Source organism: Sparus aurata, chromosome 8 (genome assembly GCF_900880675.1).
Source record: "Sparus aurata chromosome 8, fSpaAur1.1, whole genome shotgun sequence".
In the NCBI taxonomy this organism is placed as follows: Eukaryota; Metazoa; Chordata; class Actinopteri; order Spariformes; family Sparidae; genus Sparus; species Sparus aurata.
In genome coordinates, this window is record NC_044194.1 from 34,137,098 (window position 1) to 34,209,186 (window position 72,089).

The window sequence follows — 72,089 nt, forward strand, 5'->3', positions numbered from 1 at the left end:
AAAAACAGAGGTATAATGATGAGGTGATCTACACTCAGATCATTTCTAAAATCATTTCATGTTAATGCTTTTATCAGGAACTGCAGAAAGTAGTACAAACAGTATGAAAATGTACACCATCATCTGCTTTCTGGTTGTGAACACACAGGTATCTAGTAGTTAGACATTTGTCTGTGTGTGATGTGGTTGATGAGCATCAGGTATGCTTACCAGCATCATGCCAGCAACGAGGCAGGTTCAGACATGTAGCAAAGGACCCAAGTGTACAGACACTCCTCACTCTGAAGACAAACCTCACACATACACTCTCAAGGGAATAGAATATTACCCTCTACTGATTCGGCATCACCTTAACTCAGACCCATCCCCATAATGGTATCACTGGTACTCCTGTAAACCTCTGTCCACAGCAAAGCAGCGGCTGTATTATCACACACACAATCATATGGGGTACTGTATAGTAAGTGTGATTGCAATTGGCAGAAGATTCTATTTAGGTAATGTAACAGACAGAGAGCAGAAGTGACAATTTTGTTTGCAATGCCATTATGTTTTTTTAATACATATTTTTAACTTTGACAAGTATAAGAGAACAGTTTGTCCATTGGACAGAAACAGAACTCAAAAAGACAGCATCTGATTCATTAACATCAGATTTTGGCATGAACAACAATAACAACAACAATAATAATAATATGTATTATTAATATTATTATTACTATTATTATTAATTAATTAATTAATTAATTAATTAATTATTTTTTTTGGGGGGGGGGCAGTCTGGTAGTGCATGTTAGTGCATGTGAGCCCTTTCCCTTCAAAGCCATTGGACCACCCCGTTTGTTGACACAGCAAGCAGGGTTGTGTGTGTTCTGATTTATGCCATTATTAGGGCCAAACACCAGAGTCAGGACTGCATATGCATGAAAATAGGTCTACCTTACCATCAACACCTCAAAAGTAGTCCATGTGGACAAACCACAAACCACAGACTACCAGGTATTTTCATGCAAATGCAGTCTTCACTCTGTTGTTTGGCCCCAAAAGTGGCATAAGTCAGATCACAAATGCACTACCCTTACCCTCCGTGTGGGGTTCACATCCATCAGAACAGGCTGTCTATGTATGAGGCAGTTTGGGTGTGAAGGTGAATGTTACTTTGCCACCCTCCCTTAGTGAAAAGTCTGAGATGAGAAGGGAACTCTTCTAAGGACCTGAGTCTTGACCAGCATGTTGGCTGGTTTGGTTTGCTCCCTTGGTTTTCTACCAGCTGTGGAACACTATACCCAGCTTTTACTTTACATGTTTATAGCTTGTTGTTATAAATGTATTATGGTCTGGTACAGTATTTCCTCTTTCGTCCTCTATCGTGAAGCAATTTGTGATGTCTACTCCTGAAAGGTGCTTTACTATAAAAATATATTTTGTTAGTCTCACACCATCTACCTCCACCGACCAACAATTTACTTTGATTTGATGCACTCCGAGAAGGGTAATGTCATTGTTTAGTCGTCAGGCTCAGCAGTGTAACAGGTGAAAAGTTTCCAAACAAGTTTATTATTGACATTTCAACATTTGAGTCTTTGTATGTAATGACCATGTAACGTACACACTGAGGGAACAGGTATCACAGCAGACAATCATTCCTATGTGCTCTTCTTCCTCTATATCATCCTGCTGTCTTCTTTTTGTTTCCTCCTCCACTTCTGCCCCTGAGACGATGTAGCCTCCTCCACAGCGACAACTATATGAGTGCACACCCTCATCTGAAACGACACACAGTTACATTTAATAAGGACAACTAAGGATGTACCTGCCTTAATCAAACAGTGAACATGAATATGTAGATATTATGACCTAGATATTTAAAAGTGACTGAAAAATAAAATACATTAATTCAAGAGATGTAATAACTGGACCGTTTTGCCATTTATACCGATAGAAAAAGAATCTGAATATAAATCTGTAAACAATATTGCAACAGGATCACACCAACAATGATGGCCATATTGATACCCATCAATACTCACTAATGACTTTTATATTATTGCAGGAGATGACACCCATCTTTGAACTCAGCAGGCACATGCACACATAAGGCCCAAGAGGTGCTTGAGCCCCTGCCCCTTTTATGTCAAAAAAAGGCGGTATAAAAACGCCACTCTTATCTACTGTATGCATTTCGTTCATAATATGGTGTTGTGAGTGTGTGTGTGAGTGTGCTGAGCCTAGAGCCACTTCTCTGTCCGCTGCGGCTCTGCTCTGTCTCTCTCTACTAACGGTCGCTACTTTCAAATTAAAAGCCCCCCTCTAAGAACCCAGTTCTAAACACCAATGGGGTGCAATGTAAAGCTCTTATTTTGGAGACAAAGAGAGAGAGAGAGAGAGAGAGAGAGAGAGAGAGAGAGAGAGAGAGAGAGAGAGAGAGAGAGAGAGAGAGAGAGAGCTGCCTCATCAGAACTCCACCACACACATAGATGAGACGTGACAGTGGAGCAACTTGAACCTTTGTGAGTTATAAATCCATTAACATAACTTCCTTGTGGGGGCTAACAAGTCACTTTCCACTTATTCAACGTGCTTAAATATGAGTCATATTACAGAAGAGTGTCCATTTGTGCTTGTTAAACTAACTGTTGGTCAATGAGAGTTTAAGAATAATCTGACAGCTGTCTGTGTCGGCTTGTTTATCTGCCACAAATCTTAAACTTCTTCCAGATATTGGGCTCTATCTTGCACTAAGCGCAATTGACTTTGTACACTGGCGGTTGTATAAATCCTATTTTGCATTCGACGCACATTGGAATTTTCCCTCCACAGACGCACGTCCTTAAATTAGGGAATTCATTTGCACTCCCAGGGGCGGTTCAGCAAAAAGAGGAGGCGTGTTCCGGCGCAAACCTTCATTGGTGCTATTTGGCTGTTTCAGAAAACAATTCCGCAACAGACCAGGAAAAACCTAGTCTAAAGTCAGTGGCGCTTATTCAGATGCTATTTTAAGGGCGCATGATTGGCCATAATGTAGAGTGTGCACAATGTGCATACACTTTGCTTCTCTCATCTACAAGAAGCAGTTCCCCTTTTTGCAAACCATACAAAAAAAAGTTGAAAAAATTAAACAGAAGAACTAATTCTTTTTCACTCTGATAGGCATGCGACGCGCCCGCCATAGCCGTGAGGGTCCGGGAGTGGCAATGCGCGATGTGCTCCTAGTGGAGCGGGTGGACAGAGATGGAGTTGGGGGAGGAGGAGGAAGGGGGACAACAGGAGCAGGTGGTGCGTTTGGAGACTTGAGGCGATGCGCCTGAGAGGCCGCAGCAACATCGCCACCTGGTCAAGACGGACATTAACCCCTTGCCACATCCCGGACAGCGCGGTTTTGTCTGACAATGCTGCCATGGCGTGTAGTGGGTCTGGATCCTCTGCACCTTGGTGTTTACACTGCTCCCTTCTCAGTTGCTGATCTGAAACGATTACTCGAGTAACTCGAACAATTCAATTACAAAAAATGCTCGAAGCAAAATCTCTGCCTCGATGCTTCGTTTAATTCCTTTCACCTGCGTTATGTGGCCTTGCTTAGCTCAGGGACCATTTTTCAACACAGACAATTCTTGCAGACACACACCACTATGTTCAGAATTGAGTGGGTGCGATGGCGGGGAGCCAAGAAACCATCCGTAAAAGACAGAGAATGTCCAAAGTCTGGGATAATTTCACACTTAAGTAAGAAGATAACAAAGTGCAATGTGTCTACTGCAAAGCAGAACTGGCATAACACAGCAGCACGTCAACAATGATTCAACATCTGAACCAAAGCATCCCGCCGTTAACACCAGCTCACCAAGCATCGCCGACACAGGCTAACGTAATCATTGATGTTAGCTAATTTAACGTAGCCTTCCATCGCTTCGAACGTTTGGTATTTGTAGAGGCTGTAGCCTGATGTCGGTACGACTAGATATGTTAAGATGTGGAAACTAATTTATGTTAAATTGCAAGAGAGTAATAGCCAGTGGGTGATTTATTCATTTTTAACAAGGGGGATGGCCCAACGCGAGCATCACCCTGCCCTGACACACCTATATACACACTCTTAACCATAACTATGACATTTCTAATTCTACAATTCCATTTTATCCAGTTATTTTCCTTCTCTACCTACTACAATTGTCTTTTTACAACTGAATTAAAGTATTGAGTAAGTACACCTTTAAATTGTATGCAGTGGACTGAGTTTATTCAGGCAGCGTTTTCTCATGTTTCTCACACTTGGAATTTTTTACCATCTAAATTTCTTGAAGGACACTCAATGAACATTGTGCAAAATAGTAGAGCCTGACCGACTTATTTGTTGGCTGATTTTATCTATTTATTATATCTATTTATCCAATATTATCACAGACATATCGGTATCAGCGAATATATTGTCCGATATGAAGACCTTATATTTAAAAACTACAAATACAGAATGGAGAAAGTCACTTCTGCAGGGTGCGTTTCGACGGGGGGGGGGGGGGGACAGTTCGGAAATGTAACAGCTACCTCAATAATGGTTAAGTCAAGCCGGGCACGGCTGCTTTGCAATCCGGCTGCCCGGTTTATTTTTGACGAAAGCCGCAACAAGCTGCACAGAGCAGATCGTGCCAACAGGAAGTCAGAGACAAGGAAACGGCATAGAGTATCCAGCCAGTTTTCAAATAGTTTTAAATAGTATAGGCTACAAACAGTAAGCAACATCTAAAATTACTCTCACTTATAGCAAATGAGCAATTATAATGTAACCTAATAAAGCTTAACAGTTCGATCACCAGAGCTGCCAGCTACTGTCCAACCCAGCATACACACACTGGTCTCTCTGAGAGCTCGTCCGTCATCTCCAGGTAGAACAATTATTGTGAAACACTTACAGTATGGCTATTTTGATTTCAAGGCTCAGAATCAATGCGCAAAATTTAAAAATATAGGCCTAAACATTGTAAATTGGCACAGGACATCGGCCCTATTATCATTATACATTATGTTTATTTTCCATGTTGTCCAGTAACTTTATCAAATGAATGTAATGTTTACATCTTTATATGTGCTTCTGAACACAAACGATAAAATTACATGCATTGGCAGATGTTGCAGTGGGCACTGGTGCTGAATGCTGGTGGTCCTAGATTTTGGGATTGATGGTAGGGCAGGTGTGACATTAATTATTATTGATAGTAATGATTAAAACTAAATTCAACTATAAACTAGCACAAAAATGACAATTGCCAACATAACATAAGCCACCATGTTCTTAACAGACACAATAAAAACACTCACAAAAAGTAACATTTAGTTTTAGAACATAAATAACAAACTTACTATTAATATTAAACTGTCGGAAAAAACTCATCTTTGAAAAAAATTAAACATTACTGAAAATTAACATGTTCGTCTGCTACAGGTTTTATTCCGACCTCCGCACGGCATCATAACGGGAACGTTTCAGAAGCAGAGTCTTTTGCCTGCCAGACTTTGTTGATCTGGTAATTTTTTATTTTTATACAGTCGGGAGTCTGCACAGAGTGTTTTATTTTGAAAACTGGCTGGATACTCTATGCCGTTTCCTTGTCTCTGACTTCCTGTTGGCGCAATCTGGTCTGTGCAGCTTGTTGCAGCTTTCGTCAAAAATAAACCGGGCAGCCAGATCGCAAAGCAGCCGTGCCCGGCTTGACTCCACTGTGCGTTGGAGCTGATCGCAGCCACTTGTGATTTTAGCACACTATCTGCTACTAGCGGATGGAGACTGATGCCACTGATTACAGGTTAGTAATAATCCATCTACATGCACATAACGATTTGTACAGTAACCAATGTAAGAAATTACTAAAGGGATATTCTGTTGTAAATATAATCATGACACCGAGTAAGACCCCCCCTGGGAGCTCAAGTTTGCAGCTTGCAAACTTGATCTCCCGAGGGGGGGGGGGGGGTCTTACTCGGTGTCACGGTGTGTTAGACCATGGATTAAATTTACACCAGAATATCCCTTTAAGTCAATATCCTGGCTTTTTCACCACTGACTAATAAAACACTTGGATACAATTTCACAATATCCAACCCAATATCAATATGAAGAAAAACAACAGGCAGAAATTGAAAGTTGAATGTTGAATCAGGCCAACACTTGCACTTTTTCAACACATGCAGTCTGATGCAGTTACTACAATCCATCACAGCTGGGCTGCCTTGTAATATTTTGAGGCGTTCAAGGGCACAAAAGCTCTCTCTCTCTCTCTCTCTGTCTCTCTCTCTCTCTCTCTCAGAATATTAATTAACATTAAGAAGACCACCTGCAAACAGTATATGGATACACTGGATATGAATCACATTATGTCACCTGCATCTCACCTAATGTAGGACATTAATAGTAACACATAACTGTCAAGGCCGTATTCTGGCTCTTTGACATTGAAAAAAAAGCGTAGGCATATACATAAAAAAGCAGCCCTATAACAACATGAACGAGAAAAAAACAAAACATTACTTAAACTTTGAATCGGAACAATACTTGAATTTCTTACAACACATGAATGCTTATTTACAATCCATCATAGCTGGGCCATTTAACGGTGCACACAGAAGTCCATCTTGACATTAACCCAAGACTTAGTCCAGTCTCTGTGTTTATGTCCTACTGGGTCTGAGCCACACTTTGGGTAACGTTACATTGTGTCGACTGCAACTCACCTAATGAGAGGGGTGATGCTGCTGCATAGCAGCTGTCAAAGTCTTGATGTCTGGCTGAATAGACGTCAGCTTTAGGCGGAGATCAGGTTCAACATCCAGTTTATTCCTGTACTTTGTCTTTAAAGCCACAAGTGCTGAAAATCCAGTTTCACACAGATAGGTGTTTGTAAAAGGCATCAGAAATAGCAATGCCTTGTTAGACAGATCAGTATATTCTGGGTACACATGCATCCAGAAATGTGCCAAGTGCTTCTGTGTGAAGATCAGTTTCAGGGCAGTATCACACGATAACTCTACAAGGCTGTCCTGCTCCCTGGAGCTGAGACCTGCGATGGCATCCTTATTTTGGGGGGCAAATGGATTCTGTATCCAGCTGTGTTGCTTGCTGAGCGCAGGGAAGTATTCCCGGAGCTGCATCTTCAGGGTTTTCAGGGGCTCTCTGATTGCACCTGCCACGGAGGCCGGGACCTGCCTCTTCTCTTTGGTGACAAAATCACACAGATTGTCAAAGGACTCGTAGTTGTTCCGACCCACTCTTCGGTCCCACAGCTCAAGCTTCCTTATGGTGGCTTCTATCTTACTGTCGACATGAAACATGGTCGCTGTTTTTCTTTGGAGAGATAGATTGAGTCCGTTTAAATAGCTGAAAATGTCGGACAAATACGCCAACTTGCACAGCCACTTGAAGTCACAGAATCGAGCTGATAGTTCAAACCGGGACTCCACGAAAAATGTCCTGACTTCGTCTCGCAGTTCGAAAAGTCGAGTGAGCACCTTGCCGCGTGAAAGCCACCGGACTTCAGTGTGCAGGAGAAGCTGCCGGTGGTTGCTCCCCATCTCCGCGCACAATATGGCAAACAGGCGTGATTCCAGTGGCCGACTTTTGATAAAGTTGACTGTTCTTACAGCTTCCTCCAAAACAGTCTTAAAATCCGCAGGCATCGTCTTTGTGGCCAGCGCCTCTCTGTGGATACTGCAGTGGACAGCTGTGACCAGTGGAGCCACGTCTTTGACCCTTTTAACAACTCCAGTCAGTCTCCCCACCGTGGCCCGAGCTCCATCAGTGCTTATTCCCACACACTTTGCCCACTCTATTTCACTTGAAACCATGAATTCATTCAGAGTGTCAAAAATGGTTTCCACGGTAGCTTGTGAAGGTAACGGTTTACAAAACAGAAAGTCCTTGTGTACTTCTCCATCATATTCATACCTGACATACGCCATTAAATTTGCCAAGCTTGCGATGTCCGTGGACTCATCAATCTGGAGAGCATAAAAAGGGCTTGCTTCTACTCTGGTCACTAGCTGCTAAAGCACATCTTCAGCCATATTGTCAATACGGCGCTTGACTGTGTTGTCAGACAAAGAAATTACGTCAAGTTGTTTAGCTGCTTTCTCTCCAACCATCACTCCAACCATCTCTTTGGCAGCAGGTAAAATCAACTCCTCCCCGATGGTGTGGCTCCCCGGTCTGGGCGATCAGCTTTGCCACTCGGTATGAAACCTCCACCGCCTTGGCGTTTTCACTCCCAGTGATATAGGTGGATTCAATTGCCTTTCCTACGGCTCTGATACTCTCTCAGCTTGTTTTCGAAAAAATCTCGAGGCTTTGAGGAATATTGTCCATGTTTTGCTTCTAGATGGCGACGGAGCTTGCTTGGTTTCAGCGCCTCGTTTGCCAGCACCTCCGAGCACAACACACAGACAGGCAGCGGGCTGTCTTCTGGTCCGACACTCGTATATCCAAGCGATAGGTACTCACTTGAATACTTTCGATGAGCCTTTCTTTTTGTTTTTTAATTTTGACCCTCTTCACTTGTCAAGATTGACTCATTAACAGCTTTTCTTTTGACTCCTGACAGCCACCGATCGATTGTTACTCTTTCCCGCCAGTGAAAATGATTAGAAAAAAGTGTAAATAAATAACAAAATTCAAACATTTGTAGGAACACAAGCCTTTGTCTCTGCATCTTAAAGTGGTCTCATTTGGGCCATGATTACCTTTAACCCAAATCGACTCCTTTTTCCAGCATATGGGACTGAAAGCCCCCCCATATCCTGGCCTGGCAAATCCTCTCCTCTCCACAAAGTGAGAGAATGTTGTTTATCTTGCTATAAACAGATCACCAGAGATCTTCTTCTAGTAATTTACAACGACTAAGCACATCTGGTCTGTTCCCCTTCCTCCAAAGAAGATGAACCCCTTTTCCTAAGGTCAAACAAGGTCAAGCCCGATAGATTTTTCTTTCTCCACATTAGGAGGAAGGAGAACTGGTTTCTAACATAGATGTTGTGATTTAAGGTGTCTCACTAATAGAATAGAATAGAATAGAATAGAATTACTTTAATGATCCCAGACTGGGAAATTATTTTGTTACAGCAGTAGTGGGTCCGCAAATAAAACATTTCATACATAACATAAATTGAATCCAATATATACATAGTGTATATATACAGTGCACAGTGTGCTATAAACAGTAAACAATAATAATATATACAACAAAACAAAATATGCAAAATATACTATAACAATAATAATATACACAACAAAACAGTAGAGAGACCAGAGTTCTCTGTCAGGCAGAGGTAAGAGAGTTGTTGTATAAAGTGATGGATTGTGGCAGGAAAGATTTCCTGTATCTATTGCTACGACAGCGAAGCTGAAGCAGTCTTCCGGAGGTGGTGCTCCGCTGTCTGACCAGTATGAGTTGGAGAGGATGGAGAGGATTATCCATGATGGATAACAGTTTTTTCAGTGTCCTCCTCTCCACCACAGCCTCCAGAGTGTCCTGTTTGCAGCCAATCACAGAGCCAGCCTTCCTGATCAGTTTGTTGATAATCTACGTCTCTCTCCCTCTGGAACATTCTCCAGTGAGGGAAGGCTTAATGGGAAACCTAATCTGTGTGTTCCTCTCCTCACATGTCCAACTGTTATTTACGACCGTTGTTGTTCCTGGGTCTGACATTCCAATTCCTGTCTTCTATTCTCACCCAAATTCAAATACATCCTAAATAACTAATAAACTACATCTCAATTTCTTAAATTTAGCAGATTCCGAAATAGCATAAAAAGGTCATATAATAGATCTTTCCCATGTTACTGTCAAGCCCAAAAGAAGTTTATTACTCAATAAGTTTGAGGTCAACAGAAACCACCCCTCCCCTTTGTCGATGGAGAAGAGACTTGGAGATCATCATTCCTTGTGTAATACTTGTGTTATTCGACAGTTAAATGTCTGATATGTTTTGTTAAAGATAGAACTACAAGGAATATGTATAAGTCCTTGGTTCTACTGTGTATTGTATACTTTATTGTTATATGTTGTATACTTTATGGCTCCATGTCTTAATCAGGTTATAATTCTTTTGAATGACAAATGATCATTATCATGTTGCATCTTTTCACGAAGGCAAAAATTCGACTTTTAAGATGGTGAAGTTTTGGGAAGGTTAACACATCTCAAAACATTAAATCCAATAGTATAGTTAGATTAACTTTTTGGGAGCCTCAACTCAGATCACAGGAGGTGTGACACTGTCAGCCAGCCCCCCTGCTGCAGGTCATAAAACAGACACTCTCCCCTTCTCATGCTTCTCAGTCTTCTCTCCCTGTCTTCTTCTTCCCCTGCTTCTTCTCCTTCTTCTCTCTTCTCTTCTTTGTTTTTCATTTTCATTTTTATTTTTAAAGTAATCTTTACTTTTATTTTTGCAACAAGCTCTAAGACAAGCAAATTGAATCCCTACTTTAAGTATTTTACTTTTATTCAAGTTTTTAATAGAACAAATTCTTTTCTTTTTGATTTTATACTCTTAAAGTATCACCGCCTGATTCAGAAGAAGTTGAATTAGTTTCAGAATCAGAACTTGAGTACCACTATTTGAAACCACCAAGTAAGTCTTTTTCAAGACTGTGATCATCTGATGAAGAACGTTGCAAGCCTTGCGAGGAGTCTCCAACAAAAAGAGACTTTGTGTGCTCCCAGCCGATACCGACTTTGCTCCCAGCCGATACCGACTCTGCCCCCAGCGCTCCCAAGGCAGAAACCCCGCTGGGCCTTCGGACCAAGAGTTCCTCAACAGAGTACCGGCCTTCCCTCTGGCTACTGGACTGACGCGCCGTGCCGTAGTCCAACCCAGAACTCTCAAGAACACCAAACTTCAGTGCCTCCTGTCTCCCAGACAAAGCCGGCTGAACGTCTTCATGCAGCTGGATCCACACACGTGAGAATGAGTGGTGTCTAAGGTTCTGACTTCTGTCAAAGTTCTGACTTCTGTCTAAGTTCTAACTTCTATCTTATGAACTTAAGAGAATTACGATTAGGGTCTCATAGTATTAAAAATGACTCCCGTAATATTTAATATATAAATCCCGACCCTTTAACTTTACCATCTACCGACGGTCACATGACGTTATTACTTTTCTTATTACAGTCTTTACCCTCTCTGTTATCTGTTGTTCGTCTAAAATTGTCATGTCCTTTATTTTACCCCAAATTATTTAGTCAATAAACATATATAATTGTTTGTCTTTGTCTGGAACTTAATTTTAATATGGAGAACCGATGGATACGTGCAAAGAAGTCACTACTTCAGAATATTGAGACTGAATACATTGATTGTGAATGGACTCTAACAGTCCAAGCCAACTGGTACAGTTAGGTGTTTGGAATAATGTCCTCCAGATTATTCCAATAACTAAACAGGGAGGTGATGCCCCCTTTAACAAGTGTAATATTAATTGCCAGTGATTAATAATCATATATATATCAAAGTAGTGTGTGAGCAGTGTCTCCTACATTATATATTTATGGTGCTGCCCATGTCAGGCCCACATACTTTCCTACACATTAAAGACTGCTTTTAACCCTTTTTCTAAAAGTGTCTGTATTTTATTTTAGTTTTCATATAAATTACACAAAAGAAAAAGAAAATATGATGTGGTTTTACCTATTTCGGCCATAAGCGGTCATAATGACTGCACATCATTTCGCGGGGTTTTATTGTTGCATTTTTCGCGTGGTTTGCTACTTTCATTGTCTCTCTTGTCTCTAACTGGAGTCCCCCCTCCGTGAAACAGCAAGCGGAGCTGTCCAAGGTGCTTAAGTGCTGAAGTGATGCGACTCTGTGTACCAGGGAAAGCCGAGGAAGAATGTCTGCATCCTGAGCAGCGTGCACACAGCTGTGGGCACCTTTAGTGGGGCGAAGGCAACACCAGAGTCTGTGATGTACTACAACAACACCAAGTACGGCGTGGACGTCCCGGACCAGATGCAAGGGCGTACTCCGTCAGAGGCGGAGGAAGATGGCCAGTGGCAGTCTTCTATTACATCCTCGACCTGGCTGGGATCAATGTCCGCATCTTATTAAAGGAGCACCAGCAGCAGGAGAGCCCGGAGGAAAGTCCTGCAGCAGCTGGCAGAGGAGCTGAGGGCAGTATACATGGAGGAAAAAGAGGCCGCGGCAGTCGGCACAAGATGGGCAGCAGCGGAAGCAACCACCGGAGCAGCAGCAGCAGACACGGAAATGGAGGCAGTGCCGGTCTGAAAGAGCTGCAAACGGAACTAAACTTTGGACACTTGAAATGCCACAAGCCCGTGTGTGGTGACTGTGTGAGGAGAGCGGAGGTAATCTGCGGAGACTGTGACCAGTGATCACAACAGCTCTTTTTTTTGTTTTAGATCAACTCGTTTCCAGCTTTTTCGATTATTATTATTTGTTCATTATATATTAAGTGTTAAAATAAAATGTTTCATAATCAAATAAGTTACTTTAATTGTTAATATTCTTGTTCTGAGTTTTCTCTATTAAAATCGTTTGTGAATATGCAATAATTACGGTTTACCATGCGCGCTGATATTAATATTGATGAATGTATAATTAAGGTACATTTTGGTGTTATTTCGTTTTTTTTTTTTAATATAAGACACAATGAATGCATTCATCACGCAGTTGGGTATAGAGTACAGCTATAGTGATATAGTTTTTTACAACAAGTTAAGAAGGCCCTTATCTTGTTAAAAATGTTTTCCCTCATTAAAAATTCCAGAAACAAGAAATATGCAAACATTTGGCATCCCAAAAGCTTGAAACTCAACCATAAAGAGTAGGAACAATGTGAAAAACACGTTTTTGAGTGGAGGGGGGAAATCAATAGACTTGGTAGGTAGTGATGCGTCAGTGCTTCTTTGGTTCAGCACTGACAGCGGTGAGAAAGAGAGAGATGATCCTCCAAGAAGCGTTTCGCTTATGCAGAGAACTAAATCTGTTTAAACTAGATATTCATGTGCCACAAAACAAGTAAAAGAGGGAGAGAGGGAGAGAGAGAGAGAGAGAGAGAGAGAGAGAGAGAGAGAGAGAGAGAGCGGGCGGGCGATCCATTGTGTGATAGCGGAGCGGAGAGCTGGATTTTGCATCCACAGTCAGTATTAGTAGGTATTTCGGCAAACAAACAAACAACAACCACCACGACCATTATTCATTGTTTTATTACATTCGTGGGAAGTTATTGTTGGAAAGATTTTCACATCCCCACAAACAAAATAGTTATTACATTTGTGGGAAACCGAGTGTTATAATTTCTAAAATATTCAAATGATTTTATTATCATACTTCATTTTCAAAACCACATTCATTCCAATATTTTTTTTAAATTGGCTCTGGGGCACTTTGCCCATGCGGTAATCCGTCTATGGAGGTATCCCCCCAATTAAAATTCCCCCGTCAAGAATGAAATATAAGATAAGTTTAGGCTTACAAATAGGTCAGATAAATGAAGAATAACAGGTCATTTAAATCACATGGTTTTGTTTTATTAGTTGTGATTAATTTTTAAAATCAAAATATTTAACCAATAATATTTAATGGTAACTTAAAACGTAATTACAAAATAGAAAATGACCTCTCGCGGCCCACCTGCAGTACCTCCGCGGCCCCCTGCCCACACTTTGGGAATCACTGGCCTACACCAAATAACTCCTTTCCACACATAGACACTCATCTCGTCTCTCTCATTCTCTCTCACACATGCGTGCACACACAAACAAATATACACCCTTACTCCCAGTCTTAGGTTACCACCACACCACATAGGCCTACTCCAGACATTATTAATAGGTTATTTGGTAGTAATGGTTAATGCTGCATATGCACACATCTATATTAAGATGATTACTTTAAAGTGAGTATAGCGCTAGTTTTCATCATGACATTTGTTATGCATATTAATACATGTTTTTTTTTTCCACACATGACAGCTGCGAATTGGAATAAATGTATGTTTTTTTCAGGAATAACAACCAATTGCTTGGTTTATTTAACAGGCCTGTCATTTTTGTTATGCATCATTTGGTATTGTTTAATAATGCAGACATTTTTTTTATTAGATTACTCAATTAATCGATGGGATAAATCGGTAGAGTACTCAAGCTAAAAATATCCGATAGCTGCAGCCCTACTGACTTGTTAAAAAACGGACTGATCCATCATTGTGTCCAGCAGGGTCAAGATCTTATGAACTAGTGTGAATCAACTTAAGTTGCTCTGTAGTACTTACAGTGATGAGTTTAGTGAAAGACTAACTAGTGATAATGTAGCAAGTGCTAATTTTACACTCAGTGTGTAAGTGTTATTTATTATTACATGTGTTTTAATGTACATAGTGTTACCCTGGTCCCAGGTCATGTCCTCAAGATAGACTGTAGAATCCACTGGCAAGTCCTGTTTCAGTTCCTGTGCTGGAAGAAAAATACACAAGTATTACAGAAGTGGTAGAAGGAAGACTAGCAGCATTATGTAAAGGTATTGCGACTTCACATGTATCAGTCAGTATCCAGAGACTGGAGGAGGCAGGACTGGAGCAAAGACTTGCATTGTAGTTTGTTTTACTAAAACATAGAAAGTGAGTCAGCGCTGACTTCAAAAGGTTTCTCCCAAAAATTATTTTCTGATTTAAACTGTTTTTGGCCCTCTGCTGTTCTCTCTTTATATTTCATCTCTTGGCCAAATTATAAGCTGTCACAGAGTACATTTCCACTGCTACACTTATAATACTCAGCTGTGCGTGTCTGAAAAACAGTGTTTCTGTTGGTGCTGCTCCATTTCTCGGAAATTCTGGTCACGGCACTGGTTACAACAAAGCCCCTCCTTTCATGATTTTACCATAGTTATCTCTCTCTTAACAGTGCTGTGTCGGGGCTGGTTGCAAAAACTGGCTCACTACCCAGCCTAAGACCTAACTTTTCAGAGAATCATTATATAAATTATAAATAAACGTACTGAAGTCGACTACTTAAGCCGAGTACAGATTACTATGACTTTGGAGTTAGGCACTTAACATCAGCTTAATTAAAGTACTGTCCATTTGATCGGTGACGGGTGATCAGTATCAGCCAACACTTCTTCCAGCAACCAGTGATTGCTGATGCCCCCAAAATCCTGATTGGAGCACCCTTGTTTTTTTTTAGCATGACAACCATACAATTTAATCTATTTGGTGCCATAACATTTGAAAAGTGTAGAGAAGCCACATGATTAAATGATTTTATCCCCATCCAAGTTAGCAGGGGGCTTAACCAGAGTTGACCAGCCCAGCAAATAGATGTCTCCGATGTGCATGCTCATGTGCCACTGTGGCCCTTTAAAATCAATAACAAAACACACTAAACATGCAACATTGGAAGGTACTGCGACACTGCAGAAAAGGAGCGGGGACACGCTGTTTTGTTTCTTCAAGTTAAAATCAATGCGCTAAACTGACTCAGTACGTATCAAAGCGCGTGTTGAAAGCACATTAATTAGCGGATTACTATGTGTCAGAATTAAATTCCTGTTTAGATATTAGTTTGTTATTTAGGACTATCTAAAATTAGGGTAGTTTATTGCACATAATGTGTAATCATGCATTGGTTACATGCGAAACTGCCACCAGACAAACCTGTATTTTGTTAGTCTACTAACTAGATCTTGGGGTTTTAAATAGTATAGGCTATAAACAGTAAGCAACATCTAAAATTACTCTCACTTATAGCAAATGAGCAATTATAATGTCGCCTAATAAAGCTTAACAGTTCGACCACCAGAGCTGCCGGCTACTTTCCAACCCAGCATACACACACTGGTCTCTCTGAGAGCTCGTCCGTCATCTCCAGGTAGAACAATTATTGTGAAACACTTACAGTATGGCTATTTTGATCTCAAGGCTCAGAATCAATGTGCAAATTTTAAAAATATAGGCCTAAACATTGTAAATTGGCACAGGACATCGAAAAAACTGCAGTTCCTGCCCTATTATCATTATACATTATGTTTATTTTCCATGTTGTCCAGTAACTTTATCAAATGAATGTAATGTTTACATCTTTATATGTGCTTCTGAACACAAATGATAAAATTACATGCATTGGCAGACGTTGCAGTGGGCGCTGGTGCTGAATGCTGGTGGTCCTAGATTTTGGGATTGATGGTAGGGCAGGTGTGACATTAATTATTATTGATAGTAATGATTAAAACTAAATTCATTAAAAATGTATAAAAATGATGATCAAACCATTAAAACAGGGAACAAGTCAGAAATAAAGGACCAATATCCAGACCAATAACAGGATCAAAAAAGGAGTTCACTTTAAATATACATATTTGTAAAGTACTTAAAATTAAAGGAAGAGTGAAGGAATTATTCCGAACACTGACCATCACAACCATCAACAATTTTTGACTCAGGGCTGTCTAGGCTACAACGTGTAAAAAACATGTTTATATGACCCAAACACAGCCCAAACACTACTCAAATAAAGAACTAAACATCAAACATCAAAGTATTCAAATAAACCTTGTGGTTACAGAGATATACTCATTTTATTACGGATATGCAATTTTCGAGCAGAGGCCTAGAAAATTGGCTTGGGGCTTAAAGGGTTTTAAAGGATCTGCTGCTAACATCTTGGTGCCAGATACCGCAGCACACCTTCAGGGGTCTAGTGGAGTCCATGCCTCGACGGGTCAGTGCTGTTTTGGCAGCAAAAGGGGTACCAACAAAATATTGGGCAGGTGGTCATAATGTTATACCTGATCAGTGTATTTGGTGAGTTTCACTTTCTTTTTTTCCCCCAAATTTTTTTTGGGGAAAATAAAAAAGTAATAATTATAGATTACTGTACATAAATATTGCAATAAAGGGGGTTTAAGATGGCCTCACATGGGCATAATTGTTGGGACTGATGGTAGGGCATGTGTGGTCATTTTTTATCAATTTAATTTTAATAATTACCATCAATAATATTCATTTCTAATTACCAAACCTGCCCTACTATCAATCCCAACATAGCGTTAAGGAAATGTAGGTTAAGTCGGGTAAATAATGAATCAATGGCCAACACTGAATTTAACTTTCTGTTAACTTATTGACACTTTTCCCCGCTTTTCCTCAGGCACCTTTTTAAAGATAATTTACACAGTCCGCATATAGCCTACTATATGTGATGAGTGTATTGTTTTTACACACACACAAAAAAGAAAAAACACAGAGATGTTTTTTTTTATTTTCATTTTATACCAGATCAAGAAAAAGAGTCTTGCACATCGTGCACTTGCAATTAAGTTTTTTGACAACAATGTTTCAGTACTTAGACCTTCATCAGGTTAGGTACCGTATTTTCCGGACTATAAGTTGCTCTGGAGTATAAGTCGCATCAGTCAGAATTGCGTCATGAAGAGGAAAAAAACTAATATAAGCTGCAACCTGACTATAAGTCGCATTTATTTAGAAATTTATTTCACAAAATCCAAGACCAAGAACAGACATTTAATCTGGAAAGGCAAGTTATTCAACTACACAATAGCACACAGAACAACAGGCTGAATAGGTGTCTGGTATGTTAACGTAACACATTAACAGTTATTCAGCGACACAGTAACGTAAAGAACATACCTGGGAGGCTGATTAGGCTAAATTAACATAACAAGCCAGCAAGCAAGTTACCTGTAAGAAAGTTCACCAAGCTCTCGATCTCTTTCCACATCACTGAATCCACTTAATTCTTCATCCTCCGTGTCACTAATTTGATGTTTCAATTAATTTTTTCAGTGGTACAGGAGCAGCATATAGTTGTCACAAGCCTAGAGCGCCCACTCGCTGCTGTAGATGGTAATGTTTACTCCTTGGTTCATGTCAGTCAGTATAAATAAACAACATGATTAAAAACATGTAAAATTATATATATATTTTGATATATAAGTCACACCTGACTATAAGTTGCAGGACCAGCCAAACTATGAAAAAAAGTGCGACTTATAGTCTGGAAAATACAGCAGATAACCTGATAAATGTCTGTACTGTACTGAGAAGTACTAAGGTGTGCAAGGTGTGCAAAAGCTGCGCTCTGTATTTTATACCAAGAAATAAGAAGACTGACGAAGAAGAGCCGGGTAAAAAGTAAGAATTGGGCTGAGCCAGAGAGAAAACTCGGATAAATATTGGAGCATCATTTCAGAGGTGGAGGGAGCTGCAGGATCTGTAAGGACTCAAGAGTGACGCAGAGTTGGCCAATTTTCTGCTGGACAAGTAAGAACCCCTGCTTGATATATGTTTCATTCTATGTTTTAAACACAATTCAAAATGACAACAACAACATAAGCCCTCATTGTTCTATTTCTGATCAATACAGCTAAATTACATGCCGATCACTGAAGATATCCAAGTAACAAACAATATTCCTCACATCATGAGCTGATCATTGATCATTGCAGGACTAACAGATGATGGAATACATCGAACAGATGGATGTCAGACACTCTTTTTACAGTTCACTCTTGAGGAAACAGTCATTATCAAGTTGCACAGTTGACAGTGATAATGACATTGAACCATGAATAATTAGTGCTAAACTTTGCTTGTGTTTTAATTAGTGTTACACTGTGTGAGGAATAATCACTGCTAAACTAGTGATAATTTAAAATAGGATGAATGGTGAGGGCAAGGTTTTAGGCTTTTAGGAGGCATACACCCGAATACCAACAGAAAACAACTGCTATTTCTAATGTTTTGATGCATTTAAATAGTTTTTTTCCAAGTGACTCTGGGTAGCTAATGGAATCCACAGTGACTTGTGTGAATCATGCTGACTACAGCTGTTGAGAGTAAGATGCACACTTTTTACACTAAAATACTTAAAAGCAGGGTTGCATGAATAATAAGCTGCATTTTATTTGTATCAAAAGATTTTCTGTTTTTTTTTTTATTTACTCATAGGCTCAGGGAATACTCACTTCATGTCTTAGCTATGCATTTCAGATATAGTTTGTTTCACAGTAAGTTAGCCCACTGAAGACAGTATAATCTGTATATTACTTCTTTACTATTGTGGGTGCTTGCGATGGTCATCAAGGATTCAACAGCAAAATACGTTTTTAAAATACCTCAGTGTACAGCTAGAAGAAAAAATTCCCCTTGTCCTTGCAATAACATTTCTAACTCATTGCTGTCTGTCTCTCTGATCTGCACATTGTGTCTAATTCCACTAATGGGCCTTAATCTGTGTATAACATTATTATAAAAATCACCCATATCTCAGTGACAGAAATCCATCACTTTAACATTTCATGTCAGAAATGTTACCTATTTCAAACTGAAAAGGGCAATTGAAATGACATCAGCTGGCAGGTGAGTGGTATTATTACGCCAACTTTCCCTCCGGACTCACCATTGCTGCAACTTACCTCTGCTAGTTTGTGTGTGTGAGGCTGCTGTGTGCATGTGTGGATTGTGTGTAAACTGAACACTGCATCTGATTGGCTTACGAACTCTTACTCTACCTTAGCCAATCATCATCACTTATGCAGTTGTCTCGCCCCTCCCTCATCACCAAAGAAAAAAACAAACAGCTTTGTAGCTCTTGTGGCTGAGAGCCAAGTCGGATGACAACAGCTTCAATGAGTAGCTTCAGTTTATAACGCGCCACATTTAATTGTCCATAACGGTAACGGCGTTGTAGCGATGGAAATAGTAATAAGTTAGATTACCTTTTACTGAAAAAAATAACGGCGTTAGTAACGCCTTCCACACTTCCAGCATAAACAACCAACCCATTACAGTTCTTACACTTTACTTCATGCACTAACAACTTATTCAAATGACTCTAAGGTCCATGTATTGAGGTCAGTCAGGCCAAATGCAATAATACTGTAAAATATATATATATAAGGGCTGTCAAACGATTACTTTTTTTAGTTGCGATTAATCGCATTTTGTCTATAGTTAACTCGCAATTAATCGCAAATGAATGGAAATTTTTTTGACACATTTCTTTCTGTTCTAAATGTACCTTAATGTATTTTGTTCATGTTCTTGATATTTTTAACAACATGAGGAAGGGCAAATATGCTTGCTTTATGAAAATGTTTATTCAACACTTCAAATCATGCACTTCAAATAAATAAAAGGCTCAAAAAGTATCCCCTCACCCTAAATGGGATCAAAACATGGTGGATGTCTGCTTTTGACGAGGGGCTGGGCTCTCTGCATCTGCCATGTGTTTGGCTTGCAAATGATATTTGAGACTCGACGTACTCCAATGGTAACTCATTTCATGTCAACAGTAGGTGCAGATAACTTTTGTCCTATCGACCGAACCATCTGGCAGTGTTTTGAAAGTGAATTTGCCGTTCATAAGTCCTTTCTCCATTTACTTTCACTTTCGCTTTTCAGTCCACCATGTTTTTCCTGAATGCCAACCCTGCTTCTTCTTCTTCTGATTCCCTTTTTTATTCTTCTGCCACCCTCTGGATCAAGACTACAGGTGCCACTGACGGCCGTAAATCAAACAATTTGCATTTCTTTTTTTTTTTAATACCGAGCATTAATCGCGTGTTCAAAAAATTAACGGCGTTAAGAGGATGTTGCGTTAACGCACGATTAACGTGTTAACTTTGACAGCCCTAATATATATATATATACACATATATATATATATATATATATATATATATACACACATATATATATATATATATATATATATATATATATATATATATACACACACATATATATATTAATATATATTATATTAAATAATTTCCCAGTCTGGGATCATTAAAGTAATTCTATCTATCTATCTATCTATCTATCTATCTATCTATATATATATATATATACATACATTTCAAAACAAAATATAATTTTAATTCAAAACAACAAAAATACAAACTAAAATAAAATGTCATTTTCCATTTTGACAAATTAAAATTAAAAAAAGTCTCTAAGTGAGCACTCTATTGTTGTGTCATAGATGTGACAAGAATCCTGCTTGCAGCTTGATATGGCGATTTCAGTGCATTAATTTTTGTTGTTCTTACCTCTGAATTTTAAAAAAAATTTAAAGTTAAAAATTGTGCTCGCAGCAGTGACAGACCCAGTAACACGTTGTCTGTGTATCGTTGGCATGGAGTGCAGTCTACACGTGCTGACCCAACCAAAACACATGGTGTAGGAATAATAGTTCGGGGGCCACAAATAGGCGGCCGGCGGGCCAAAACAGCACTTTTGACGAATTGACCAAATTCCATATGCAGTAACAAAATAAAACCAAACCATCTTGGACCTTCTTTCCTAAAAGCAAATCTTGACTTTCGCAATAAAACAAAATGTGTCCCACCTCTGCGCTGCAGGTCATACTGTCTCCTGGTGTTCTGGTCTCTAAGGATCCTCCAGGCTGCATCCACCTCCAGAAACTTCTTCACACCAGACTCTACTTCCAAAGATCTCTCCCCTCTAAGACGGTCAGGGTGGTACTGTGCATGCACAAACACAAATACATATACACCTAGAATTTAACGCTACAAAGTCTACATTTTGAAAGACACCAACTTGATATGACAAACTTACCCCTTTATTCCACTGGGCACGTCCCTCTTACTTGGCACGTGCAACACTGTTTAGCAGTCCCTCAAAGTTTTGATGGCACCAATTGATGCAAATTCAACCAATCACCATAAACAGTTGTCACCGTTCACTGCCCAACTTCGAGTTTTGAGCTTGTCGACTAGAACTGGACTAAAACTATCACATATAGAACTGACTAAAATTTGACTAAAACTAAAAAGCATTTTAGTCCAAAAGACTAAAACTAAATCTAAAATGGCTGCTAAAAACAACACTGTTTGCAACCATGCAATTTTGTCCAATCACTGCAACTTTCCCACAAATCTGACTAAACACTGTAGCCCTACTCTTTTGACCATTCACAGTACTTCTCTTTGCTCAAATCATGCACTGACTTCAGCAAATGCACTTCAGGGTTTCCAGATTTGATGATACAGACATTTGCTCGGCAAATGACTCACATTTACCTACGAAACCTTACGAACATTTTATGTCTATACACAGGTTTCCTGTTCCCTCCAGAGAATTTATAGCTGTAACTTGTGCTACCCCAATAGAGTTAATTCAACTAAAAAGCCACTTGAGTTACAGTGAATATAAAAGAAGTCAACCTGTACTGATGCTGAGTGGAATTGAAATAACAGATACAAAGTGTAATAATAAACATATGCGCCAGTGTTTTCAAATAATGAATAGAGTTGTGTCTAGAAGCAAGTTTTACTGGAGGTCCCAAATAGAGGACATAAACTGGAGAAGAGCTTGGCTACTACCCAACAAATATTGCATATCTAACAAGTAGGGCTGAAACGATTCATCGAGTTACTCGATTAACTCGATTATAAAAATTCCTCGAGGCAAAAACTCTGCCTCGAAGCCTCGTTAAATTCCTATGACGCGCACTATACGCGCAGGGATCTGATTGTTCCACATGGACTGTTGTTCAGGAAGCACACCAGCGCGTCATACCTCTGTTTTTTTGAGAAATGCTTGATCATTTTACAGCCACATCATTTTCGTTATGCATTATTTGTTTTGGTTGTTTAAAAACGCGGTAAAATATTATCCGATTACTCGATTAATCGATCGATAAAGTGCTAGATTAATCAATTACAAAAAGAATCGATAGCTGCAGCCCTACTAACAAGGCTAAAGAAGTGCATTTTAAAATAATGCATGATATATACCCAGTTAGTAATATTATTGCTAAGTTTATAGATGTTGATGATTCCTACTTGATTCCTACTATGATTACTTTTTGTAATCACAATATAGAAACAATTTCACATTTGTTTTTTTATTGTGATATATATAAAAAGTTTTGGAGTGATGTTGAATCTCATTTTTTGATGCTGCTAACTCTGTCTACTCGCTTACCCTTAAGATGTTAATGTGTTAATTGCTACTGTGTTAACCCTGGAGATAATGGGCTTTATCTTAACGATCTGAAACGCAAGTATCAAACGCAAGTAGCTTTGTGGGCGGATCTCAGGCGCTGTTGCTATTATGCCAGCGGGATAAATGACTCTTGCGCCCGACGCAAATCTAATATAGGTTGGTCTGAAGTAGCGTGGTTTGGGCCTAACGTGCAATAAACCAATCAAAGCGTCATCTCACATTCCCTTTAAAAGCAGGCGCGCTTGTTCCATGGCGGATTGCTATTATAATGGCGAATTTGCCAGGCGCACGCCAGGAGCGGTTCACAGCCGAGGAGGCCGACGTTCTCGTCAGGGCCGTAAAGAATAGAATAGAATAGGATAGAATAGTCTTTATTGTCATTGTACAGGAGAGTACAATGAAATTGAGGGTGCTCTTACAGCAACAAATAAAAAAAAGCAACACATAGAACAAATAGTAATATAAATATAAATAAATTATATATATATAGCCCTTTAAGGTGCTTAAAGGGAGGTAGGAGTAGGTAGATTGGGTTTGTTCGGGCGGGGGGGGGGGGGGGGTTGTGAGTGTATCCGTTCGTATTTGTAGTTCGTATGACCCAGGGGAAGAAGCTGTCTGTCAGCCTGCTGGTGTGGGACTTTGTTGACCTGTAGCGTCTCCCAGAGGGCAACAGATCAAACAGGGGGTAGGCAGGGTGTGAGGGGTCTCCTGTGATAGCCTTGGTTCTCCTGAGACAGCAGGATGTGGCGATGTGTTCCAGGCTGGTCAGAGGGCAGCCGATGATCTTTTGGGCAGTGTTTATGACCCTCTGCACCGCCTTCCTGTCCTCGGCGGTTGAGCCTGCGTACCACACACCCAGACATCACATCAGTACGCTCTCCACAGAGGAGTGATAGAAGGCCAGCAGCAGCTTTGTGTCCAGTTTGTTTTTCCTGAGGATAAGCAGGAAGTGTAGTCGCTGCTGAGCCTTCTTAACCAGGGCCCTGATGATGTAAGTCCAGGAGTGGTCTGCGGAGATGTGGGTACCCAGAACCCTGAAGGTGGTGACAGTCTCCACCTGTTCTCCATTCATGAGGAGGGGGGTGTGGTCATGTCTGTTCTTCCTGAAGTCCATGATGAGTTCTTTTGTCTTTTGGATATTCAGGGTCAGGTTGTTGTCTGAGCACCATAGTGACAGTTCCTCCACCTCGGCCCTGTACACTGTCATGTCCTCGCCTCGGATGAGTCCAACCACTGTGGTGTCATCCGCATATTTAATAATGTGGTTGGTTGGATGAGTTGGAGAGCAGTCATAAGTGTACAGGGCGTACAGAAGAGGGCTCAGAACGCAGCCTTGAGGGGAACCAGTGCTGAGTATGAGTGCAGTGGAGTGGTGGGGGCCGAGTCTCACAGACTGTGGGCGACTTGACAGGAAGTTTCTAATCCAATTGCAGGTGGGGAGGGGGATCTGTAGTTCCAGCAGTTTGGTGATGAGAATGTGTGGAATTATGGTGTTAAATGCTGAGCTGTAGTCCACGAAGAGCATCCTCACATAGCTCTTCTTGTTCTCCAGGTGGCTCAGCGCTGTATGGCGTGTGAGGGCGATGGCGTCCTCTGTAGAACGGTTTGCTCTGTAGGCAAACTGGTGGGATCGAGGGAGGGAGGGAGACAGTCTCTGATGTGCTGGGAAACTGATCGCTCCAAGCACTTCATGATTACAGACGTCAGAGCGATAGGTCTGTAATCATTCAGGCTGTCTATGGCAGTTTTTTTGGGGATGGGGACGATGATAGAGGCCTTCAGACATGTGGGGACGGTGGCATGTGTCAGGGAGAGGTTGAAGATTTTGGTGAGGATCCCTGCCAGTAGGTCTGCACATGCTTTAATCACCGCCCCTGGGATACCGTCAGGACCAGCAGCTTTCCTGGGGTTCACTGCTCTTAAGTTTTTTCTCACCTCGTGCTCCTGGAGAGAGAGAGGTGGGGTGCTGGAACCAGGGGGAGGCAGTGACTGCAGGTGTGTGGTGGTGGTCTCAAACCGGGCAAAGAAGCTGTTTAGCTCCTCTGCCAGTGTGCTGCTGCTGTTGGAGGATGTGGGAGGGGGGTTGCCTTAGTAGTTGGTTAGGGCCTGGATGCCCCTCCACATCTGACGCGGGTTATTGTCCGTCAGGTATCCTTCTATGTTGTTCTTGTAGGAGACCTTGGCCTGTTTGATGCCCCTCCTCAGGTCAGCTCTGGCAGTGCTGTAGAGAGCTCTGTCTCCCGTCCTGAAGGCCGAGTTACAAGCTCTGATCAGGGTCTGGACTTCCTTTGTCATCCAGGGCTTTCTGTTCGGAAAGATCCGGATGCGTCTATCCTCGGTGACGTTATCTACACAGCACCTGATGAAGAAGAGGACAGACTCGGTGTGTGTGTCCAGGTCCTGATCTTCGAAAATGCTCCAGTCTGTGCAGGCAAAGCAGTCTTGCAGCTGGTTGAGAGCATTTTCAGGCCAGGCTTTGATGGTCTGGGTGGCTGGTTTTGTTTGCTTTCTGAGGGGGTAGTAGGCAGGGAAGAGGAGCAGAGAGAGGTGGTCTGATTGTCCGAGGTGGGGGAGGGGGGTCACTCTGTAGGCATGCTTGATGTTAGAATAAGCATGATCAAGTGTGTTTTCTCCCCTGGTTGCACACTTGATGTGCTGGTGAAATTTTGGGAGAACAGTCTTGAGGCATGCTTTGTTAAAGTCCCCAGCAAAGATGTGCACGCCATCCGAATGAGCCCTCTGTTGTTTACATACCATGAGCTCAAGCTGGCCGAGTGCTGTGCTAACGTTAGCATGGGGAGGGATGTAAACAACGGTTACTATGGCAACCGTTATCTCCCGTGGCAGGTAGAAGGGTCTGCACTGAACAGACATCTAAGTCCGGTGAGCAGTGGGTGTCTATCACTCTGCTGTCCAAGCAGCGGTGAAAGGTGCGTCCTGCAAGCTCCACGGTAGCATTGGGGATATGCGGGCGCAGCCAGGATACGCTAACAATCAAAAGACAACAGTCACGGATCTGGCGGTTGTAGGCGATCTGTGACTGCAGCTTATCTATCTTTTCGCAAGGGATCTTGCATTTGTGAGGAAGATAGATGGTAGCGGAGGTCTGTGTGGTTGGTTCCTAAGCTGATTTAGTAGTCCTGCCTGGCATCCTCGTTTCTGCCTCCTCTCCCTGCGCCGCCTCCAGTGCTTGCTGGACCCGATAACAATCCATGGGGTGCCCGGCGGTCTCGCTATCTCCGGTGGGATGCTGTGGGTCCATGCGAATGCACCTGTGATTTCTATTTTTGCCTGAAAGCCAATTCTTATCAGGTTTTGGCGACTGTAGATGGGCCGCTGTGGCATGTGTTTGCCAGAAGAACAAAAAAATGACATATAAAACACAAAAAAGATGCAAAATAACAGGGAGCTCTAAGCCGCTGCGTCTGGACGTGCCGCCGTTGTCATAATAAAAAGACCGAGAAGTGGCCTTGTATGGGGATGGGAGAAATCCATCCAAATTAGCTTTGGTTAAACGGGCGTGGGAGGAAATTGCCACAATTGTTTCTAAGGCTGCCATCCCCAGAACATCGCTCTGGGCCTCGGGAGCAGTACGCACGGGCCGAGCAGTGCGCAACGGCCAGCTGATGACGGAGCAGCGCAAACACCAAGGTGCAGAGGATCCAGACCCACTACACGCCGTGGCAGCATTGTCAGACCGGACCGCACTGTCCGGGATGCGGCAAGGTATTAATGCCCGTCTTGACCGGGTGGCGATGTTGCTGCGGCCTCTCAGACGCATCGCCTCAAGTCTCCAAACGCACCACCTGCTCCTGTTGGCCCCCTTCCTCCTCCTCCCCCAACTCCATCTCCGTCCACCCACTCCACTAGGAGCACATCGCGCAGTGCCACTCCCGGACCCTCACGGCTACGGTGGGCGCGTCGCATATCAGAGGGAAAAAGAATTAGTTATTCTGTTTAAATCTTTTCAACTTTTTTTTGTATGGTTTGCAAAAACGGGAACTGCTTCCTTGTAGATGAGAGAAGCAAAGTGTATGCAAGTTGAGCACACGCTAAAATAGCATCTGAATAAGCGCCACTGACTTTAGACTAGGTTTTTCCTGGTCTGTTGCGAAAGTGTTTTCTGAAACGGCAAAATAGCACCAGTGAACGTTTGCGCCGGAACATGCCTCCTCTTTTCGCTGAACCGCCCCAGGAGCGCAAAGTCATTCCCTTATTTAAGGACGTGCGTCTGTGGAGGGAAAATTCCAATGTGCGCCAAATACAAAATAGGAATTATACAAGCACCAGTGTACAAAGTCAATTGCGCTTAGTGCAAGATAGAGCCCAATGTTTTTGAATACCTGATGTACTTTGATATCCTTTGTGCAATTTTTTTTATTCACAAACAAAAATTCACAAAATCACTACCTAAATTTGCTCCTTTTTTCCTGGAACTGAGCTCTTTGCTTAAATCTCTGATTTTGTTCAATAACAAAAAAAGGAATACCTTACTGAGTCATTATGAGAAGTTTTCCCCTGAAGCCCCTGTTTTAACTATCTATTTATTATTTTTTCCTTTTCTTTGTATTATCATTATTATTATTATTATTTAATTTGTACTTTATCTTTGATTTATTTATTATTTATGTCACCAATGTGCTGATTATTATTGTATACCTTGTAGTTTTGCACATTTAAATTGTTCAATAAAATTGTTCAATAAAGAAACTTTTTCTACTGATCGGGTATCGTTTTTTATCACATCACAGCACAATTTGTAGCAGAAGGCAGACACGCACGTAATGTTACTCTGGCAAACTTGATAAAATGTCTGCAGTGTGGAAATCTCTCTATGAAAGCAAGGAATCTCTGTCTGTCTGTCTATGTGTGTGTGTGTGTGTGTGTACCTCAAATATCTCTGCAGATCAGGATCAGACTGACCTGAGATTTTCAACATGGCTGCTGCATGGTTTAAGGGTGTGCAACATTGCATTTGTTTGGACAACAATGATACCGTTAATAAATTATTTCATAAATGATTTACCAATTCCACTAGCACTGTCAATTGTAGCCACCACAGACACTAGCAAACCAGAGCCAATCACAGCAGAGCCCATCCCAAAGCCCCATATCCCCCCATATCACGTGACCAGTTTAAGGTGACGTAGCAGCAAGACGCAGCCTCCGTGAGTCTCGTAATACATAATATGATAATATCATGTTAATATTCCTACGCCTCTTAGATCACTCCTGTTCCTTACTCATGCATCGTTTGTTGCCATCCGCCATGAAAGGAAAAAGACAAGAAGAAGATGCAGTAACCTGCAAGCTACTACCACAGTGCATGGCTCCTGCAGAGAATGGTGTTAGTGGAGATGACAGATGAGAGCAAGACACTCTACCATCTGCAGTGTGTGTAGATATCACAATAATATTGTTACTGTGAATTATTTTGGCCATGATAATTGTTTAGCGAAAACCCAAAAAGTTTGGGTAGTCGGAGTAGTCAGATGGGCGAAGAGAATATCCACATGCTGTGTGTCATAATGGCACAGTGACACAAAGAGAAACAGAGGAGTATATTTACCTGTAAGGCCAGCTGCTGGTATCTGTGTTTGAGCTGATGGACTGAGTCTGAGGAGCTGGCTCCCAGGACAGCATACAGGTCCTTCTCTGCTGCTTCCGACATCCCTGCCACAGCAGAACACTGACATCAGACTAACGCCTTAATCACACAAACCTCTACTGTAGAAATAAAGCTCTTCCCACTGGCCGTTTAGTCATTCCATTCTAACTCACCTAGGGCCTCTTTTTTCAGAGAAGTGTGACATAGTGAAATAATATGCAGATTAAGATTGAATTTGTGTCCTGGCTGGCAGAACAGGATAAAATCATCCAGTATGCAACAAATCAAACTGTTAAAAGCTGTAACTTGTAGATGTCTTGAACCCAAAGAAAAACAGACTCAATAGGTATCACACATATAGAAAACCTTAAGTCAACAAAGTTCAAATATCTACACATGTCGTTTTGCCTTTAATAAATCCGCAGTCCAAGAGCGGACACTAAAACCGATGGGCGTTACTCTGTGCAGCAGCAGAGGTTCAGCACAACAGGTTACACATTTAACAACTTTTAGCATGTAGAGAGCAAACTAACAAGAAGTTGGCAGAGGATTTATTGTCTAAGAGAAACGTGCCTGTGGCCCAGGGGCTGGCAGTTAGAGACCCCTGATTTAAATGAAATTGTCCTTAGTGTCTCTTGGATGTTCAGGACAAATGTTCACTCAATCCAGTGATTGGTGAGGTTTACTATACATACAAACTCACTAAATGCTGAAATTAAGTAAAAAAAATTATGAACTTCTAAAGTATTTGGAGTACAGCTATAGGATTTATTAAAATGCCATTAATTTCTGATTTTGATTTTGGATGAGGAATGACACCTTTACATGGAAACATCAAGTTCATAGCTTACAATGTGTTTCTAAAATTCAGCACACCAGACAGATCAGATGCTGTTTTGTATTCAGCATTAGATTCAGCTGACAGGCTACTAAACGCGCTTTTATTTGGGTCACCGAATAAGTCCAGTACATCCTGAGGCGTCATAAGGAGAGTTTGTTGGTATATCAAGCATTTCATTTGTAAATCAGGAAGTCAAAGACCACAGAAAGGGTTCCTAGGTGGGGTTTATGTGTGGGCAGTAGGGATGTAACGGTTACCGGTGTCACGGTAAACCATGGTAAAATTCCCGACGGTGAAGGTTACCGTTTAAGTTTTAATTACCATGGTAACCGCCGCGGTTGATAACCACGGTGTAGAAAATTTGCAAGATACGCATGCCCTCAACTGTTCAGCGAATGCAAGGTAAGCTAACCTTAAGCTCGGGTGATGTATGTGTATGTCAAGTTTTCTCTGTCTAATTTGCCGGTGTCACTAATGTAACTAACCAGATAGTGGTACAACTTAACTAAGTTGATCCGTGATTTGGCACGTTATCTGAACCGCTTATTAACTGTAGATTTCACTTTTTAAGGTCAACCAAATAATTCCCCAAATTTTGATGCAGAGCTGCAGTGAGGAGGATTTGAGACAAACACGTACTGGGTGGACTGAGTTAGTGAACGCAAACTGACTGAGATGACTGACTTTCATCTGAGCTCCGTTCACCTGAGCAGCGTCTACCTGTGGCTCAGCAGACATCTGACCAATCAGACTGACCAAGTCCAGTGACAACAGACGAGCAGACAGACAGAGAGACAGACAGCCAATATATATATCCAGCCAGTAATATCAGAAATATATAATACTTGTGGATTATTTGTAGAATAGACTATATATAAAGAATAATATAAAATGGTGAATATAACAAGTGTCTAGATAGAAATAAGAGCCAAAATAGAGTATTCATAATTAATTTAACAATAATCCTTTTTGTTTTGATCTAAAAAATTATCCAACCTGTTTCTAACAAAAGTGATATGATCTGAATTGTGAGTTTTGTGATCTGTTGGTTGCACCCTTAGTATTGACAGTAATAATTAATAATAAAATGTTCTATTCATTTTTTTCACAGAGAGGTTCTGCTGGCCAATCCAGTGCTACTGCCAATACATCGCATTCTACTGTATTTAATGTTGATTTTGCAGTGTTTTGTTAAGGTTTTGGACTATATTGATATATAATAAATCTATTTAAATATAAATCTTGGTGAAATTATTTAAATTTATCAGTGTATCCGTGTTTTTTCAGCATTTTGAAGACATTTTAAAAATACCGCGGTATACCGATAACCGTGATAATTTTTGTCACTATTACCGCGGTGTGAAATTTTCATACCGTTACATCCCTAGTGGGCAGTTAAAATCAAACAAACCTGTTATCACAAACTGAGTATTATTAATTTACATTTATTAATCAGAGCATTTCAAATAATCACTCATAATCGTCAGGGAGAGGAGAATGGAAAGAGACAATTCTTCTCTGTCTCTCTTCTCTGATCAACGGTAAAGGTAAATTAATTATTCATTTTTTAAAACACAAGGGATTAAACATGAAGGAGTCCTTGAGTCCTACTTAATCTATTTTGGAAAACTGCATGTTGGTGATGAGTTCAGGAGTCTCACCCTGTGGAGTGAAGCTGCTCTGTAGTCTGCTGGTTAGTCAGCAGATACTGTATCTTTTGTCAGCTTGCAGCAGGGTGTACAGACTGTGGCTGGTTAGGTGTTGTCTTAGTATCTTAGTATCTTTGCGCTCTGTGCAGACATCTCACTTCAAAGATGTCACCGATGTTCTGTATCGCTCCTCTGTAAAAATTGACCAAAATATTGCCTTTCCATAGGATGTAGAGCCTTTTCTGAGCTTTTATATTTGTTCTATATATTTGATTGCTCTCTGTACACCCCTCTTACAAATTGTTGATCTCCTCCTGATATGAATACTCATCATTGTTTACAATGTGGTGGTGTCCTCCTCTTACTACACAATAGAGCTCTCCTGATGTCTGGGAGTGCAGTCATGGGTGTACAGTGTGAACAGGGTGGGCTGGGCACACAGCCCTGGGGGGCTCCAGTGTAGAGCACTAACATAGAGAAGGTGTAACTGCAAATCCAAACTCTCTGGGGTCTGCTTGTGAGGAGTCCAATATCGAGTTGCAAAGTATTGTACTTAAGCCCAGAGTGTTGGTCACACACAAACCCCTATATTAGGATACACAATATATACAGTGCTTTGCAAAAGTATTCACCCCCCTTGAACTTTTCCAAATTCTGTCATGTTTTAACTACAAATGTAAATGTATTTTATTGGGATTTTATGTTAAAGACCAACACAAAGTGGCGCATAATTGTGAAGTGGAAGGAAATTGATACATGATTATATTTTATTTTTTACAAATCAAAAACAGAAAAGTGTGGTGTGAAAAAGTATTTACCCCCGAGTCAATACTTTGTAGAACCACCTTTCACTGCAATGACAGCTGCAGGTCTGTTGGGGTAAGTCTCTACCAGCGATGCACATATAAAGACTGAAATATTTGCCCATTCTTCCTTGCAAAATAGCTCAAGCTTAGTCTGAATGGATGGAGAGTGTCTGTGAACAGCAATTTTCAAGTCTTGCCAGAGATTCTCAGTTGGATTAAGGTCTGGACTTTGACTGGGCCATTCTAACACATGAATATGCTTTGATCTAAACCATTCCATTGTAGCTCTGGCTGTATGTTTAGGCTCGTTGTCCTGCTGGAAGGTGAAACTCCCCCCCAGTCTCAAGTCTTTTGCAGACTCTAACAGGTTTTCTTCCAAGATTGTCCTGTATTTGGCTCCATCCATCTTCCTATCAACTCAGACCAGCTTCCCTGTCCCTGCTGAGGAAAAGCATCCCCACAGCATGATGCTGCCACCACTATGTTTCACGGTGGGGATGGTGTGTTCAGGGTGATCATTTTCTACCACACATAGCATTTTGCATTTAGGCCAAAAATGTCAATTTTGGTCTTATCTGACCAGAGCATCTTCCTCCACATGATTGTTGTGGCAAACTGCATGGCTTTGTTTCAACAATGGCTCTCTTCTTGCCACTCTTCTATAAAGGCCTGATTTGTGGAGTGCATGACTAATAGATTCTCCCACCTGAGCTGTGGATCTCTGCAGCTCCTCCAGAGTTATCATGGACCTCTTGGCTGCTCCTCTGATCAATGCTCTACTTGCTCAGTTTAGATGTACGGCCATGTCTCGGTAGGTTTGCAGTGCTATACTCTTTCCATTTTCAGGTGATGGATTGAACAGTGCTCTGTGAGATGTTCAAAGCTTGGAATATTTTTCATATCCTAATCATGCTTTAAACTTCTCCACAATTATCTGTGACCTGTCTGGTGTGTTCCTTGGGCTTCATGATGCTGTTTGTTCACTAATGTTCTCTAGCCAACCTCTGAGGCTTTCACAGAACAGCTGTATTTACACTGAGATAAGTTTACACACAAGCGGACTCCATTTACTAATTAGGTGACTTCTGAAGGCAACTGGTTGCACTGGATTTTATTTAAGGGTATCAGGGTAAAGGGGGTGAATACTTTTGCACACCACACTTTACTGTTTTTTATTTGGAAAAAAAAAATTAAATCCATGTATAATTTTCACTCACTTCACAGTTATGCACCACTTGGTGTTGGTCTATCACATAAAATCCCAATAAAATACATTTACATTTGTGTTTAAAACGTAACAAAATGCGGAGAAGTTCAAGGGGGGTGAATACTTTCGCAAGGCACTGTACCTCAATATCTTGGCCCTCAAAGGACAGGACTGGGTATAACAATATTTTGAACAAATACCTTGATACTGCAATAATATTGTAAGGATGAGATCTATCTATCTATCTATCTATCTATCTATCTATCTATCTATCTATCTATCTAGCCTAGCCTTTTCAAGCACAAGGTCTTCATCATACCCATTGTGACATGGCTCAGCATGCAAACGGGGCTAACACTGTTTGTGCAGATGTCTGAGGTCAAACTTACCAAAGTGACATAGGCAGTAAGCTTCTCAATGGTGCAGTAAATGACCGCTTGCAATTTAGGTAAGACCTAAAATTACATCAGAAAAATACCTCTGACTGGTGATCGTGTAGGGATGGGCGATTAATTGAATTTCACTTTCAATTTCGATTTTGGCTTCCCTCATCATGAAAACAAGATAATCATAATAAAACGATCATTCTGCCTCACGCCGTGTCTTGTGAGGTAAATGCAGCGAACCCTTCCATCTCCACCTGTGCACTCCGCTCCGCCCCCGCCCGAAAATGTTTCGCTTTCAGCCACGCCGGTGCATATTGCCAGTGCGGCAGAAGATGGCAGAAAGGCAGCCTTTGGTCGGGAAGAAAGGTAAAGCGAATTCTGTGTTGTGGAAACACTTCGGTTTCGAGTAGTCTGACTAGGAACAAACGAAGATATTGTGCAAGGTATGTCACGTGACTGTGTCTGCACCTCAAGGGAACAAGACCAATTTATTTAATCATTTAAAGTCATAACTGAAAAATGAAAAGCTCCTCAACTCCTGCCACCGCCACACAGTCCTCAATTAAGGACACACTATGTGTGTTACCATCACGTCACCATTTCAGCAGAATTGTGCTGCCTGCCCTTTATGACGAATGTCGCAGAAAAGTTGCAAGAGAAGTGTCAACAGCATTATATTTTGCCACCACAACGGACCTATGGTCGAGCCGCACCCGGATAGTGTTAATTTTTTATTTTTACATATTATTTAATTCAGTTTATTGATATATTTTTCTCTTATTTATTTGCATTTTTCAGTTTTTCAGTTCAAACTTATCGTGTTTAAAAGAAATACCAGAGTTCAAAGTTCTATAAGTGCTTGTTCTCAAATCAATGAATAATCGTCTTTAATAATCGTGATTACAATATCAATCAAAATAATCGTGATTATGATTTTTGCCATAATCGAGCAGCCTAGGATCGTGCCACGTGGCTCAATGTAGTCCACCAAAATGCTGAATCGAACATTTTCAACGAAGAACCAAGACCGGTTGTACAGAAGAATAGCCTATACTCCGTCAGTTTCTGAGGGATGCCTTTAATGCCTTGGATAGTCAAGGTTATATTTTCTGGCTTCATCTAAGGACTCCAGAAGAAGCTGCTGATGAGTTTTTGTCCCAGCAGGTACCTGTTGTTTCTCCTTGTCTTTCTTCATTGTCAAAAATGTGTTGTAATGGTGGGGATGACGGCTCTTCAGATGGACAATAAAATGTTTAGTGGTGGGAACGCATTCTGGCTCTCCCTCGCACAACCAATGCTGAGCAATCACTGCAAATATAATTTTTAACATCATCAATGTTCGATTGATTTAAAAGCCAATTTTTGACACCAATGACTATACCATCCTTTTAATTCTACACACATTTCAAAACCAGAGAATGACACTCAAAAATCACTTAATTTAGGAGTTGGTTCAGGAGCTTTATAATGTAAATACAATCATTAAACAATGACATTACACTGCAATATAACAAACGACAATTTCCGGACTTGGAAGTTCTTCAGCAAAGCTACGATGAATTTGGATCCTCTGTTTTCTTATCTCATTAAAATACTAATCTGTCCATCAGTAGTGGATAACAACAGATTCGGTAAAACTGTCTCATGTCAACGAGCTGTGAGGACAGACAAGCATGGAGACGTCTGAGTGGTCCTGACGCAGACCTCCCGGTTCAGTCTGCCCCCCCACCCCCCCACAGTCCTGTGGTATGATCACCTGTCCCACCACAGAGTGCAGAGGAACCCAGCCAGCTCAATTAAGTCTGTGGAAACTGTCCGCGTAGATCGCAGTGACGTTATTTAGCGCCGTGCAGTGATGGCAGCGCGCGGAGACAAACGAGCGTCTCGTGTGTCCGGTGTGAGCTCATTGTGCCGCTAACTGAGCACAGAGCAGTCTGTGCCCGTGCTGTTGCTGTCAATGTGTGTGCTCGGAGTGTAAAGATGTGAACAAACCTTCAAAATCATGCTATCATCTGGGAGCGGACATGGTGTTCAGCGATGTTATGAGTCCCCCTGGAAACAGCCTGTGCGCTTGGTCCGCCTACAGAGTTCCGCTGATGAGAACGAAGACTTCCGGTCTTTTTTCTTTCTTCTTTTTAGAATAACTGTGACGAACAAAATGCAAATATGAGTCCTGTACGATGTTTATGTACCACCTGTACATACTGTTTTTTATTATGCATTGACAGTCCATTTTTACCACGTTCTTATGATGTAATAGTAGCCTACATCTATCTATCTATCTATCTATCTATCACACTAAAATATAGGGCCCTTAAAAAGAAAGACCTGGCTTTGTTGTTTTCCAAAGACCTTTCAATTATTTTCAATGTATTATTTATACCACTCCAAGACACCCTGTTTTATAAGATATGACCTGAGTTCTTCTGTTTGGATTATACTAAAGAATGAATACAACTAGACAGATATCATGTAACCGTGTGAAATGATCTTTATGAAGTCCATGATCATCGTGTTTAATACTGATGCCAAGACCACATGCAGGGAAGTCTGTCCTGACAATTCTTAGCAGGAGTGATCTGTTAATTGAAATGGGAACAGAAGAGAAGAGGTGACACAATAACACCTTTATGATCTGATTTCCTGTTTCTCACCCACTTAAGGCTCTTTAACGAGACCACAGTGGGAGGGAGGGGAGAGGAGATATAGGGGGGTCTGACATTGCTGGGCAGTTAATTATAGCTTAATTTTGGGTGAATTAAAGGCACAATTAGTCTGGTGACAAAATATTCACCGTCAGAGTGGGGGCCATAGTTACCACTTAATTAACTACAGTCTCATGCAGTTCAATACAACTGCCCTGAAATAAACTTATTCTTTGAGAAACTTTTTGCTTTTTTTTTTTTTTTTCCAGATTGAAGCAAAAAGTGCTGTACCTGCTGAAAAGATATTTACTCCAGGTGCAGCAACAATAAGGATAGAAGAATCATTAAGGATGACAACCGGCCGGATAACAACGTTTCCTCCCTGCTGCGTTCAGGAAGACAGTACCGGATACACCAGGCCAGCACAGACCCTCTACACCCTGTACACCAGGGGTGCCCACACTTTTTTGCTTGCAAGATACTTTTAAAATGACCAGGTCAAAATGATCTACCTACATAAAAAATAATAAACATCCATTTATTCATAGAAACACTGAGTATACTTTATATACCACAATGCATAACTGATATTGAGAGAGTAATGTAACTCTTGGTATTGCACATACAAATTGAAAGCAGTAATGCACATAGGTGACAAACAGCCATCAATATTGCACACAATTTACACACCGTTTTTGAATGACTGAAAAAACAAACTCTCCCAGCCTGCGTTTTTTTTATGGGCAGTCATGTTAATAGCTCCTCTTTTGCAGTCGTATCTGTAAACACCATCCAAATAAAAATGCACAACTGGGCTGTATTGCTGGTGTCTTTAGACTCGTCTAATTTACAGTGAGAAACACTTGCAGTCTGCAATGTCTCTCCAAAGCTGCTGTGTCAAATCCTCAGTCATTACTTCACAGCACTGTTTAACTTGCAAATGCATGGTGACCTGTGACACATGACGCATGACATGTACAAGAAGAGATTTCAGATTGGTCGCCCTGTACGTCAGTTAGGTGGCATAGATTCGACTTGGCTTTTTGCAGATTCATGCGCTATACCCACGCTACCTTGTGATCTACCGGTCGATCGTGATCGACTATTGGGCACCCCTGCTGTACACTGTGCTTAGTTCACAACAGCATAGCCTTTACAGTATAGTGAGTCAGATAAATAACGTTTGAAAAATTTATCAAGTCTGTAACTTTGTTTGGTTATATTTGCTAAAATCGTCATTATGATCTGACAGTACAATAAGATATGGGTCAGCTGTGTATAAATCCACTGTTTGTGGCTCCACCCCAGTTGCCCTAATTTGATTTGCAGGAATCCACCACTTCGGGTTAGGGTTAGGGGAGTGTCTGAGAAGAGTCAATAATTCTCGTGCATACACTGCTGGCCTCCCTCACGCAGCACGTACTGGGCAGTGCCCCTTCCAGCGCAGGCCTGCTCTTACCTGGTCAGATATGTTCAAACCCAAACTGTAAGCAATGACATGCAAATCGGATGATATTTCTCTGAATTTGATAAAGTATTGATGAAGGATTGAAATGGAGGGCATCACCACGGCCAGCAGGTATGACGTAGGCGAAAGCTTTTGATAACTTTTTATCTTAAAGGTCTGAGGATGATACTGACTGAATGTGAAGACAGTGGTGTTAAATCTGTAGGAGAAGGTCGTTAAAATATGAGACATGAACAAGTTTAAAAAATGTGGATGACTTTCTGTTGGACTGAGGGTATGGGTCCAAGAGGGTTTTTTGTGCGTCTGCTCATGAAAATATGCACACCGAACATCATTCATGTATGTGCATGTAGGAGTCGGGGCATTACAATAGGGGCGCTCTGGAGTCCCCAGGCCACACCCACACCCAATGACATTGAATTATCACATTTTTAGCTAGATTTGATGTATATTCCAAATTTAGTGACTTTTGGGGTATGTTCAGGCATCCAAATCTGTGATTAAAGTGCATAATAAGAAGAAGAAAGAATTCCTACAGATACAATAGGTCCTCGCAGGTTAAAACCTGCTCTGGCCTTAATTAAAGCTGCAAGCAGCGATGAACTGGCCCTCGCAGTCCACACACGTTGGGGCATGCTGCTGTCAGGTTGTGTTCAAGCAACACCTTCCATTGAGGAAGTTGTTCCTTTATAATTTGGTGGCCTGCTCCCGCTGGTATTAAATAATGTACACTGAAGTCAGAAGAACTCCCTGCAATCTACATAAAGAACAAATAATGAGAGGAGTACACTGTGTGACCCTACAGCAGGGACGTGCACATGATTATAAACGGGCATGGGCTCAAGGGGCAGTACGTGCATGCACCAAAACAGGCCTCAATAACACAATATGTTGATTAATTAATTCAAAATTAATAAACAAAGTACTTCTAGAAAGATAACTTCTTAGCTGTGTATCCTGTGTAGCTGTGAGTGAAATGCAATTGCCATTTCTTTTGTGTCAACAAATTATTTTCAACACAATTTTATTCACATTATCATAATACTGAGGTTTGAAAGACGTGCAATTCAGCTGCAATTCTTAAAAAGCAATAAAACACTGGTTTATTATCAGGCTATTTATTGGAGGGCAAGTGCAAACTAGAAATACAGGCAACATATCTAAAATGTGACAAAACCAAGAAATGACTACTGTGAATGTTAGTAGGAACAGCAATGTTTACAACAGCAAAGTCACAATTAGCTCAATATCTGGAAGAGGCTGAAGATTTGTGGCAGATAAACAGCTGAGACAGACTAGCTGTCATATTAGATTATTCTTAACCAGTGTTGGGAATAACGGCGTTAGAATAAACAGCGTTACTAATGGCGTTACTATTTTCAGTAATGGGTAATCTAACGAATCACTATTTCCATCGTTACAACGCCGTTACCATTACCGACTATTAAATGTAGCGCGTTACAAACTGAAGCTGCTCATTGAAGCTGTTGTAATCCGTCTCGGCTCTCAGCCACCAAAGCTGCAGAGTGTTTTTTTTTTTTTTTCGTCCGGTGAGGGAGGAGGGAGGGGCGAGACAACTGCATAAGTGATGATGATTGGCTCTCTAATGTTGAGTGAGAGTTCTTAAGCCAATCAGTAGCAATGTTCGGTTTACACACAAACCACACACGCACACAGCAGCCTCACACACGCAAACTAGCAGAGGTGAACTGCAGCAATGGCGAGTCCGGAAGGAAAGTTAGCGTTTTCAAAGTGGAAGTACAGACACTACTTTAATCTCCTTTGTCCATGTCCGTTGTAAGCAACTCTAGTCTAATGAAGCATCTCTCAATGGCACACACTTCTACAAAACTAGTGGCCAAAAACTCTGTTGCTGACGCTGTTGATGATGACAGCAGGCCAGGTGTGGCTAACGCTCCGCTAACAGCTTCACAAAAACTTGTTACACAGACTGAACTGAATGCAATGATAGACAGGTATGTTGTTGAGAACTTGCTCCTGTTATCAACAGTTGACTCAGACTCTTTCAGAGCACTCACTGGCAAAATATCAGGGAGAACAGGAGCCGGTCCGCCATGCAGAAATAAATGTTCTATATGTAGATGCCGAGTACGCTAAAATGACTGCCAAGCTCATATAATATCCAACGCAATAGTTACTTTTCTTGGTAACTAATTACTTTTATAGTGGAGTAATTCCGTTTCTAACTCAGTTACTTTTTGGGAGAAGTAACTAGTAACTATAACCAGAGACATTCTACTATTGTAGAGACAGATCACTCTGATCATTTTGAATGGGGAAATCTGCGACGCCAAAGATGGCGCATATCCCGCCCCTTTCACCAACAGCCAATCACCTGCGTTTTCACAGCTGAACCGGGAAAATTATAGCCCAAATATGTTGTTTCACCAGCGCATGCGCACAAGTAGTTTTTACGACAGCGAGAACGTCTCTGGTAGAGTCATTAACGGCATGGGAGTAGTGTCTGAAAGTCCGTTTTTCTTTCTGCCGTTGAGCTCACTATATAGTGCACTATGTTGGACTCACTATGTAGTGACTACGGAGTAGGGAATGAGTGGGTGATTTTGGACACAGACCCAGAGCACAGCAGCCGGCACAGATTCAGCCGTACGATAGACGTCGGTGTCATAAATCCGCGCGCATGCGCAGTGGAGTTCTCCCTGTAGGAAAAGCACGTTTTAAACATCATTTCTACGGTAAAGCCGATGTTTTTTGGTTTTTATGTGTATCTTATTTCACTGGCGAGCATGTCTGTATGTTTTTTCTGTCCTGCTATCAAGTTAAAGGGTGGATTTGACCAGGCCTCCATTCATTTAGATAGGGGTCTGGTCTCTTTGGGCTTTTCGAGGCATGGCCAAGATGGCCGCCGAGTGGCATGACTTGCCTAGAAGGACTTTGCTATAACTAATCACTTTTTAAAAGTAACGTGCCCAACACTGTTCTTAACTCTCATTAACAAGCAGTTAGCTTAACAAGTTCAAATGGACACTCTTCTGAAATATGACTCATATTTAAGCACGTTAAGTGGAATAATAAGTGGAAGGCGACTTGTTAGCCCCCACAAGGAAGTTATGTTAATGGTTCTATAAATCACAAAGGTTCAAGTTGCTCCACTGTCACGTGTCATTTACGTGCGTGGTGGAGTTCTGATGAGGCAGCGGCTTCTCTCTTTTGCTCTTTTTCTTCAAAATAAGAGCTTTACATTGCACCCCATTGGAGTTTAGAAGTGGGTTCTTAGCGGGGATACAGAGGTTTGTATCCATTAGCAAGGCAGCACTGCCCTCTGGTGGAGAAAAGCCTGTCCACTCAAAAGTGAATGCATTCCAACTGTTCTTTCGTCATTTAGCCATAAAAGTGCCATCGATTGGCCGATATGCACCGAATTTTGCACAAAGCCTCATCAAGCCATTGAACACAGTTTGCAAATGTGTTGTCATAATCGCACTGTATGATATGCCAGACTGTCTGTTTTGAACACAATGTGCTTGTTGTTTTATATTTTGGGCGGTTTTTGGACTATGAAAATTGTTTTGACAACTTTTTGTCAAGAGGCTCCACAGATGCTTCATGCAAAATTTGGTGCAAATTGGTCAAATCGCCTAGGAGGAGTTCCAAATAGTAAGTTTTTCATTTGTCCCAATTTAGCAAATGGAAATCAACCACAAAAGTTGGCGTGGCCTACATCACACAATTCAGCTCAGTTTAGGGAACATGTATGTATAAGGTTTAAAACTTATGCGACATAGTATGTGGAGTTATTTGCCAAAAACGCTTTTGTGTTGATAATATCTATTTTGTTATAATCTTATGGTGTTGGCACAGTACCAAATATTAAATTAGAATTCCACCTTAGCACAACCTAGTGGCAGATTGGTATCCCCTTCATCAGCTATCCTCAGGAGGGCATTGGCAATAATTGTTCCAAGTTTCAAACGTTAGTTTCATGGCAGACAAAAAGTGTCGATCCCTGAGTGCGACCTAACAGGCACGCTTGAGGAGCGGTTCACCATTACTCTCCTGTCTGTCAGGTCGCACTCGGGGATCGGCACTTTTTGCCTGCCATGACGGCGACGGTGCCAAAAACCTTCTTTTTCATAAACTCTGTGTACACAAACAATGTTCTCAATGCTCGTGTTCATGAGTAGAGACCCTGGTGATGCTACGAGCAAAGTTTCATGTTGTGTCGAGCCTTCTTAGTGTTCTAAAAATAGCGATTTTGATGCTAGCGTGTCATGCCCCTAGCTCTCCCGTTCAAAATTAACATGCCCAAAACCGAAACTACGGTGAAACTTTAAAGTGCCTCTTTCGTCGTAATTATGCTTTTACACGAAGGTTTGACTCATATTCAATCCCAAATAAAGCCTCGATTGCTTTTTGGCGAGAGTTTCGCTTTAAGCCATTATCTTACCTTCGTGGTAGCACTAAGAGGTCTACACATGGTCTGTTCAGCATTCACCTAGCAGCTAGCTCACTTCTGATGAAAGTGGCCACCCCCAGGACCACAACGTGAAACATGATCATGTTAAGACTAGGAATATAACTAGACTATTTAAGTTCAAACCATATGCATATTATCAAAACTATTACAGAATCAAAACTAATTTACGCTTGTATGCTTAAGTCTATAGGTAAGTGCAGAGCTATTAAGATTTTTCTCTGTGGCTCTGGGTTAGTACACAGAGTAAGAGTAACGTTAGCTGTAACTCAACCCAAGTAACTTAAGCAATTAACTATTACAACAAAACACTTGTAACTGTCATGTCTGTAGATCTGTTTGTTGTTCTTGTCTGGTGTTGTCTTGTGGTTTCTTGTATTTGATTTCCATGCCTTTGTTTCTTGTCTTGTGTCTTGTTCTTCCATGCCCTCATGTGTCCTTTAAGTTCTCCTGTGTATTTTCCTATGTTCCCTCTGGCTCCCTCTGTCTATTGCTTTGTTCCCTTCATGTTCCCATGTGCTCCTCCCCTTTGTTATCTCACCTGTTGGTCCACCTCACCTGTTCCTCGTCTTGTCATCAGTGTCTGTGTATTTAGTCTCTGTGTTCCCCTCACTCCCTGTCTGGTCATTGTAATTGTCAGCCTCTGTCTCGGCCATGTCCATGTCCATGTCCATGTCCATGTCCATGTTCCTGTTCCTGTTCCTGTGCATGTGCATGTGCCTGCTCCTCTGTTCCTTGTTCCCCGTTCCCCCACGGTATGTGTTTTTGGATTTGAGTTTTGCATTTTGCCTTTTGATTTGAACTTTGCTTTTGATTTGAACTTTGTGCTATTTGGTTTGTACTTTGTCTTGCTGTTTTTGGTTGCTACTTTGCCTTGCTTTCATTTGCTACTTTGCCTTTTGACTCCCTTGGTTTTTGTGAAATTCAGCTTTTGTTAAATGAAAGCTCGCCTTTTGTTTCCCCACGCCTTGCCTCTCGTGTGTTGCTGCATTTGGGTCCACCTCCTCTATCCACAGTCTTCCCTCTAACCCCCCCGCCTGACAGTAACTCCTGTTACAGTTATTGAGACATCAATGTAAGGATGGCTGATACAAATGAAGGTTTTCAAATAAAGTATTTTTTATTAATCAGTGACAGACAACAAGAATGTGTGCTTGTGTGTGTGAACAAGAAAAACAAAAACCAGGGGCAGGTGATCCATGACACCGCAACCATGAAGAACCAAATGGAAAAAAAAAACTCAGGAGAAGAACCAAATTAGCAGCCAATTTGCAGGCCATCAGCAGCAGCAGCCACCGCCTTGACCTCAGCAGCAGCCACTTAAAATAAAGTGCAGTAGCCTATATGAAAGAGAGTAACCATGTTAAAATGAACACGGAACAGTACAAAAGATTAAGTGCAGCCAACAATACGTCACATAATTTAAAGTTAGTAAGTCCCAAAATTCAATGAAATATTTATCACAAACGCCCCCTTATTTCTACTAGTGCTAGCAGCTAGAATGAGTCTTATATCACACACATAACCGACTAACGATGGCTGACACGGTCAGGTTCAGCAGATAAAAGCCAAATAAATAAACCCCTTGATAATACATGTAAATCCTGCCTGTTGGTTACCAAACATCATTAATATAAAAGTTGCTAGCGATTCATTACCGGACTCTTAGGTTACCTTCACAGCTGGCGAAGTCGCGCTAGCTAACTAGCTAGCAGGCAGGTTGTAACAACCAAGATAAAATATAGATAATTACGCTGTGCATGTACAAATGAAGACCATTTTAAGCATCACAAAGGGCCTCTGATACAATATAGACAGTTGACAATTCAAAAGAGGTCGATATTTCAGCTACTTACCTCTGAAGCTATTCGATGTGCAGCAATGTAAGTGAATGAGGTCCAACGCCCAAATGACAGTGTTTGGAACTAATCCGAGCTCCATAACCCGGAAGTAGGTGGTAAAAAGCGACACCATTTTTTACAACAGAGGTCTATGGGAGTGTCGCCACTCTGTTTATTCTATCACTCTGGGTAACCCTAACCATGACAGGTTTCCCTCCACGGGCCCTAAATATCGGAGCGTTATTTCAGAGGTGAAGGTAGCTGCAGGGTTTGTAAGGACTCATGAGAGATGCAGAGTTGGCTGCTTCTCTGCTGGACAAGTAAGGACCCCTGCTTGATATATGTTTCATTCTATGTTTTAACCACAAGGCTAAGGTAGCAGCGGTTACAGTAATACTCGCCATATCGTCGATGTTGCAGTCGAGCTACGTAGCTTGTTTGTAAATCTCCTCTGTGGGGAGGGGCTTTGAAGGCAGCACAGAGGAAGAAGGAGGGACCTGGGAGTTGTCCTCATTCAAATTTTCTGGCTAAGTCCACTTTTTTCTCAAAATTCCAGACTGCAGCTTTAAAGAGTAAGCTCATTTTTTATTTTTTATTTTTTTGCAGAGGCTTCAGAAAAGATCATATTTTCTCTTAAAATTGATAATAATATAAGTGGACCTTCCTGGTTATGGTTACAGTAATAACTATGTAGTTATGGTCATGTTTAAGAGACACCCAACTCCTGGGTAGGAAACGAAAAAGTCCAGCACTTTGTTGAGCCATTTATCCACTTCAGCCTCTTCCTTTCATGAACCAGTGGCTTTTCACACTTTGGAACTTGATAGGATCAGACAAAAATAGTTTATCTCCAGTAGATTAGCTGATGCTGATGTCAAGGACTCCAAGGACTTTCGTGTCTTTCCATAAAAACTGAAGCCAGGTCAACAAATTCAAGTTCAAGTTCCTTTATTAGTACCCAGAGGTAGATTTTGTTTGCAACGGCAGGGTCATTTCCCACACATATGGGAAAACATAGAGACACACACATCATCCAAACTCAGGACAGTGAAAGCTAGAAAAAAAGGAAAGAAAAAAGAAAGGAAGAATCTTAAAGTTTTTAGAGAGTTCTTACAGGTCCTCCGTCATTCTGTGGCGATAGTAAATATATAAGAAGGAAAAAAAATAAATATATACACACATACATACGCAAGATGAAACAAAAAGAAAAACAATTATTTAGGTTGTAAAAACAGACAATGTGTAAAATAAAAAAAAATAAAAAAGTAAAGAGTAAAAAATTTAATAAACAACAAAGAGTAAAAGTGAAAAAAAAAAAACAATGAAGAAAGAAATATGGTAAGAAAGAAAGTAATCTGTGGGGGGGACATCAGGAGAGAGCTTGAAGAAAAGTCCGCAAGGTAGTTGGACTCTGTGTTGCCCAGAGACGGCCGGCTACAACGGTATTGTGGCTGGACCGTCCAGCCCCGTCTTCCCGCAGGCTGCTGCGGTTACCTTCTCAAATGATATGCAAATCAGGCTCTACTTGCCCCTCCCCTCAGGCCCCTCCCTCTCGACGCCAAAACAGTGACAGAATGTTGAAACTGAAAATCAGTGACACTGAAAAAAAACTGACATTGTAAAAAAATCTGTCACTGAAAAAAAAGTGACATGAAGAAATAATCTGAAGATTGTCATTGAAAAAATACAAAAAAATCCCAATAAAATGATAAGATTTGATTTTGGAATTATTTTAATTAGTTTCTTTTTTCAGTGCCAATACTTGTTTCAATGCCAATACAACTATTTTCAATACAAATGTTTCAATGACAATGTTTCCTTATTCAGTACTGGTTTTGTTTTCAATGCCAATTTTTTTTTTGGATACCACATTTTAAAGTCACCGTTCTGGCTCTATAAAGTCTGATTCTGTGTGAAACACTAATTTGTGAGCAGATTGTGACATGAAAAATGAGTCCTTACCTGTCTCTCTTGGTTGTCTATATAAGCCTGTGGTCTGTGGATGATCTGATGTATAATTTAGCTGGACCGTTGATTTCTTTGTGAAGGACTCGGGTCAGATTGACAGTCCAAAGGCAGTTATTACTCCATGTTCTAGAGTGTCTCTTCTCAGTGACTCTCTTTGTTATCTCCCCTGGCACTTCTAACATATTGACCGTTCCGGCACATCACAGCAGGCCCCTTTAAGTACAGTAATCTGTTTAGTTGATATTGTAAGTATCAGCCCTATATTAAATATCCAGAGGCTCATTTCAAACATAAGAGCAAGTGAAATGAAGTTGAGGAGAGGGAGGAATGTGAAGTTTGCACGCATGTATGATGTTGTTGATTCAGTCGTATTTACATGTATCAGAAAAGATGTATTACAGAAAAGGAGAGGGGCCCACTCAGACTGCATTATGTGTTGTAATTTGAAATGTATGGGGATGAATTCAGAAATCTCATACGACACAGAATGGTTTGAAACATTGTTAGCACCCTGTCAATCATATATGTTTGTATTAAATAAAGCATAAAAATAACTGAAATGGTCCATTAGTTCAAAAAGACCCCACCACTGCTACAGGACACACAAAGACTACCCAAACTCGTGTGTGTGTGTGTGTATGTGTGCTGGCTAGCACTCTCAGACATAGAGCAGCTGTTCATTAGAAATGTGTGAGCTGAAGAAACAACACAGACGATAATCACAGCAATCTCTGGCTCATTAGAGACAGAAAAGACCAACCAGGTAGAGTCCCTACACACACACACACACACACAGACACACACACACACACACTCACATACATACACACAAACTCATGCGCTCACTCACACAAACGCCCGTCTACCTGCTTGTGATCATAAAGCTGATGTTAATTTCAAAAGACAATAAAAAGATGTTAAACAAGCACGTAATACAAGCAGCTACAACATGTCAGTCAAATCACTGACCCACAATTCAGATCCCTGCTCTGCAGCCGATCTGATTCAATGCAGACAGATACACACATTAATGCATAAGGCAAATGGAGAACAGCTGTTCTCCAGAAGGTGTTAACTAAAATAATAATCATCAACAATGTAAAACAACAACTACATAAAGGGCTGTCACATTAACTGAATCCACTGCTGCTGTTATTCTCTCTAATAGACAAACCACACAGTAATTGCACATTAAATTCTGACATCTAAATATAAGGAAAAATAAATAAAAACTTCTCTGTCATTTTATTTGACATTTTAATCTGTTGGGTGTTAAGGCTCAGAGGCAGCAAGGCTGAACATATTTGGAGTCCTAGTGAATTACCCAAGATAAAACCCTCGGCTTTCATGGATGTCACCCTGATTTTGATGTTTTATGGGCAAAGGGATGGAAATGTCTGTCAGTTGGTCATTCCACCACTCCATTGATGAAGATAACAGGAGAAATGGCTGAACTTGATTGATATGTTTTGTCAATGAAAAATGTTGCAAATGTTTGTGCAACGGTCATTTTAGACAGGGCCAAAGGGGCATTAATGCAAAATTGATTTATGGTTTCAAATAAATGTGTAAAAAACAGAACATTTTTCTTACTCCCAATAGAGCACACTGCATTTGATTGGGTTTGGTAAAAAAAACAAAACAGATTTTTGATACATTTAGATAAGCAGGGTGACATCATGTGACTGTGCCTTCTTGAACCATTACACACATGTCACAGTGTTGGCATGGCAGTCATGGGTTTTGTTCCTTTTTCCCTCACTTGCCCTCTCCCTGTGTCTCTGTGTTCATGGGTGTGGCTGCTTGTTCCTGCTGATCATCATCTCACCAGCTCCAGCTAAATTATCCTGGTCTCTTCACCACTCTGATGCCAGATTGTTTCATTGAGTATGGTGACTATACCTACACTCAGTTTGACTTTTTGTTTATTATCTCTGAGTATTCCTAGTGTTTTTACAGTGCTTTTTCCTCCCATGTGTGCAGATCCTTCAGCGTGGATGAGGTGACAGTTGCAAGAAAAAAAAACTGCAATCAAAATAACATAGCTGTAAACACAGCAGAGTGTTTTTTATGTTTGGGATTAGGAACAAAACACACAGAATGGAAAACAGAGCATATACACCCTCATTATCATGTGAAAGTGTTATAAGGAACACAGGTTCATTTTACCACAACAGATTCGACCAAGACCCAAACTTGGAGTCCAGAGTGCATCTAATTTACTCATGGAACTCTGCTCATATCACATGCTGTCATTTCCTTGTCTAGTGTATTTGGGTTGTATAAATATAAGCGTAAATCACATCTGAGAGACATAATAGACAGGCAAGCCCTTCACTGATGCTTTGTGCTGCCTAACCTGGTTGGCTCTAACTTAGCGTACACAGCCTGCCTCACACTCAACCACACACATACTGTAAATACAGACAACTGCAAACTACTGGTGCCAGTAAACACACTGGACTGGAAAAAGACCACATCTCACAGTTCTGTGCCATGCACAGACACACAAACACACACACTTTTTAAACTGAGTGTGTCATCAGCCAAGCGAGGGAAGCAGGTGGTGGGCAGTGTGTGTGTGTGTGTGTGTGTGTGTGTGTGTGTGTGTGTGTGTGTGTGTGTGTGTGTGTGTGTGTGTGTGTGTGTGTGTGTGTGTGTGTGTGTGTGTGTGTGATTGATGATGGGTCACATCTTGCTGTGCTCTGAAACACTTCACTGATTCAAACTGCTGAACCAGCAAGAGGCTGTCTGTGTGTGTGTGTGTGTGTGTGTGTGCGTGTGTGTGTGTGTGTGTGTGTGCGTGTGTGCGTGCGTGTGTGTGTGTGTGTGTGTCACAGTGAATCTGAGCCAGAGAAACACAGCTGGTCAACAGAAGTTCCCAGGCAGCTGCTCCCCAAATAAAGCTTAAATGCCAGCAAGTCTGCAGACTACTTTAGCAGGTTTTTAAACTTATTTAGTTCACTGTACACATTTTAGTTAGCACAGCAAAATGCAATAAGCTATAGAAAATGAGTGAAAAGGATATCCAGAATCAATTTGTAAGATGTTAAATGAATAAATCATGTAAGGCATACAATGCAGAATTTGTCAGCTGCTGAGAGCAAACACACCGTTCATAACTGTCCTCTCCTCCTTCGCTCAACTGGCAAGACAAGTGTTGTAGCTCAGACCGACCCTTGGTCAACCAGACACACAGACCTGGCTCATGGCCACTGAATTTTATAGTCCCAACCTCACACCCTGCACACTGTGAATAGCAGAGGACTGGAGCCCAGAAACGTCCAGAACACAGCATAATACCAAGAAAGTAGTAACATAGAGGTGGATACAGACAGCACCATACACTTTGATCAGGTCATAAATGAGGAATAACGTTAAATTTTTTGCTGCAGTTAAGATCAGTTCACATGCAGGAACCTGTCTTGTCTTCTGTATTACAGTGCTTCAATTACTTTGAGATGAGGTGTATGAGTATGGAGCATAATTGTGTGCAAAAATATATTTCTGAAAATGTTAAGACTTGAACTCTGCCAGGGTTTCTTTTTCCTCTACAAATAAAGCCTTGCTGTATTTATTTCCCTACAATGGCACTAAGTACATTTCTGAAATATCACTGTGTATATAGTGTGTGTATGCTGCCTGTGTGTGTTTGTCTTTTCCTGTGTGCTGGCACGAGTGTGTTCTTTAGCAGCGGACTGAATGTGTCAGTGTGTGTGCTGAAGCATAAATGTGGGGCATGCGTATGTGTTCATGCATGCAGTGAATAAATTCCAAGTGTGTGTGTATTGAAGCATACAATGTATTAATTGGACGTGTGTGTGAATTCAAATGGAGATGAAGTTCATACACACTCAAACAATGAAAAAAAACTTTCAGACAGTGCTCTCATTTCCAACAACTGCATTAAAAACTCAGATGTACTTGGGTGGGTTTAAAATGTTTGAGAAACAATACTTTATGATGTATTTATATTCCTGGGGATCTACTGAAAGGCCCAGCGATGTCTGATGTCTGTTCAAAACTTTAGTCCAGAGCAAGAAATCTTGACATTCACCTGATAGACACTAACAATCTAGATTTTATTAATACCCTCTTTGGCTGGCTGAAGGATGATGGTTTGTTTGACAGAGGATACCTTAGTGACGACTATCTGACACATGAGCTTGGATCTGAATTATGTCCAAATGATGGAGTCTAATTTGATTGGGTAAGGTCCTGCAGAGGATTCATGTGTGAGTGTATTAGCACGTGATTGGATCTAAGCAGACTCTATCAGCTCTGACCATGTGTTGCATTACAATCATCACTGGAAAAAAACATTTTAATGTTTTTGGAGACAAGATGGAAATTCACAAATAATTTCTCATCTCACACTGCCTGTTCTGAACCTCCGGACACCCAGTGTCTGCTAACAAAAGTATGCCAAGTATAAGGGACAGCCAGTAACTATGTCAACACACAAATTAATCATTCTTATGAGACAAAGTCAAACAATACTTAACGATCATAAACAAACACTGTACAACAATATGGCAGCATGTAAAACTGGAATATGTTCTTATAGTTTTTGTCATATTGATATCATGTATTGTTTTTGCTGTACTGTGTGTATATTATAAACCACATACAGTGTTGGGAAGATTACTTTGGAAATGTAGTTGGTTACAATTACAAGTTACCCTGTTGAAAATGTAATAGTAGTGTAACTATTTCAATTACTTTCTCAAAGTAATGTAACTAATTACATTTGATTACATTATGATTACTTTTCTTAATTTTGAATGAAATCTCTCAACTGCTAACCATTTTCACATTTTAAGACCTATAGTGTGCAAACCTTTCAGTTCAAAGGTTTAACCATATATTATGAGTCTGACCTTAGGCCTGTACTGCGAAGGAGGCTCACTTCCTCACTAAATAGAGCGACAACGGGCTGATTTCAGACAAGAGGAGCAGGTTGTTTTAATGGAGAGAGTATGAGCAATACAAAAAAGCCTGATCACAGCCTGAAGCAACAGTGTTGCTCCAAATATGACAAGAGGAGGCTGATTTTAATTTCTGACAGCTCTACATTGGGCTGCTTTTAAATATGAAGCTTTAGAGGAACAACAACTGTTGTTTTAAACTGTGTTAAATATTGTTTTCATATATTTCACTGATCGCAATTATAAAATGCCAGTGTGTGTTTTATTGAAAGCGAGGCAGGGTGTGCGTATGAAAATAGGTTACAGTGGGTTTTTTAGGTGCTGTAACTACAAGCAAATCTCATGTTGTCTCTGTACAAAGACCTTTTTAAATGTGAGAAAACACAGTACACCTACTCAAGATTTGCGTTTGGGCAACACATAACAGGCGAAACAATTTATTCATGGCCACATTAAGTTAAATTATCTGTTCTGCTGCGAGCGCACAACTTCTTTCAGTGGTGACTGACTGTATATAAAAGTAAATAGGCTATAGCCTAATAAATGACCTCCTGACGCCAGTCGGATCATCAGCTGAGCAGCGTATCCCCTCAGCTGAACATCTGTAGACGGAGACGCTCAGAGAGAAAGTCAACAGCAGCGGATCAGCGCGATCTCTCCCCCCGTACAAATGCTCCGTTCTGATCCAGCTCCACTGGACTTTCAAAGTAAAGGTGACGTCAGCTGTAAATGAGTTAAATAGTGAAACAGCGGCGCTTTTATAGCCGATTTTATTATAAAACTCTGAACAGAACCTGGTCGGGACCAGGTTATGAGCTAAGCATAAGTTACCATGGTGATCTAGCCGGGTAAAAAGAGAGCCACCTTTGTAATACAGGGAAGCCTGGCCTCTGTCTGTATAAAGTGTTTTTGTATTTCCAGCCCAGGAACATCTTGTGCGCTGCCGACACTGTTGCTGCTGAGTCTGACTGCCGCCGTACGGTTTGTCGGTTGAGTCGAATGGCACATGACCAGAGAGAGCCAATCACAAGCGTCAGTTTTGGAAGGAGGATGTTGATATGAAAATAACTAAAAACAAACATGAATCCAGGGGGGCAAAAACTATTTGATAAATCCGAGCTTTTGCTGTGATTTTTCAAATGTAACTTAAGTTGTAATCATTGAAATTTCCAAAAGCAACTGTAATTTAATTACATATTTTCACCCAGTAATGTAACGGATTACAATTACGTACATTTTGTAATTAAATTACGTAACGTTGTTACATGTAATTCGTTACTCCCCAGCACTGACCACATATTGCAACTTATTTAAAGCACTGCTGTAATTTTCTGGGTGATATGTGAAAATGAATGAAAATTTGGTGTTCAAATCACACATCGTTATTCATGTCTATATTCATAATACAGTATGTAGGCTATTACTTCAGGTTTTTTGGATGAAATGTGTCTATGTACACATGATATACAAGAATCATCTCTGACAAATATAGCAATAAAAACTTGATGTTCTGACTGGTGTATTTGGTTTATTTCACTTGTCAAAGTGAAGACTGAGCAGAAGTAAAAGTTTTTCTCCATCAGTATAGTACAGACATCATAGCTTCCTATTATATTTACATCATTGGGGCTGTTTATAGGGATTACTGGTTGCACCACTGGAACACTGGATTATTTTTGCACTTATAAAACTGGTTGTGGATATTCCATGATTCTAAGAAGCATGGCAATGAGACGTGGAAGATTCTGCATTGATGCAGTTGTGCTCTCTTCCTTCGAATTGTGAGTGAACATTAGGCTAACATTACTTACTGTTTGGAGATATAGCAGAGAGGGGCAGCAGTGATAAACACATCCAGGATTTTAAAAGTGGATATCTTGGCGTACATTTCAGACTTTGTAAACTTACAGGGAAGCATGACCTTGACAAGTTTCACAATGTGTGTCAAATCTCCCTCACAACAAATACTAACCAGCATTGACGTGCATGTATGGGCTGTGTATGGGCTATTGTAAGAGGCAGAAAACCAAGCGGGCTTATTTGAAGCCTCTACCTAGATAATGTTAAAAATTTCACAATATACAAAAAAATCATATAACTATATAAAAGTGATAACAAGCTAATAGTAACAAATTATATATAATAACAAAACAAAAATAATAACATTAATATAAAAGTAAAGAATGTGAGTGTGTAATGTGTATGAGTGTGTGTGTGTGTGTGTGTGTGTGTGTGTGTCCGTGAGAGGAATATTGGTTGATACACCTAATTTATTAATTCCAAAATGAAACATGGAGACATGGACAACAATACATGAAAGAAGCAATTACAAAACAGCAGTTAAAAGATCTTTTAAGTTTCTTTTGTAGCATTTTATAGAGGGAACAGTTATTGCCAGATGGGAAAAGCCATTCCATAATTTGGTACCCCTAAATCTTATTGAAAACTGACCTCTACAAGTAAGAAATTTAGGAAGATGAAGATCTGAAGATTGACAAGTTGAGTTGGAATAGACCTGCGAATTTGCTTTAAAGTAAGTCTTGAAATGCTCAGGAATATTCCCTTCACTTGAATGTATTTTGTAAATAAAAACCTCATATTTGAGAAATAGTGATGTCGAAAATAGTAAGAATTTGTAGTTTATGAAATAAAGTAGCAGATGGGATTTGTGACTTTGATACATTAAACTGTAATAAAGAGTAAGAAGACAGTTTGTGGTGACAAGATGACTGACCCTCCTTATTTTACCAATAGATTCATGTATTTTTCTGCTAACCCAGTGAGTTTGTTCTTTCTTTCCTTACTCAAACTCTCATGAACAATAATTCCCAGGAATCTTGAAGATGACACTTGAGGAATCTCAACAGACTCAATTGTAATGTTAGATAAATCCTTAGAATATGATTTTTTGCCACTGAAAATGAAAAAGTAAAATTTTTTTATATTCAAAGATAATTTATTTAATCTGAACCATGTAGCATAGGCAGTTAAACCAGCATTAGCATCCTTAATCAGTGAACTGAAATTTGAATGACAGAGAACTAGAGTTGTATCATCTGCAAACATTATTGAGGAAAGGATATTAGAGACATTAGACAAATCATGAATGTATACAAGGAATAATAATGGTCCCAGAATGGATCCCTGTGGAACCCCACAGAGTAGTCTGGCTTTGTTAGAATAGCAACTCTTAACACAAACAAACTGTCTTCTGTTGGAGACATAATTTTTTAACCATTTGTGCGTAGTGTCATGAAAACCGAATTTATACATCTTTTACTTTTTTTTTTTTTTCCAGTAAAATATTATGATTAACTGTATCAATAGCTTTTGAAAAGTACTAGTAGTACTTGTAGAAAATACTACAAGTAAATTCAATGTTTCAATTGCAGAAGAATGTCAATCAGGTGAAGCAAAGCCATACAAGTGGAGTGTTTTTTTTTTCCGGAAACCATACTGGTGTTTGTAAAGAATTGAATTAGAATCTAAATGAGAAAAATCCTTTTGTAAATAATTTGTTCTAATATTTTTGAAAAACATGGCAAAATAGATATGGGTCTATAGTTATTAAAACAACATGGATCATCAGCTTTAAACAGAGGAATCACTTTGGCAACTTTTAAATCCTCTGGTACAACACCTGTTTTCAAAGACAGGGAAAATATGTGAGCAAGTGGCTGCATTATTGACTGTTTCACCTGTTTGACAAGGAATGCAGTAATATTGTCATGACCGACTGAAGATGTTTTTAGTTCATCAATTATGTCACTTATTTCTTGGATAGCAGGGGACTTAAAAGAAAAAATAATAGGAAAATGTTTCAGAATAAAATCAAGTGGATTACCATGACATGCAGAGATTTTGTTAGCTAATTCATAACCAATATTAACAAAAAAATCATTATATTTTTGAGCTATATCAAATGCATTTTTCAGAGAATTTTCACCATCCAAAAAGACTGAAGGTAGCTCTGAGGCAGTTTTTCCTCTTTGCAACAACTGATTTATCACTTTCCACGTGGTTTTAATATTGTTAAATATGTTTCTTTTTTGCAGATCTAATGGAATTAATATATTTATTTCTATAGGATTTATAAACACCATGGATAAGAGGAGTAGGATTTGAGCCATATTTTCTGTATAGTTTATTCTTTTTCCTCAACAGCTTCAACAAATCAACTGTAAATTGTACTGGTAGAACTTCCAATTGGAATACATTCATTAAAACTAAAGCTAATAAAATGTTGATATGCTAACTCAGCATTATTTTCCTCATATAGGTCATCCCACGAAATACTGGCAAGCTTGTCTTTAAATTTTGAAATATTTGGCTTGCTCATAATTCTTTTGTGCATTATTTTCTTGGTATGTTTAGCTCTATTAACCTTGATTAAAGAGTACTGGAATATGGGAAAATGGTCTGACAAGTCTAAACTAAAGACCCCAGATGTCATTCCTTCACTCAAAGAGTTAGTTAAGATGTTATGTTATGTAGTTGCTGAATTTTCTTTAACTCATGTAGATTTATGAATAAGAGGGAAAAGTAAATAAAGAGAATAAAGAATATTGAGAAAATCCCCAGTGAGAGTATCTGATTTATATTTAAAGAGATTTATATTGAAGTCTCCTAAAATGTAGCAGTTTATCCTCATTGTTTATCTGATCAAGAGAATTTGACAAACTTTCATTAAAACCTTTGATGATAGAGTCAGGTGGGCGATAAATAACACCACCAACAACATTCTTTCCACCAGAGAGCTCTACAAAAACAGATTCCACCTCAGCCAAATCAGACTTTAGAGAGAGATCATGCCTAACTTTAAATTCATGGTCACCACTGATAAACAGAGATACTCCGCCTCCAGATCTATTCTCTCTTAGGTAGTGAACCGAATTGTATTTAGGTCATTTAAAAATGTGTCTAGAGTCCTCTGTAAGCCATGTTTCTGATAAAGCAATAACAGAAAAATCATGTTTAAGTGAAGATAGATAATGCATGAATTTGTCATAGTTACTGGAAAGACTTCTTAGGGTGTCTTCAGGTGAAAAGTAGAGAATATATTAGGAGGCATAGAAACACACAAATCTATGAGGGGCCGTATTTTCTGTCAAACACACATATATTCTCCTTTCACACACATACATTCTCCTTTCACATACGTATATTTTCACTCTTGCGTACACATATATTCTCCTTTCACACATATACATTCTCATTTCACACATATACATTCTCCTTTCACGCACATACATTCCCCTTTCACACACATACATTCTCCCTTCACACACATATATTTTTTCATTTTTCATGTAAAGGAAAATATGTGTCTATATATATCTGAAGAAAATATATGAATGTAAAAGAAGATATGTCTGTGAGAGAAGAATATATGGTTGTGAGATAAGAATATATTTGTGTGAGAGAAGAATATGTGTGTGTGAGAAAAGAATATGTGTGTGTGAGAGGAGAATATAGATGTGTGTGTGAGAGAAAGTGCAGTGGACAAGGAAGTAGTTTAGTGGAAAAGTGCTGTGATTGGCTGTTTGGATGGGACTGGGTGGGACTCCCTGAAAACTACTTTTGTGAAGGGACGCCATTTTTTCTCTGGCGTGTGATGGCCTTACCAGCCTTGTGTAGAAGCTGACAGCTAATCACTGAAACGCCTCTGTTGTTGGCTGAATAGCCCCCCGCCTCAAAGGACAGAGGAGCTGAGTGGATTCACTTCATTTTAAATGGAAATAACCCCACAACTGGAAAACTCTGACGTGTGTGAAAACTACTGCAGGCTGCTTTCCTGTGGCAGTACAAAGAAGGTTCAATGAAGATCAAGGATTGATTGATGCTCACTTCAAACTTGGAAGCTGTAAGTTTTGCCCTTTCTTATGATGCTTTACTGTTTATTTTTCATGTTAGCCTGTTGAGCCTAGCATCAGCACTGTCCTTGTCTAACCTGGCTAATTTAGCATCGCTGGACCTATGAAGTATTTAAAACCTTACTGAGGGACAGCTAAAGGAGGATGAGGTGGTGTGTAAAATGTCTGTATGAGTTTTAAGTTACGTGAACATGACATGAGCAGTAGAGGTGTATAAGTTATATAATTTAGCAGCTAACGTAAGTTACTGTGCATGGCATCACAGACAGCTAAGCCGTTAGACTCGTTGTGTCTCTCCCAGGCACAACACTATTAGTCAAAAGGTTTTACATTTTATCAGTCTGTTAGTCAAACAGTGATAACTCCCGAGGCACGTTTTATGATGAATGCAGGACGTGAAACCATCACTACCCTCAGAATATCAGTATTGCATTTGACAATGGATTATTGATTAAGCTAAATGTCTGAACGCTTGGATGATGTCATTCTGCATAATAATTAGCCATGTGCTTCTGTTTGTTTGAATACTGGACAGATGAAGAAAGATAAATTCGCCTCAAATTAGATTCATATCAGATCATTTTCTGTTTATCTCTAGCACATCAGAATGAATTGTAAATAAAGGGCAATATAAATGGCTAAATGTAAATTTGCCTCTGTCCTCCATCAGCCATCTGACCATGGCAATAGGAAGTGAGCAGGTAAGTCATGATCAGATGGCTGATGATGGACATAAGCAGCAACAATGATTAAGACATCTACTCTAATGTAAATGAGGTGCTTGGGTGAATAAGAAATAATCAAAATAGACCTTGTTTTAGAAAAAATCCCCCTGCAGAGGCCAGTTTCAACTAAACATCTTATTATGGGGGGTCTGTGTATTTTTCTGCTTGTCAGCTCCAAGTCTCCCCTGTTGCTGTCATGTTGTCCTGAATTGCATTATAAACAACCCAGAGCATCACTAGGAGAGTGTCAGTCACAACACAGATCATAGTCTAAAGCAAATGCTCTATTTAATCAATCTCTTCCTCCATACTGGCAAACAATGTTTTGTAATCAATTTTTTGCAAACTGTTGTTGCATATATTGGAGGTGATTTTGTGAACTGTAACTGTTCTGCACACAGGCCAACATACAACTACAAGACCGACCCTGCAGACACCACCACATCTTTGACAAAGTTGACAAACATGTTGTGAGTTACTCAAATATCCCTTAATTTCTGTATATATATTTATTAGTTGTCTGTTTATCCGCTTAAACTATCCATCCATCCATCCATCCATTCATTTTCGTCCATTTATCCAGGGCCGGGTCGCGGGGGCAGCTGCCTGAGCAGGGACACCCAGACTTCCCTCTCCCCGGACACTTCCTCCAGCTCTTCCGGGAGGATCCCAAGGCGTTCTCAGGCCAGCTAGGTGACATAGCCACACCAGCGTGTCCTGGGTCTTCCTCGGGGTCTCCTCCAGGTGGGACATGCCAGGAACACCTCCCGAGGGAGGCGTCCCGGGGGCATCCGAAACAGATGCCCGAGCCACCTCAGCTGGCTCCTCTCGCCGCTGCACCGATCCGCCTGTCAATCTCCCGTTCCATCCTTCCCTCACTCGTGAACAAGACCCCAAGATACTTAAACTCCTCCACTTGAGGCAGGAACTCTCCCTTAACCCGGAGGGAGCAAGCCACCTTTTTCTGGTCGAGAACCATGGCCTCGGATTTGGAGGTGCTGATTCTCATCCCAGACGCTTCACACTCGGCTGCAAACCGCCCCAGGACATGCTGGAGGTCCTGGCTCGAAGGAGCCAACAAGACCACATCATCCGCGAAAAGCAGAGATGAAATCAAGTGGCTCCCAAACCAGACCCCCTCCAGCCCGTGGCTGCGCCTAGAAATTCTGTCCATAAAAATAATGAACAGAACCGGTGACAAAGGGCAGCACTGCCGGAGTCCAGCATGCACTGGGAACAGGTCTGACTTACTGCCGGCAATGCGAACCAAGCTCCTGCGCCGGTCGTACAGGGACCGTACAGCCCTTAACAGAGGGCCTCCGACCCATACTCCCGGAGCACCTCCCACAGAATGCCACGAGGGACACGGTCGAATGCTTTCTCCAAGTCCACAAAACACATGTGGACTGGTTGGGCAAACTCCCATGAACCCTCGAGCACCCTGCGCAGGGTAAAGAGCTGGTCGTGTGTTCTGCGGCCCAGACGAAAACCGCATTGTTCCTCCTGAATCAGAGGTTCGACTATCGGCCGAATTCTCCTCTCCAGTACCCTGGAATAGACTTTCCCGGGGAGGCTGAGGAGTGTGATCCCCCGATAGTTGGAACACACCCTCCGGTCCCCCTTTTTGAATAGGGGGACCACCACCCCGGTCTGCCAGTCCAGAGGCACTGTCCCAGACTGCCACGCGATGCTGCAGAGACGTGTCAACCAAGACAGCCCCACAACATCCAGAGACCTGAGGTACTCAGGGCGGATCTCATCCACCCCCGGTGCTTTGCCACTGAGGAGCTTCCGGATTACCTCAGTGACTTCGGCTTGGTGATGAATGGGTCAACCTCTGAGTCCCAATCCTCTGCTTCCTCTATGGAAGGCGTGTCAGTGGGATTGAGGAGATCCTCGAAGTATTCCTTCCACTGCCCGACGATGTCCCCAGTCGAGGTCAACAGCCCCCCACCTCCACTGTAAACAGTGTTGGTGAAGATCTGCTTCCCTCTCCTGAGGCGCCGGATGGTTTGTCAGAATTTCTTCGAGGCCGACCGGTAGTCCTCCTCCATGGCCTCCCCGAACTTTTCCCAGGCTCGAGTTTTTGCTGCCGCGACTGCCCGTGCTGCCGCACGCTTGGCCTGCCGGTACCCATCAGCTGCCTCAGGAGTCCCCCGGGCCAACCAGGCTCGATAGGATTCCTTCTTCAGCTTGACAGCATCCCTTACTTCCGGGGTCCACCACCGGGTTCGGGGATTGCCGCCACGACAGGCACCAGAGACCTTAAGGCCACAGCTCCCATAGGCCGAGACAACAGTGAGAGTCCTATCCCTGACCCGAAGGCGCAGGGAAGCGACCCTCTCGTTCACCGGGGTAAACTCCAACACATGGCGGCTGAGCTGAGGAGCTATAAGCAAGCCCACACCAGCTCGCCGCCTCTCAACGCGGGCAACTCCAGAGTAGAAGAGAGTCCAGCCTCTCTCAAGGAGTTGGGTTCCAGAGCCCAGACTGTGCGTGGATGTGAGCCCGACTATTTCTAGCCAGTACCGCTCAACCTCCTGCACCAGCTCAGGCTCTTTCCCCCCCAGTGAAGTGACATTCCATGTCCCCATGGCTAGAGTCACCGTCTGGGGATTGGGTCGCCGGGGCCCCCACCCACGGCTGCCAGCCAAATCACATTGCACCGGCCCCTTCTGAACTCCTTCTGAGACCACTGGAGGGCAGGCCCACGCCCGCTTAAACTAACACAGTCTAATTCAGTGTTTGAACTCTCTCTGTAATATTATTTTCAGGCTCAGTGGCAGTCAGTCCTGTCTCTCGGACAGTCTTAAGTGATGTGGAGATGCTCAGCCATCACTACTGAGGCCTTCAACAGTGTAATCCTGTCATTCTGCATAAAAGCATGGTAGGTGCAACTACTGACAATATTCAAAGAAACAGAGAACATGACCATGTTCAAATAAAACAGGAAAAATACTTTTAGTGCTCAAAATAATTCACATGCCTACACTAAAATAAACATACTAATAAATGTTTCCAAATGTCACGACACTTTTAGGCCTGCCACATCAACAAAGAGTGATCCTTTCAGAAGGACAATTGAACACATAAAGTATTTCAATGTAATTGTCAACAACACGTTGTTGTCATTTGGATTTTAATACTGTAATCACCTTGACTTTAGTACTGAGATCGCCATACCACTACATGCTTCTCCTTCATTCAAAACCAAATTTATGCAGTGGTTATGTGCATTGTTGCGACTGATTAATCATGACCATATAATATAAGTAACAGTGGTTCTGCAATATTTCACAGATCATCAGAGTGACCTGATGATGCTGTGTTTGAGGTTCTCCTGGACCCCGCCAGATTCTCCTTGCAGTATGAGAAACCATCAGAGGAGATAGGTATTGTTGACCGGGTGTTGCTTCAGTCAAGCTAAGGCTGTCAAGACAACGGCCAGCAGCATCAGGAAGTATCAGTATCCACAGAAGAGGCATCAGGAAGACCTGTGTGACCTGAGTGCTCCCTTATCAGCTGACACACTTCAGTATAAAATAAACTTGATTTCAGGATATGATCTGGACAGTTTACATAAAATTAAAGTGTTTCCTACTTTTATCTATACCTAATTTATCCTCATTGGCATTGAATAAAGTGATTTGTTTTTAATGAAAGTTTTTGTCTTCTTTGAATTCAACACTAAGGGCACTGTGACATTAGAGAAAAGAAAGTCTGGAAAGAGTTTTGCCATTAATCCTGTAATAAATAATGACTCTGTAAGCATCACACATCAAACTTATTATTGTGTGGACAGATCACAATATATTTTATTGAATATTCGGTATGGTATTTTGAAAAGGGTACCAAACAATCTGCACGTTTGACACACATTTTAAAGCATAAATCAGGGTTGATATCCTTAAACGCTTGAATCTTAATGTGGTGTTTTCAGAGTTTGAAACCACTTGAAATTGTAACTGCATTACTTTCATAAAAATAGTTTCATAGTGGCTCGGCCAGGTTCTACATGATGCCAGGTCTACTTATAGACTGGTTACACAGTTTTGAACAAAATGTTTGGGTATTCCTTTAATTTTTCATCCTTTTGTAGAATGCTGTCACATAATTTTGGTTTTCTGAAGGAAACTGAATCAAAGGCTGCTGGATTTATTTGTATGTATTTCAAGTACATATAAACGAATCCAGTTGCCTTTAATTCAGTTTCCGTGATATATCTATGACCTGGATGAATGAGAGTATTCACAGGCAAAATTTTGGTTGATTATAGATAGGGATGTAACGGTATGAACATTTCATACCACGGTAATAGTGACCAAAATGATCACGGTTACTGGTATACACTGGGATTTTTAAAATGTCTTCAAAATATTGAAAAAACACTGATATATTGATAAACAGAAGTAATTTCACCAAGATGAATATTTAAATATAGATTTATTATATATTAAAATAGTATCACAGGCAAAACCTCATAAAAACAACAGGCTTTCTGTCTGTCATTGTGTCGTCTGCCACCAGTAGATACTGCTCCGGTCAATGGAGCTGAAATTAATGCAGCAAGAGTCGCCAAAGTCGTGATAAACATCGTATTCGCATGTTTAAACAGAGCTGCTGACTTCGACTAAACTGCCCCTCGGCAATCGTATAGTAGCCAAAATATGTCCCAAAGGAAGCAACTATCCTCCCTCCATCATGACTTCATGACTTCAATACACAACAAACCACAAAAGCACGTTGCACTTTGCGCCTGTGTAGTGAGACTTTGAGAGAAGCTCTTGCGAGTTTTTCATACCGTGGTTCTTGACCACAGTTACCATGGTAACGGTTGCATCAAACATCTACCGCGCTATGATTGGCTGAGAAGCACAAGCGAGACCTGGGTCTTTGTCTAGTTTCAAAAGCAGTCAGCAGAAAGTTAAGAAATCCATGTAAGGACTGTAAAGTATTGATTGCTTCTCTATTTCTTGAATTTCCACAAATCTTGGGAATGAGAGAAATCCAGATAAGGTTTGAATGTGATCACGAAGTTCTCCATACAGCCTCCCATGAACAAAAGAATCTGTAGCTTCTCCATGCAATCGTTCCACACATTGTAAGACATTATTAAAAAACAATTATGTCATTTTCATTGCTACTTACTCCCAAAATGAAAAACTGGGAAATTAGGATGAGTTTGAATAGCATCATTGCATAGTTTTGCTGTGTCTGGCTAAGATAAGCTAAGCTAGCACATGTATTTCCTGGCTTGAGAGTGACTTCCTGTTTAAGGAGGGACTTCCTGTGTCCCTGAGAAAGGAGAATGTATGTGTGTGCGAGAGTGAAAATATGTGTATGTGAAAGGAGAATATGTATGTTTGAAAGGAGAATATATGTGTGCGTGACAGTGAAAATATATGTACATGAAAGGAGAATGTATGTGCATAAAAGAAGAATGTATATGTGTGAGAGGAGAATATATGTGCGTGAAAGGAGAACGTATGTGTGTGTGAGAGTGAAAATACATGTATGTGCAAGGAGAATGTATGTGTGCGAGAGAGAAAATATATGTATGTGCAAGGAGAATGTAGGTGTGTGTGAGAGTGAAAATATAAGTAAGTGAAAGGAGAATGTATGTGTGCGAGAGTGAAGATATATGTATGTGCAAGGAGAATGTATGTGTGTGTGAGAGTGAAAATATAAGTATGTGAAAGGAGAATATATGTGCGTAAAAGGAGAATGTATATGTGTGAAAGGAGAATATATGTATGTGAGAGGAGAATGTGTGTGTGTGAGAGGGCCAGAATGAATTATGTCTTGTACGGCCCCTCATACAAATCATTAAACTGTGTTTGTATGTCAGTATAAAAACTACAAATTTTAGAGGCATCATATGACGCTATGGAGATCACAAATGCTCTGTGAATAATACAAAAAAGTATCCGCCTGGCCTCGAAAAATGTGCAGTTTGTAGCGTTTGCCTCACGTCACGAAACATTGCCTTTTATTAACGTTAGCCTATATGCTAGTAACATGAACCAAAGGAAGCTAATAACATGCCATGAGCCAGAGTCTGAATGGTGTTGTGTGTCTCCAACGGAGCCCTCAATGCAGCGCAGGGTTGGCCATTCAGTTGTGATGGTTAAGGTCAGGGTAAGGGGCTAGGGGAATGCATTCATTTAATGATTCTCCTCACTAAGGTAGAAACACATGTTTGTGCGTGTATGTGTGTGTTGGTGTGTGGTGGGAGTGCCTTCCATGCAGCGCTACCTTGAAGTCTGCTTTTGGGGCACAAAACACCATGGAGCTACCAGGAGACACGGTGGTGGGTCTTCCCTTCGTCCCATCCCAATCCCATGACAGAATAAAACAATGAATCTGCTGCATTGGATGTGATGTGATATAGTATATCCAGTGTTGGGGAGTCGTGAACTACATGTGGGCTAGTTAAACTACTAGCTTAAATACATTTTGCAGTTGTTTCAAAACTGACGAGACAACAGGCCCCTTTTTTATTTCCTTATTTGGACTTTCATTGTTTTAATTTGTTATTTATTAACAAATGTTTTCAGATCTTTTTATTTTATTTATGTATGAACTGTGAGGAAAGAAATTGCACTTTTAGTTTAATTGCAATGAACTGGCAATTTCTTTTCCTATAGTTTTATATCATATGTTCGTTGTCAATTTGTCAGTAGTTTGACTTTTTTTTCAAGTGGCATTAGTTAACCAAACTAAATGTATCCCTAGAGTAGCTTTGCTGGAGTTTAACTTCTTTTTTTTTTTACTTTTGAATCATGCATTATATATTGCTTAAAGTTAATATGCTACGTGAATTGGTTAATGTAGGCATACTAAACATATACTTGATATATACTTTTATATGTATATAGACTCACTAATGTTGATTTTGTGTGCTTAATTATGCCTTCACAACAGAGATGGTTTAAGAAGAAAGAGAAAGACCTCAAGAAGGCGGCAAAAAGAAATGCATCATTGCAGAGCTGGGTACAATCTGCCAGCAGGCCAGCTGCAGGAGGTGAAGCATTTTGATAATGATAAGACACATCTTACATAACTTATTTAATGTGACGTAGGCCTATCTTATCAGAAGCATTTTCTGTAAGTTACAAACACTGCACTATACAGTATACAGTATGTTCTATGCATAGTATTGTGAATGTATAAATATGTTCTGTAGGGTTCTGTTCTGGCTACCATTTTCTCTCTTTGGAAATGTGAAATTTGGGCTAACCTGAAATGGTCCTCTACCTACTAAATCTGCCCTGGATGAGTCTAAGAGAACTGATGGCCAGTCAGCTGGATCAATTGGTTGAACAAAAACTGGTAGCTGATCGTGTAATCCTGCATAAGAAGAAGATGGCTGTGCTGCTTCCTGGTCCGTGGCTCCAAACTACTCCAGAATTGCCATTGCAAAGATAAAACTCCTCAGGTACCGAGTAAATAGAACCTAAGCACTGTTGCACTAATGCAGAAATTCAGAAACTGTTTTTATATTAAACATTGCAATATACAATACAGTGTAAAACATGCACCCAAATTTAAAGTTGTCACTTCTAAGCACTTTTTGACACATTTGTACTTGTTAGAGTTATAAAACAAAGTTAAATGACTGATGCGCACTATGTGATATTGAAGGAATATTTTTGTGTATATTTCACAGGGTATTACAAAGTGGACTACTTGTGCGTAACTGATGATATGGCCTTAATCTATATTCTGTGGGCAGAACTAACAGTCATATATAGCTTAGTTTACTTTAAATCTACTTTCATTTGTGTTATCATTCTTTTTAAATGAAACAAAGTAATACATCAAACACAGAACTAAACTGTAGGAATGTAGGGAAATCTGTTCAAATTATATTGTCACAATAAATATTCTAATAAATGTGGTAAAGAAAGAGGCAACTAACTCAGTAGAGTTAACAATAATCCATTCAGAGCAATAATCCACATTAGGCCGAATATGTATTAGAGACCTATAAACTGAGAACACATTAAAATTGATTAATTAATCATAACAATAATCCTAAAGGAATCTTACATGGCAAATATTGAACAGCAGATGAGGTCTAGAGGAGGTTTTTTATATTGCATTTTATGTTGCTTTAATATGTCTAGGTTGTTCTTTTTATTTCATTGTGTTGTTATTGTCTCTGTGTGTTACTGCTACACTGTAATTTCCCAGCTTGGGATAAATAAAGTCTATCTATCTATCTTTCTATATTTCTATCTACCCATCTATCTATGACTGAACAACAGCTCCTAATGGACATGGATACAGCACTTGACAGACATCTACTTAACAACACACCCTCCCTCCCAAATGTAATGCCAACGTGCTGGACCTGCTATAATTCACCAAACGGGGGTCACTTCAGTCAATCAGTCTTATGGTATTCACATGTGATATACACATTTTATGTTAGCCCTTTCTAAAACAAACACTTAAGTTAGCCACCGACATTCTCCTCACTAACATGAATAACCAGTACCAGCTCAACTCAACCCACCTAGTCCGCACATAACAAGAAATGGCTCTGTCAGGGTGTCTCACCAGAGTCTTCAAGCGCAAAGTGTCAGCACTTGCCAGAAACCATTTTTCATCCTGTCATGTGTGCTGATACACCTTAAAAACCAGGACATCAGAACCAACATCAGAAGATCAAATATAGAGGTAAACTATGAAAGTATCAAAACCCATATTCACTTTTTTTGTTAGGCGGCAATATCTAGTGGCCATAGTAAAGGCAAAGGGAAAACTTCCTTGACCTCCTTTTATAAAGAGGGAAGTCGATATAAGGATGAGGTTAGGGTGGACAGTTGAGTTAAACATGTACAGAAAGGAGACCTTGACTTCAGATATGTAACTGAAGTTATGCAATGTAAGTACATTCCCCACTGAAATTACAGAGGTATCATAGTTATTTTAACCCAAACCATGATCTATCCCTAATCCTAACCAAGTGCTTGTCTTGACTATACCTAACCAAACTGCACAGATACGACAAAGGGTGTGGCCTGTCGCTGCTGCAACAGTGATGATGTTGTTATGTGAGTCACTCACAATTGAACCATTAAGTCGTACAGGAATAAGGATGTGTTGTAAAAGACCAGAGCCCTGGGAGTGGAAAAGTGGAAGTGGTGAAGGACAACATAACTTAATCACAAGCTCTGGGGAACACTATTGGTGAAATGTCATCAACGTCCACTGAACAAAAGCATCAACTCTGCAGATGGTCGCAAGGGACAGTTGCCCATGCCAGCTCCTCCAGGCTCAGCTACCAGCAGTTTCCTTCCAAATTCCTGGTGGGGGCACACTCTCTGCTTAGGCGTTGTTAGGACCAAGGCAAGGTGTGGTGGCATTTAGTGTAGGGTTGTGTGGGAGGACACAGCTGGAGCATCATTGTTTAGTCTTTGAACTCCTTGATAGTGCCCAGTGTCCAGCTCCTGACTTGGAATCAACAACTTTTCCAGGGAAGCTTTCTCTGATTCAAACGCTGGGTTTTAATTATAATATTCTAAAGCAACCTAAACCTACATTTACCCCTAAACCAAAGTAAGCATTTTCACTCGTATAAAGTAACTGATAAGGATTTTCTAGGCCATGTCTTCCAAGTGTTGAAATATACCAGACTTGCAAATGACTGTTGGATTACAAACCAACTAATGAAGCACTTGTCAACCAGCAGATTATTGCTTCTTGCTCCTGTGACTGGCAATTTTCTGCTCGACTGTCTCATCACTGTGCTCACTGAGGTGGCTTCAAAGCGTCTTCCTCTAATTACTAATCTGTTTCAGATAAAAGCTGCAAAAAATAAAAGTTTGTGTCGAACTTTCATAATTACTCATCTGACTTCAACAATGTTACTGTGAGTGAATGACCTGCCTTCACTTTAAAATGACACGGAGAGCAGAAGCGTGGAAAATGTCTATTTGACATTTAATCAATTTGTGCTGTCGAGTGGATCAGAAAAATCATCCAGTGTCCATTACATTAGTTCTATTTTAAGTACTCACAACACTGCAAACACACTGATTATTGACTGCTCACATTAAAGTTTTTTCTTTTAAAAAAGTAATCCTTGGAGCAAATAAAGAACCATTGCACAACTCAACTTAATAATGCTCATTGCAACGTAGCTTCAACTGAGCCATTTTTATCTGCTTAACAGAAAATCTTCGAACCCTTATATACAACAAACTCATTCTGATACACATTTTTAAAGGTGATTTAAATCCAGAATTCTTACAGCATGTCTACTGAATTTGTCTACATTGTCTTTTTTTCTGCCCCTGCTGGTGTTGCGTACCTTGCAGCCAACCTATAACTGGAGGGACTAAAACAAATATATAGGTCTGTAGTTTGGATATCTTTATTTGTTTGCCTATCCGTTTTTTATCTATATATATTTTTATCTTGGAATAAAATGGATTTATAAAACATGCTGTTATTTCATGAAGCAGTTATGGTCTGTAGTGATAGTGAAATATCTCTATATCTATGTCTATATCTACACACACACACACACACACACACACACACACACACACACACATACCGGTATCATAAAATCCCAGACTTTGAATAGGAAATGTGGTTCTGTAAAGAGGCACAATAAAATTAGGATGATAAAGACAGAATTCACAAAGAATTATGGCCATAATAGTTTGTGGATTATGTTGGATTTATGTTCATTTACATTTTATGTATAACCAGCAAAATATGAAGACAATGAGGTTTGGTTTGTTTGTTATTTGTTTTGTTACTGTTAATGTGCTTCTTTTTTGATTGTTTGTTTTTTTTTAATTTTTTTATTTGAGGTGTTTGATGTGGTGATCATTGTTAAGACTGAGTTATTTGTTTTGTTTATGGTGAGTAAAAAGTAGGGATCGGATATATATATGTATGTTTATTCTCATTATTTTTATCAGATCTATGATATTTCAAAACAAATGGGAAAATGTGTGTGCGTAAGGCACGGGTCGGGTATTGGTAAACGTAATGAGCGGCCAAGGTTTTTTTTGCCTCTGATTCATGTCTTCATGCCACTCCGCAAGTAGTCCATTCATTTGTCACAATGGAACTTCATTCAAAGCAGAGCTCCACCAAAGAGCCTGCAATCGTTGCGGAAGGTTATCTGATGTGTCAGTAGCCTCTTTCACACTGCCGCTTGCATGCGGGGATCCTGCGCCAATTCTCCACACCCTCCTCTGTGTGAAAGTTTCAGATGCGGAGAGGGGGTAATTTCGCTCCGGCGCTGATCCGCCTCTGGAGGTAGTATCAGGGCCGCATTATTGGTGAGCCGTCCCAGTGTGAACGGATGATCTGGAGGCGCGAAGCGAGGGCATGTCGGTCGTGCAGTCTGATAACTACACAGGTCCTTCATTCAACTAGATACAGAGAAAGGTCCCACAAAGCAACGTTACAGGACCAAACAAAAGTAATGTAGTAACTGTAACTGTCTTTGGCAACTTATGAGGAAAACAAATACCACAGCTGTATGTGGAGAAGCGTCCGTCCTACCACCTGTCCTCCCGACTCTTCCTCACATTTCTGCTCAAAAAACAGCATCTGTCACTGAAAATAAGCCCTCCTGACCGAGACTTAAGTGAACTTTCCCCCAGAAAACAGCCTCCATCCCCACCAGTGAGGGAGTCAGACAGCGTCCTGTTTACTGATGATTATGTAATTTAGCGCGAAAAACGTAACTTCATCACTTTCCAGGATGTTTGGTGGGTCAGGATCTCAATCACTACACATTATAACAGCATCCATATGATTATAAACTGTCCGCGGGTTTGGATTAACAGGGGTAACACCTGGGGTTAAACCTGGGGAAAACACCTGGGAAACACCGACGTCATCAACATGACGTGTACCATCACGCCTCTTTAGGAGCTGCAGCGCCGGCTTTCTGTGTGAATTAAACACGTGAAGGCGGAGATGCTTCGCTCTGTGTGAATAACCATTGGCAGAGAATTGGTGAACCACCGCTCCGGAGATAATGCAGAGACGCTGTGTAAAAAGGGCTAGTGCTTCCCCAATATGCATTTTGCTGGATTTTCAGTGCCACTGCAAAAAAAATTAAATAAATAAAAAAAGACATGATTTTTGTCGGTTTAATATCACGGGACAATGGCAAATTTAAGTTGCACACAGTGAAGCACTACACCCTAAGTTATCTTGAAATTGATTATTATTGTACGGTTGCCCTGAAGTGCAAAACACAACGGCAAATCAGGAAACTCAAACGCAAATCAGAAAACACAACAGCATATCAGAAAACGCAAATTAGAAAACACAACAGCATATCAGAAAACGCAAATCAAAAAACACAAACGCAAATCAGAAAACACAACAGCATATCAGAAAACGCAAATTAGAAAACACAACAGCATATCAGAAAACACATACGCAAATCAGAAAACACAACAGCATATCAGAAAACACAAACGCGGTCCGTGCATCATCTGATCATTCAATTATTCACAAGTACATTTCTACATCAAATGTGGGCAAAAATACTTAATCTTGCTCTCTGTTAAGGATTTTGACAAATGTTTACTCAAAAAGTACACAGTAAAAGTACTTCATATTATGCATGCAAGTAGTCTAGCGAGTGCTAAGTTCAGCAGTATATGAATCTTGAACTACTTATGGAAACAATGTTTTTTTTCCCCATGTCATCCTTTACTTTGAAATCTGGAAGGATCCTTCGTGATCCCTTCAGTTTATTTCCGGGAATAATTACTGTAAAAGTCTCATATGTCAAAAAAGTCAAAAAAGTCAGAATTCTGACTTTACTCTCAGAATTCTGACTTTTTTCTCAGAATTCTGAGAGAAAAGTCAGAATTCTGAGAAAAAAGTCAGAATTCTGACTTTACTCTCAGAATTCTGACTTTAAAGTCAGAACTAAAAAAAAATTCACATGTGGCCCTAATCCTCTTCCGTACGTTTCCATGGAAACACATGGGGTCTGACTAATAACTGAAACAAAATCAGTCACGTCAGTTGACTCATATGTGTAATGGAACGTAGTTTACCACTCCATCAAATAATCCAACCCTTCGTAACGACCTAGCAACAGAAAGGATGTTCTAGTCCCAGATGATGAACTCTGAGCTGACGTTCATGTTTTATCGCGATCTCAGAATATCCCGAACTAAATCAATACTGCAGAGATAAACAGAAAAGGCTTATTTTTATCGCCCAAGTCATAACAAAGATGTTGATTTTTTTTTCTTTTATATTTTTCATAAAACGTTTTCACCGCGACCATAATAGTGTCTCTCACACTGAAGGGAAAATAAATAATAGCCGGGGCATTTATTTGTTTCAATCACTTAACAGACAAGGCGTTTATTTGGGACCGGGGGGCAATTTGGGACAGGCGTTTAATTCCTTCCTCTCAAAAATCCGGGATGAAAATGTCACAAACTTCTCCAGCTTCTCGGAGAATTCTCCGGCATCCTGCTGGGCAATAGTTGTCTTCTGCAACTGAAGTTGTTGCGGCGGAGGAAACGATTCAGCCGACCAGCACTCGCAGATAACTCCTCATCTGTGCTGTCACTCACGGTGGCGTACATTTGTTTCTCCATCGCCCTGATCATTTTGCGGGACACTCTCTCGTGGTGTGCCTGTTTGCTGATAACTAATTCCCCCATGTTTATCTCAGGCTCCTCGTTAGCCTTCTTCCTCCCTCCAGCAGGCAGCCTGGCCCTGTTGCTGTCCTCCTCGGACAGCTCCATTTTTTTCCCATTTTTTTTTTATCGGCAATCTCTCACTCTCTTGGGGTCAACAGAGAAATGTCTAGTGGCTGCTTCTCCCGACTTTTCCTCTGCATATTTTACGGCAGAAAGTTTGAATTTCAAGCCGTACTTTTTTTTTTTTTTTTTTTTCTCCAGCTCTGACAGTTACTATGTTGCCATGGAGATGGATACACTATTGCCACGGACTTGGCGGAGTAATATTTTGAGTAATGAGTCAGGCGTGCTGTTATGCTGACATCATTTAACAACTACATATTTCAAATCTGACTGCACAAATCCCCACTGTACTCTTAACTCTTTCCACTTCTACTTCTAGGAAACACAGTTATACCCATAAAAACTACAAGTCCCTTGAGCTGCGCTATGTGGCTTGTTATAAACCAGGACCGGAAGTTGTAGTTTTATTGGTGTATGGTTGTAATTAGAGTCACAATATATCATATCTGGTACAACCGAAATAGCATGATGATGATGATGCATGCGTGCGTGTGTGGTGGCGCACGCACACACAGGTGGTTTATTGAAAATGAATGAGGTATGTAAATAGTAATTACAAGAAAATCTAATAAATATTTCATTCATTAAAGTTTATGTAATTTAGAGAAAGTTGAGAAGGTCATTCAGGGCCATGGTGGCATGTTTTGTTGATTTTTTTTTTTTTTTTTGCAATATTTTAGCAAAAACAAGTGCAACTATTTCTTAATAAATAAGAGTAATAGTTTAATACACACAAACTTTCTGACTGCCTGAAGTAATCTGATACACACACACATTGAAAGACACATTCACCCCCCTCTCTCTCTATCTCTCTCTTTCCCTCTCTCTCTCTCTCTCTCTCTCTCTCTCTCTCTCTCTCACTGTGTGTGTGTGAGTGAGAGCGAGAGGGAGAGAGTAAATGAAGTGTAAACGATATT

At 40.6% G+C, this 72,089-nt stretch overlaps 1 protein-coding gene across 3 annotated transcripts; it reads right to left on the minus strand.

The window, feature by feature from the left end:
* Positions 1-1,534: 1,534 nt before the first annotated feature.
* dnajc24 (DnaJ (Hsp40) homolog, subfamily C, member 24) lies at positions 1,535-35,592 on the minus strand. Of its 3 annotated transcripts, none has more exons than XM_030426314.1 (5): positions 35,483-35,592; positions 28,563-28,666; positions 21,372-21,507; positions 14,388-14,456; positions 1,535-1,766 (listed from the first exon to the last, which is right to left on the minus strand). In XM_030426314.1, exons 2-5 carry the CDS (start codon positions 28,662-28,664, stop codon positions 1,558-1,560), a joined length of 516 nt encoding a protein of 171 aa, XP_030282174.1. In that variant the 5' UTR covers positions 28,665-28,666; positions 35,483-35,592; the 3' UTR covers positions 1,535-1,557. The 3 variants fall into 3 exon arrangements, with proteins under 3 accessions (XP_030282174.1, XP_030282176.1, XP_030282175.1); XM_030426316.1 differs by having other exon boundaries at positions 1,608-1,766; positions 14,378-14,456; XM_030426315.1 differs by having other exon boundaries at positions 1,644-1,766; positions 14,362-14,456.
* Positions 35,593-72,089: the final 36,497 nt, after the last annotated feature.

Bases quoted from the DNA above. Each gene is read 5' to 3' on its own strand.
- dnajc24 (XM_030426314.1), bottom strand. From the start codon at position 28,664: ATGTCGGAAGCAGCAGAGAAGGACCTGTATGCTGTCCTGGGAGCCAGC. The intron at 21,508-28,562 runs GTAAATATACTC...GTGCATGCACAG, and splicing joins ACCAGCAGCTGGCCTTACAG to TACCACCCTGACCGTCTTAG. The intron at 1,767-14,387 runs GTAACACTATGT...GTGTCGTTTCAG, and splicing joins GGACATGACCTGGGACCAGG to ATGAGGGTGTGCACTCATAT.